This window comes from Syzygium oleosum, unplaced genomic scaffold (assembly GCF_021117445.2).
Source record: "Syzygium oleosum isolate NSW1041296 unplaced genomic scaffold, Sole_v2.1 Sole_v2.28, whole genome shotgun sequence".
Taxonomy (NCBI): domain Eukaryota; kingdom Viridiplantae; phylum Streptophyta; class Magnoliopsida; order Myrtales; family Myrtaceae; genus Syzygium; species Syzygium oleosum.
In genome coordinates, this window is record NW_026607512.1 from 3,520,134 (window position 1) to 3,592,222 (window position 72,089).

A 72,089-nucleotide genomic window follows, 5' to 3' on the forward strand; every position below is an offset into this window, starting at 1 on the left:
CGCCGGGCGAGCAGTACCAGTGTGCGAGCCGGTGATGATGCCGAGAGGAAAACTGAGCCTGTTCAAGGCTCTCTAGTAGTGCTTCGGTGAGGATGAAATTGCGACCAGCTAGGGGGGACACCAAGGGGTGTCAGCAAGGCAGTGACTCGACGGAGGAAGGCTGGCAGACGACCGATTTGGGCAGAGGAACTCTCGGCTGGGTAGAGAGAGAAAGCTAGAGAGAGATGAGAATGTTTCAAAGTTTAGAGAGAGAATTCACATTTCAAATGACCAGCCCCCCAAATTTTTTAGGGAAAAATCCCTATTTATTACCCTAAGTTTGAATTATGGCCCTGGGATTAATCCAATTGTTCCAATCATTTGCATCATGATTAAGCAAGCATTTGATTGGTCTGTCCTTATTCACTTGGATCAATGACACGTCACATTAGATGGCTAAGATGTGCTCCTAATGAATGGCCAAGATAATTTGCTTAATCATTAAGGAAATGCTCTAATTGGCCTAAATTTGATGGCATTGATTGATGACATGGCATTAGAAACATTTTTGTAATTTCACATAGGGTCAATTTGGTAATTCTATGCACAATGGCTTGGTTGGTCAAGGGCTGAGGTGGTCGGAATTTGGTCAAAAAATGGCTGGAATCTAGCCATTCTTGTCGAATTGGTAAGTTACGCTGGTCTCGGCCAGTTCCCTCCTAAGAATTTTGTGCAATTTAGTCCAATTTGTTCTCTGGAGAACCTAATTACAAAGAATTTTTCACCAATTATAAAAAAAAAATGAGCCAAATTGGAATAAAAGAACTCAAATCCCACTGATTAAACTCAATTGAACTCATTTTCAACATCTCAATTAAATGAATTTGTTCCAATTACATCATGGGTGATGTGAATTTCATCTCAATTGATTTGTCTCACACAAATTGGGGATTTCCAATCAATTGATACAATTTTTATAATTTTTGCTCTCAATTGACAAAATTAATTTCAATTAAACCCAATTGACTTGAAAAGTACTCAAGTATTTAATTGAACGGATTTAAAAACACTAATGCACTCGAATTGACTTTCACATGATGACTCAAACTAAGCCCCAAAAAGAAATTGGAACTTAATCAGCAAATTGAAGTGCAATCTATCAAATTAACTTGTCGATTGGAATGCGTCAAGTTGAATTGCATTAATTGGATCAAGATAGCTTAGTTTTACAAGTCCTTGGTTAGTTTAATTGATCAAATTGACTCAAATTCATGTGAATTTGCGAAAATTGATTTTGGTTTTGTTTTTGCTTATAAGAAATTGGACTCATCCGCAATTTAATTGCGACAATCATGAAAAACCGACCGGCTTCCCTAATTAGGGCTCAAATTGGGGGTTTTTAACTCTTGGCTTGGAATTTTGAAATTGGCTTTAAAATTAAATGTGAAACGATCTTTGGATCAAATTTCGTGACGGAAATTATCCTAAAAAATGACTAGAAACAAAGTAATTTTATTTTTTGCCGATTTAGAACCAAAATCCAGGAATTGGGGAAAAGTTGGTTCTAAGCTGATTTTTGTAAAATTGACGGTACAAAAGTCAAATTGAAGTAAAATTGAGTTGATTTAGGGGTTTTAAATCTTTTCAATTTTTCGGGACAAAGTTTTGACCAAAAGTCAAGATTTTAGTAATTAGTTACTAAAATATCAATTAATGGGTCAAACTTTGTTTTTTTTTTCAAAAATTGACAATATAAATGTGAAATTGACATTATTTTGGGGTTTTTCATGCAAAAACCAAATTTCGACTTAGAGTTGACTCTTTGGTCAAAGTTTGACCCAAAAGTCAATATTTTAACTTTTTTAAGATTAAGATGCAAAAAGCTAGAAAATGAAATGCTAATGCAAATTCAAATGCTAAATGACTCTTTTTACGATGCGTCGACTAAAAATCAGGTGTCAACATTGTGAAGAAAAAACCCTTGTCGGTTTGTAATTTACATTACTGATTACTAGTGGAATCTAGCTATTGATAGGCTGTTAGCTGGAGAGTGGACGTAAGTATGGATATAAAGCTAAACCACTATAAACTTGTTGTGTGATTTATCTTAAGTGCTCATTATCTGCATAATCAATAAATTATCTTCACCACACACTATTTATATTTGATCACTATCTACATTGCTTATTACTATTATTCCGTGAAAGATTTTCAAATCCTTCAACAACCTATTCAACTCCTCTCTAGATTGTTCTATTAGCCCCAATGGGTTATTCATTCCCGCAAGAGTTTGTCATAATCTTTATATAACCTATTCACCTCTCTAGGTTGTATTGTTAGCCCCAACAATTAGTATCAGAGCTTTGTTATTGTTGTTTGAAGTGTTATATTTTTTAGCATAAAGATCCTTATGGCTGACCTTGGTAGTTTCTTTACTCCTTATTCTCAAGCTCCTGGCAAGTCTTCCATACTTTGATGGCACCAACTACGGGTAGTGGAAACAAAGAATGACCTACATTGAAGCATCCGATATCCTCATCTGAGATGTAATTCAAAACGGACCAGTAGTACTAGCCAGAGTTCCTATCGAACAAGAAGGTGAAAATGGGCAAAAGGACACTATAAGTGCCATAACTTGTGTACGGAGATCACTTTGGTGCCATAACTTTTTTTCGGATCACTTTGGTGCCAAGTCGGAGGAAAAACGATCACTTAAGTGTCATAAGTTTTTTTTGGATCACTTCAGTGCTAAAATTTTTGAAAAACGATCACTTAAGTGCTAAAATTTTTTAAAAATTATCATTTAAGTGCTAAAATTTTTGAAAAACGATCACTTAAGTGCCAATCTCCGACGAGCCACGTCAGCTTCAGAAATTAATAAAAAAAATGCCACGTCGGATTTCCGGCGAAAAATTGTGTACGGCACCGGAGTTGGCACTTAAGTGATCATTTTTCAAAAATTTTAGCACTTAAGTGATCGTTTTTCAAAAATTTTAGCACTAAAGTGATCCAAAAAAAACTTATGGCACCAAAGTGAGCGCCGTACACAAGTTATGGCACTTGTAGTGTTCTTTTGCCGGTGAAAATGTGCTGCCGTTACAGCTCAACTCGAAGAAGCATAAAGAAGAATTTCATGAAATGCTAAAGCTAAATATCTACAATATCGTGCATTATCTCTACTTGAGTTTAATTGAATTTTTTCTAGTGTGATAGCCAAAGAAATATGGGATCGACTACTAGTCACATTCGAAGGAACTAATCGAGTTAGGGAGACAAAGATGAACTTCCTTCTTGAAAATTATGAGCTACCCAAAATGAATCCAATGACACCATTACTCAAATGTTCATAAGATTTACTAAGATTGTGAATGGTTTAGTCAATTAAGGGAAGATTTTCATCAACGCTAAGAAAGTGAACTAGATCATGAACCTGAGAGCACTTCCAAAAGAACGGAGTCATGTAAAGACATCTGTACAAGAAACAATGAGAATCCAACCAATAACCATGGATGAATTGATAGGCACATTAATGTCATATGAAACTGAGCACATGAATGGGGAAAACATAGCAAATGTAAGAAAGTTATTGCATTTAAAGCTAATCATAATGATACGGGTAAGTAAACATCATCTGAAGAAGAAGAAGAGGAAGACATGGCACTACTAATGGAGCTGCTTCACCATCTCTCTGAATTTGTGAGATTTTCAAACTTGTACACTGCTGAGTTGGCTGATTTGATTGAGATTTTTGCACTATTTTCTCAGCTTATCCATGGCCATTTTTTTGTCGATTTGCACACCTAGTAATTTTCTTCCACCTCAACCAAAGATAATATTGATGGGGCAGTTGAGTAGGATACGATGGAGTCACGAAGTTGCTTGCTCAGCAGCTTTGATTATGGCCAAATCGTGGACTGGGTTTTGGCAACTGGTTTGAGTTCTTTAATCTATCAATTTCGTTGGAGTTATTGATCAATTGGAAAGTTCATGCATAGTACTTTAAGCCTCTAACCAGACTTTGCAATTTCTTTACCCGATTTTGCAAGAATGTCCCTCAAATTTGGCTATTTTCTTGCTCGAGAATGACCAATTTGATTCAATTTGGTCCTTTTGCCTTTATTTGATCAATTCAACCTGACCCATACTCAATTTCAACCTTAATTAGGAGTCAAAATGATAAAAAAAATGATGATTTAAGGGATTAGGCAAATTTTGTAAAATTTGTGAATTGGTCCCCTAACTTTTGGAAATTGCATTTTGGCCCCAACTTGCTGTTTCAATTGCAACGGACCCACCTAGGGCTTGGCTAGTCACATTCAGATCCTCGGTCCAAACGTTTTTCTTTTTTTTTTTTAAAGCAGATTTCAAGAAAAATAATTTCATTGAAAACCTATACTAAATGCCTAGGTAATCTAATGCAACAGATAGTGTTACGTACTGTATTTTCAAAAAATTACTGTTATAGTCTTCTCTCTCCTCTACTTTTCTAACTATCTTTACATTGATTGATAGTATTTAACATTGATTGATTGCTTGATATTTATCTAGATCTTTTAACGGTTGAAGCTTAATTGTTTTAAAATTGAAACTAATTGAATGGGATAAACAACAAAAGATAACCGTTATCTTCAAATGGTGGCTTATCCCTCTATGTGCTTAATTGCTCCTATTTATATAGAGATAATGGGCAGGGTGGTTACCAGTGCAAACTCACAGGTAACCGCCTCTCTATTTTCTCTTCTTATACTCATCCTTCTCTCTTCTTATTTCCACATCTCTCTCTACACGTTTGATCATTTTCGCAATGGCTCCCAAATCCCGCACCTCTTGAAAATCCACTAGCACTCATAAATCTTTGCGAGTTGCTACTGACCTCTCTAGAGGACCCAAAGGACCCTCATAAATTTATCTCACCAAAGCATATGAAGGAACGCAGGGTTAGAATGTTCCCATGACTCAGACCCTTGGTGAAATTGGAGGATCAGCAACTGCAAACACCCCTCAACCAACTGCAACAGAGGAACAAACTTCGAAGAAAACAACCCCTCAATCTCGACTAAAAGGTTCAAGGGAAATTGTTCCAACAGGCGCTCCAGTTACCTAAGTTCAAGTGATGCTGCACTTGTGAAATTTGACACGCAGACTAGCTCCATACCACCCTTGGAGATGTTAGACTTACAGAAGCTTTGCTTATTTCCTCAAAGCATAAAGCATTCCTTTTGTTGCTTCCATAAGTGCGATTGTTCAAATTATCGTTCCCACAGCTTAAGCACAAGTCTCTACCCCCATCGAAATAGACCCTGCTGAATCCTCTCGTCCTGCCAAAGGCAAAGAAAACATAGTTGAAGAATCTTCAACTTAAAGTGAGGAGGACCGCTCATAACAGATCTTATCACTGAGCAAATCCTTAAAGGATTACCTCAACCTGTGTTGCCATCCTTTTGCGTGGTGAGAATGAAAATGATAGAAATTTGTTTTCTAGAGTGGGGCCAAATAGGAAAGTGTGTAGGGATGAATGATCACTGGGAAGAGTATGATGGAATGGGTATTTGTTTTCTACGAGAATGGGACTTGCTAGAATTGTGGATTTGGGACTAAAAGGAGATGTGTTATGGACGAAAATGAAGTTGGGATAGATGAAGCTCACCACCAAGGCCTAAAGGAAGAATCCACCAGCCAACGGTAAAGAACTTAAGGCTCACCACCATACAAATGGATAAAGAACCGAATTTTGAAGGAAAATGCTCACTTCAAGAGGAAATCTCATGTATTGCAAACCAGGTTTGCCTTCCATACAAAATTACACCTCTATTTATAGCTAATCTAAGACATTGTACTAAGACTCTTATAATAAATACCAGCACACTCTATATTCTGAAACTTTAGCCCTAGGTCCCTCTCTTCCAAACTTGCTATAAAGACTCTTTGACATTCTAACCTTTCATTAAAGACAAGAAAACAAATTGAGCATACTCTACCTTCTTACACTTCAGCCTAGTAATGAAGGTTAGCTCCCACTCTTTCAAACTTGCAATAAAGACTCTTTGACATTCTAACCTTACCTAATTAATGTAAGAAGACAAACTAAGCACACTAAAGCATTAAAGACACAAGAAGACACACTGAATAAGGGAAACATATTATTGCCTCTTCAACCTTGCATGTGAGCCACCTACCATCATCAATTGCTATTTTGAGTGTCCTGGACCCATTGGACCATGTTAAGGATGAATTTCCTATGTGCCTCCATGATTGCCAAGTTGGTTTGATTGATTGGTGAAGCTTGAGTTGGGATGGTAATGTCATCATTGGAAGATTTAAGTTCTGATGCTCCCGCATCACATCCACAAAAATAGTCTTACACACTAAAGAGTGAACCGAAGCAATAACTGAGTAAAGTGAACCTCTTGTTGAAGTAGCCCAAGGCAAAAAGAAGAAAGACAACGACCTAGTACGTCAGTACTTTGCACCAAATGTAGGTTTTGGTTAAGATGATGAGTTTGATTCAACTCTCTTTTACTATCGAGATCATGAAATTGCGTTTAATTCCTCCCTGTCTTGTGGACCTGTTCCACGTTGTTTTGTTGATTTTGATTACCTTGACTCTCACGACTTTTTCATTTCGAAATTCTTTAAGCATCTCCACATGAAATTCTTTTGCACCTTGAAAGAAGATGTTTTTCCTGAAGTTGTGGCTTCGTTCTATTCAAATCTTCACTTCATGACTCCTTTTCTTCTTTTTTGCAAAGCAAGATTTCTTAGTAACCATCGAATAATTTTCTAAAATGACCAACACTCCCCAACGTGATTTTATCGTTATCCCTATGAGTCATGATGATGCTTACAATTTTGTGTTGGAAATTCCTTATTTTGTTCGAGGATGTTTTGTCAGAATTGCTATCGTGACCTATCTCTCGAGGGCCGAACTCGATGAAGCTGGTTTAGAGGTAAGTGTTCATGAAACGGTCCAAATGGCACATCATAAAAGATGGCTTACCAAAGCATTGTAGAAAATCAAACAATCACACAAAGACACGAAAGGTTAACGAGGTTCGGCAATGTGCCTATGTCCTCAGACAAAATACTGTCATTCTCTTTTGTTATTTTGTTGTGTTAGACCATCTGCCATTGTTCAACCATATATACAAGAAAGGTTGCTACAACAAAGGAAACAAGCAACCAGAAATAGGAAGATCACCAGAAAAGGGAAGACACCCTAGAATTATAGGAATACAATACTAACAAATCTCCTTTTCTAAGATAGGAGAGAAAATCACGCCAACACTCCCCCTCAAGTTAAACTGAAGACCTCGTCGGAGGTTAACTTGCTTATCATTTCCTAAAATACTCCCTTGGGTAATGCTTTGGTAAAAACGTCAGCCAGTTGACCCTCACTACGAATGTATGGGGTCTCAATTGTCTTATCTTGCACCTTTTCTCTCACAAAGTGGCGGTCCACCTCTATATGTTTGGTCTTCTCATGAAACATTGGATTTGAAGCTATATGAATTGCAGCCTGATTATCACAAAATAGTTTCGTAGGCTTGGTCATGCAATTGCAACCCAATTCCTGAAACAGTACTCTTAGCCACACAATTTCACTGGTAGTAGTAGCCATGGCTCGAAATTCTACCTTTACGCTCGAACGAGCAACCACCATTTGCTTTGTACTTTTCCAAGTGACAATATTTCCTCCCACAAAAGTACAGAACCCTATAGTAGATTTCCTGTCTACAGGGCTCCCAGCCTAATCTGCATCAGTGTAGCCAACAAGTTCTATGTGTGTCACGCCCCGAACCCTACGGCGCGCGACGACCCCTTCGTCGGTCGTATTGGTGCGACGTCCTAGGACGCGCCGCTGACCCAAAACCCAACACAGAGAACAATACACATGCAGAAGCAACATAAACACCCGTACAATATAAAACAACATGACCAAGGATAACAGTAGATACAATAAATACAACTTGCATTAATAACAGGGATTTACAATGTCCATTGCCAGGCAATATACACCAACCAAAATGGGTCAACAGCCACTAACATCAAAAAGGGGTAGGTGGCTCGGGGGTCAGGCACTAACTCTAAAAAGGGCTCTATCAAAAAGTGTCGACCCTGCCTAACCATGGTCAAGGACGAACCCTAGGGCAACCAGTCTGAGTCGGCTCCTGAGGACTCAGAATCCATCGAATCCGGCTCAGACTCGGTGTCCGCTGACTCCACTCCGGAATCATCCTCCGGCTCTAGCTCCTGCTGCATGGGCTCCGGCTCCAGCTCGATGTCGGACTCCCAGTCCATCGGCTCCTCTCCCTCAGACTCGGTATCCATCTCGATGATGACTGGCTGGGTGCCGGAATCCTCCTCGGACGAGGCAGCGGGGCTCACGACCTCTCCATCGGCTGCCTGCGGATCCGGCAGGCCTAATATGTTGAACGGAATGTCGAAGGTCCTAAGAGGTCCATGAGTACCGAACTGGTCCCGGAAACACCAAGCGAGATAAGGATGGGCCCGAAAATGTAGCCCGCCCTCGTCGATCCAAACTATATTGTAATACCTAACATAAGACTCCCCATTCCCTATGGGGTGCTCAGTCACCGATCGCTCTATCCGATACGGGATCCCAAAACAAAGTGGCGCATCTACCATCTTCAAGGTCGAGGGTCTGAAAAGTGGGGTTTAAACAACAATGAGAATAAATCTCAGCGAGTAGGCCCCCTAAACCTAAACTAGGCTAACATGCACCTCCCGGACAAGTATCAACTAAACACACAGTTGAGTAATCACATGACTTAGACCCTCGGCCCAAATCCAACATATAATTGACCTTACAAGTTAAGCACATAATAATAATAATACTATGCCCAGCAATGCACATACACATATCAATTGGCCACAATCACATGCCACGCACATGCTTGCACTTGTTTATGCACTCTTTGTACACTTGCCAATGTCATGCTTATGCTTGCACAATTCAATGCACACTTGCACACGTGCACACGTGCCAACATTCCATTTAATCACCGACCCGCGTAAAACGCATCAGGTCTATCGCTTTTCGATCGATCTCCGGCCCGCGTAAAACGCATCAGGCTCATGACACAACCCGCGTGTGGGACGCCTCGGGTTGGCCATCTTCCGGTAATCCGGGCATCGTCCCGCTTTAAACGCCTCAGGACGGGTTCATTACCACGCGTAAACGACGCCTCAGGGTTTATGTGATCACACGAGCGTAATCCACCAATTATTATCTGAACCCCGCGTAACACGCATCAGGGCGATTTAGGTGATCACATGCTCAAATAATGCCACAACATGCTCAATTCACATCTTAACATGCCCAATGAATCAATTCAATCACAATAGCCACGGCACATAATTGACCCACAAAAATCACACAATCAAGCCAGTAAAATTTGTTTGAGTCTAGGGTCCTTAATGCCGCTCATCAATCGGCCACACTAGCACTCAACATGGCATTGCATAATTAAGCACAATTCACACACAAATCAGCCACCAAATAGGCAAATCAAGGCACACTCGGCGATTCACAATTAATCCTCAATTTCGTCGAACAAGGCCCGATAAATTCCACCATGACCAGCCACTAATCAGTCCACTCTAGGCCACTAAACTACTTCCAAATCATCACATTAGGCCATCAAATCACCACAAATCAGCCATTATTCAACCCGCACATTGCACCCATTTTAATCCACATAATTGTCTAAACTAAATCCGCAATGCTCAGCCAACAACCAGCCCATTCTAGGCCACCAAACCACATTTAAATCATCACACTAAACCACCAAAATAGCCACAAAGTCAGCCATAATCATCTACCACTAATTAACCCCTAAAATACCCTAATAACCCCTAAAACTTATCTAAAGTGCACATAAGCCTAATTAAGGGTTAGGGTTTCCACTCACCAGGTTTAAGGCTTCAAAAGTGGGCTGATCGCGACAGAAAACGGGCTAAACAACGGCTGGCTCAAGCCGGTTCAGCGGCTGTGCTCCAGCGATCCTCACGTCGGCGCTCGGCGGCGAACGGCGGCTGGCGGGGATCCGGTCAAGGCGGGGCTAGCTGGGTGGCATCGGAAAGGAGAAGAAGAGAGAGAGAATGGTGGTCGGGTGGTGGTGGTGGTGAGCCAAGACAGTGGCTGGACGGCGGCGTACGGCGGTGGTGGCTGCTCCGGCGGGGCTGCTCCTCACGGTCAAGGAAGAGAGGGAATGGAGAGAGTGAGGCGTGAGAGAGAAGGGAGGGAGTGACCGGTTGGTGGAGAGAGAGAGAGAGAGAGAGAGAGAGTTTATCCAAAATGGGTAGGTGGGGGTTGGTGAACTACTCCCTAGCAAGTACCATCTTACCCACTCTACTCATGGCTAGATCCAATGGCCAACATTTGAATACCAATCACATCCAATCAAGATTAATGGCCAAGATGGGTTCTAGACACAAAATATCCAAGGGCACTTTGGGGAATGAGCAAGAGTGATGGGGGCACCAATGTCCAATGATTTTTGGCACTAATAGGGCTGATCAATACTAATTAAAACCTCTAAAAATTTGGAATTAACACTTAGGGCCTAGGGGCAAATCGGTAATTTTCCACTCCCGGTCCAAAATTCCATTTTTGGACTATACCGATCCCAAATATAATTGGCCACACTAATACGACGTTGTCCTTGCAAAATAGTCGCGTACGTCCATAAAATTCGACACTCAAGTCCGGACTCAATTCCACGATCAATTTCGCTCAAATGAGATTTTAGCGTCTCTTACTAACGGGTGGCTGTTTAGGGGTTACGCGTATCGACTTAGGATTACTCGAGTCGTGACGGTCTCGATTTCCAAGATAACGCGAGGATTTATCGCTAGTTCCGGGGGTCGCGATCGTTCGGAATAAGATCGGGATTGTTTGCCACGTGTACTCTCGGTCGTGCGGAATCACCCGCGTTCCGATCGTACGTCGTTGGCCAAACCAAATCCGTCTCCTCCTTAGATCGGCCCACGTTGGCCCAAAATATTTCCTCGTCATTTCTCGAAATCGGGTTCGTTTCATGGTCGAGTTCTTAGGTCCACGTACCGTTTTCCTAGTTAGCCTTTCCCTATTGGTCAGTATCCCGAGAAGGATCCGTTCCGGGCGAGACTTACTAAAATGAAATGAGAAATACACATCTATTTCATTGATCACGAAAATGGGTCGAATTCAGGATGTTACAACTCTTCCCCCCTTACAAAAATTTTGTCCTCGAAATTTACAACCCAAACCCGACTACTCAAACAAATGGGGGTGCTGACGTCGCATTGCTTCACTTTCCCAGGTGGCACCTTCTGTTCCATGATGTTCCCAGACAACCTTGACCATCGCGATCGTCTTATTTCGCAGCACTTGATCTTTCCTATCCTCGACTCTTACTGGCCTTTCCACGTACGACACTCTGTCGTCCACGTCTATTTCTTCATATCTCAGCACGTGGGTCGGATCCGGCTCATACTTTCTCAACATCGACACGTGGAACATATTATGCACTTGAGACAAATTAGGCGGCAAGGCGAGTCTATAGGCCAGGTCTCCAATCTTTTCCAAAACCTCGAATGGACCTACATATGTCGGGCTTAGCTTTCGTTTCTTGCCAAATCAGGACAGTCCTTTCATTGGCGACACCTTGAGAAATACATGATCACCAACTTGAAACTCCAAGGGTCTCCGTCTCCGATCGGCATAGCTTTTCTGACAGCTCTGAGTTGTCTTTAACCTATCCCGAATTATCTCGACTGCCTCAACTGTTTGTTGTACCAACTCTGGACCCGTTATACTTCTTTCCCCAACTTCATCCCAGCACACTGGTGTTCTGCACGCTCTACCATACAATGCCTCAAACGGTGCCATCTGAATGCTCTGTTGATAGCTGTTATTGGAGGCAAACTCGATCAAGTACAACTGTTCTTTCCATTTACCTTGGAAATCCAATATACATGCACGCAACATGTCCTCCAAGGTCTGGATCGTCCTTTCTGACTGGCCATCTGTCTGCGGATGATATGCCGTACTAAACTGAAGCTTCGTCCCTAAGGCCACTTGCAGACTTTTCCAAAAATTGGCTGTAAATCTAGGATCACGGTCCGAAGTGATCGTCACCGGTACTCCATGTAGTCGGACAATCTGACGTACATACAAATCCGCATATCTTTCTAACTCAAAATCCTTTCGCACTGCCAGGAAGTGCGCTGACTTATTCAGTCTGTCCATTATCACCCAAATAGAATCGTGTCCTCTCTGGCTTCTCGGCAATCCTGTCACGAAATCCATTGTAATATGCTCCCATTTCCATTCCGGGATTTCCAACGGTCTCAGAAGTCCTCCAAGTTTACAATGCTGCGCCTTTACTTGCTGACACGTCAAACACTTGGCCACATGCTTGGCTACATCCACCTTCATTCCATTCCACCAATAATGTTGTCGAAGGTTCTGGTACATCTTCGTGCTGCCCGGGTGAATGCTATAATTGCTCCTATGAGCCTCCGATAAAATCTCTTCCTTAAGCTCTATATCGTCGGGCACGCACAAACGTCCACGGAACTTCAAAATCCCGTTCTCACATACTTGGAAGTCCGACTTTCTCTTGGCGACGTCCATTTCCACAATCTTTTGGATTTTTTGGTCCGTAGACTGCAATGCCTTAATCTTGACTTGAATTTCTGGTTCAATTCTCAACACGGCAAGTAGACTCAACACATGGCTTACCTCAAATTTAAACTCTGAATCTCTCAAACTTTCCAATAAGGTCCACTCTTTGACCATCATGTGCGCTATACTCGACTTCCGACTTAGCGCATCCACTACCCGATTAGCCTTCCCAGGGTGATACAAAATGTCGCAGTCGTAATCTTTGAGGAGTTCCATCCAACGACGCTACCTCATATTCAACTCCTTCTGCGAAAACAGATAATTGAGGCTCTGATGATCCGTATAAATCTGAAACTTTTCGCCGCACAAATAGTGCCTCCAAATCTTGAGGGCGAAGATGATCGCAGCCAATTCCAAATCATGCTTCGGGTAATTCGCCTCGTGCGGTCTTAACTGACGCGACGCATATGCTACTACCCTTCCGTGTTGCATCAATACACATCCAAGTCCTCTCAACGATGCATCGTTGTAGACCTCAAATCCACCCGGTCCTGACGGGATGGTCAACACAGGCGCCGTCGTCAACCTATGCTTTAGCTCTTGAAAGCTCCTCTCACACTTATCGTTCCATTAAAACTTCGTTTCCTTCTTGAGCAATCGCGCCATCGGCGTAGCTATTAATGAGAATCCTTCTACAAAACGCTGTTAATATCTTGCCAAGCCTAAGAAACTCCATATCTCTGTTACTGACGTTGGCCTTGACCACTTAGTCACTGCCTCAATCTTAGTCGGGTCTACGGAGATTCCATCTCCGGAAATTATGTGTCCAAGAAACGCCACTCGGTTGAGCCAGAACTCGCACTTACTGAACTTGGCGTAAATTGCGTGTTCTCTTAAGGTCCGTAGTACTTTTGCCAGATGTTCCTCATGCTCTTCCGGGCTCTTCGAGTATACCAAAATATCATCGATAAAAACTATCACAAATCGATCCAAAAACTCCTTAAATACCCAATTCATCAAATCCATGAAGGCAGCTAGGGCATTAGTTAATCCGAAAGGCATCACTGTAAACTCGTAATGTCCATATCTCGTCCTAAAGGCCATCTTAAGAATATCCTCCTTCCGAATTCTCAACTGATGATACCCCGTCCATAGATTGATCTTAGAAAGCACTGAGGCTCCTTGCAATTGATCGAACAAGTCGTCAATCCTTGACAGTAGGTACTTATTCTTGACGGTCACCTGATTCAACTGCCGGTAGTCGATACACAATCTTAATGTTCCATCCTTCTTCCTTACAAACAGCACCGGCGCTCCCCATGGAGACGCACTTGGGCGGATAAATCCCTTGTCAACAATTCCTGCATCTAGACCTTTAATTCCTTTAGTTCCGACAGGGACATCCGGTACGGTGCCTTCGTGATTGGCTCAGTTTCTGGGGCCAACTTGATTACAAATTTCACTTCTCTTTCTAGTGGCAAACCCAGCAATTCCTTAGGAAAGACTTCGGGAAAATTGCACACCACTAGTATCTCTTCCAACTTTGGTTCCGCAACTGTCGGATCAACCACATTCACCAGGTACCCTTCACAACCCTCATCCAACAACTTGGTTACCTCGAGCGAAGAAATCCAAGGGATCGAGGTTCCTCCTTGGTTTCCCTGAAACTCAAATTTAGGATGTCCAATCGGATTGAATTGGAACACCCTGCTACTACAGTCCATTACAGCCTTTTGCTTAACTAACCAATCCATTCCAATAATCACATCAAAGTCAAACATGGCCAAAACTGCCAAATCTATCCTTTCTTCTCTACCCACAACCACTATCTTATAATTAGAACATCCTAGCGAGACTAATACCTTATCATTCAGAGGGGTCGACACACAAAGCATAATCTCAAGCAACACCGGTTCAATTCCAACCAATCTAACAATTTGCTCTGATATAAACGAGTGGGTAGCCCCCGGATCAAACAAGGCATACGCAGCATGATCACAGAGAGAGACCGTACCTATGACCACGCCTGGTGTGTCCTCAGCCTCCCTTCGCATCATCGCATACACCCTTCCTTGGGCTGTCGGCCTACCCTGAATAGCCGGCGGGGGATTCCCAGCCTGATTCTCGATCCGAGGCGGCTGAGCTTGCATTGGTGGTCCTGTTGGACGCAGATGAGGGCAATGTCTGATCTGATGGTCCATGCTTCTGCACTTAAAACAAGCCCCAAACCTGTTCTGCTGGTGGTTCGGCTTCCCGATGTTCTTCCTTACGGGAGGGACAAATCACCTATTTCCCGCCATCGGCTTCTTCCCGAAGCGGCGGTTGTCCTTAACCGAGGCAAACCGCGATCCAGAAGCGGCTGCCCTGTCCACCTGATCCCGCTCAATAGCCTGAGCCCTCTCATATAGTTCCTCATAAGTTCTCAGATTCACTGGTATCAACTGACTACGAATGTCGGCTCTTAGCCCATCCCGAAACCTTCGCGCCTTGTCCTCAGGATGCTCTACCATCCTTGGCGCAAACTTAGACAGCCTAGCAAACTCTGCCTCATACTGATCCACAATCATCTGGCCTTGGCAAAGTCTCATTAACTCTGCTAGTTTCCTTTCCCTAGCGCTCTCAAAGAAGAATTTTCCATAAAAGTTCTCAGAAAACACGGCCCAAGTCTGGGCGACACCCTCAGGGAACACTCTTCCCCTAGTGGCCTTCCACCATCACTAGCACTATCTTACAACTGATACACCGCTAAGGTCACCTTCTCGGCCTCGGTGCACCCCAGAACTTCGAAGGCCTTCTCCAGCTCTTCCACCCAACGTGGCGCGGCCTCGGGGTCACCCTTTCCGTCGAACTTTGGCAGCTTTAACTTTAGGAACTGCTCTACCAGTTGGTGCATCAGCCTATTTGCAACCACTGGGGCCTACCCTTGATTGACCTGATTTCCATTAACAGCAGCAGCAGCTGCGGTCTTGGCAGCTTGGGCAATGGTGGCAGTCCTTTTTTGAGCCTGCCTTCCCAACACATTTCCGATCTCCTGCATTTGCCTGAATGACTCCATCAATCCTCGGGTCTCCTGTTCCTCGGCCCTTAGTGCTCGATTGTCCTCGACTTCCCCTTCCTCTGCTCATCCTTGCGGTTTTCCTCACTACTCACCTACCTGCTATAATTTCATTCAGGAATTAGAGACCTAGGCCAAACTATGCCAGTCTAAAGCCCTAGGCACAGAATTACAGTAATCAATCACTTAGCATGCAGTCAAACACGAGTAGCACAAGGCCTCAGTCAAGGAGATATGTGTACTTACCTCAGATCTTGCCGCACCTGCACTTTATGGGTCATTTCAACAATCACTCAATCAATCAAGAAACCAAACAGTCCGGAGGTACATGTAGCACACAAGTCACCATATTTAGCTATCCATGGTCATCGCTCTTTATCACTCCAGACTTCGACCGACTTGGATCGAGCTGACCCTGCTCTAATACCAAATCAACGTGGGATGTCACGCCCCGAACCCTACGGCGCGCAACGACCCCTTCGTCGGTCGTATTGGTGCAACATCCCAGGACGCGTCGCCGACCTAAAACCCAACACAGAGAACAATGCACATGCGGAAGCAACATAAACACCCGTACAATATAAAACAACATGACCAAGGATAACAGTAGATACAATAAATACAACTTGCATTAATAATAGGGATTTACAATATCCATTGCCAGGCAATATACACCAACCAAAATGGGTCAACAGCCACTAACATCAAAAAGGGGTAGGTTGGTCGGGGGTCAGGCACTAACTCTAAAAAGAGCTCTATCAAAAAGTGTCGGCCCTGCCTAACCATGGTCAAGGACGAACCCTAGGGCAACCAATCCGAGTCGGATCCTGAGGACTCAGAATCCATCAAATCCGGCTCAGACTCGGTGTTCGCTGACTCCACTCCGGAATCATCCTCCGGCTCTAGCTCCTGCTCCACGGGCTCCGGCTCGATGTCGGACTCCCAGTCCATCGACTCTTCTCCCTCGGACTCGGTATCCATCTCGATGATGACTGGCTAGGTGCCAGAATCCTCCTCGGACGAAGCAGCGAGGCTCACGACCTCTCCATTGGCTGCCTGCGGATTCGGCTGGCCTAATATGTTGAACGGAATGTCGAAGATCCTAAGAGGTCCATGAGTACCGAACTGCTCCCGGAAACACCAAGCAAGATAAGGATGGGCCCGGAAATGTGGCCCGCCCTCGTCGATCCAAACTATATTGTAACACCTAACATAAGACTCGTCGTTCCCTATGGGGTGCTCAGTCACCGATCGCTCTATGCGATACGGGATCCCAAAACGAAGCAGCGCATCTACCATCTTCAAGGTCGGGGGTCTGAAAAGTGGGGTTTAAACAACAATGAGAATAAATCTCAGCGAGTAGGCCCCCTAAACCTAAACTAGGCTAACATGCACCTCCCGGACAAGTATCAACTAAACACACAGTTGAGTAATCACATGACTTAGGCCCTCGGCCCAAATCCAACATATAATTGACCCTGCAGGTTAGACACATAATAATAATAATACTATGCCCAGCAATGCACATACACATATCATTTGGCCACGATCACATGCAACACACATGGTTGCACTCGTTTATGCACTCTTCGTACACTTGCCAATGTCATGCTTATGCTTGCACAATTCAATGCACACTTGCACATGTGCACATGTGCCAACTTTCCATTTAATCACCGACCCGCGTAAAACGCATCAGGTCTATCGCTTTTCGATCGATCTTCGGCCCGCGTAAAATACATCAGGCTCATGACACAATCCGCGTGTGGGACGCCTCAGGTTGGTCATCTTCCAGTAATCCGGGCATCGTCCCATGTTAAACGCCTCAGGACGGGTTCATTACCCCGTGTAAACGACGCCTCAGGGTTTATGTGATCACACGAGCGTAATCCACCAATTATTATCTGAACCCCGCGTAACACGCATCGGGGCGATTTAGGTGATCACATGCTCAAATAATGCCACAACATGCTCAATTCACATCTTAACATGCCCAATGAATCAATTCAATCCCAATAGCCACAGCACATAATTGACCCACAAAAATCACACAATCAAGCCATTAAAATTTATTCGAGTTTAGGGTCCTTAATGCCTCTCATCAATCGACCACACTAGCACTCAACATGGCATTGCATAATTAAGCACAATTCACACACAAATCAGCCACCACATAGGCAAATCAAGGCACACTCGGCGATTCACAATTAATCCTTAATTTCGTCGAACAAGGCCCGATAAATTCCACCATGGCCAGCCACTAATCAGTCCACTCTAGGCCACTAAACCACTTCCAAATCATCACATTAGGCCATTAAATCACCACAAATCAGCCACTATTCAGCCCGCACATTGCACCCATTTTAATCCACATAATTGTCCAAACTAAATCCGCAATGCTCAACCAACAACCAGCCCATTCTAGGCCACCAAACCACATTTAAATCATCACACTAAATCACCAAAATAGCCACAAAGTCAGCCCTAATCATCCGCCACTAATTAACCCCTAAAATACCCTAATAACCCCTAAAACTTGTCTAAAGTGCACATAAGCCTAATTAAGGGTTATGGTTTCCACTCATCAGGTTTAAGGCTTCAAAAGCGGGCTGATCGCGAGAGAAAACGGGCTAGACGACGGCTGGCTCAAGCCGGTTCGGCGGCGGCGCTCCGGCGATCCTCACGACGGCGCTCGGCGGCGAACGGTGGCTGGCGGCGATCCGGTCAAGGCGGGGCTGGCTGGGTGGCGTCGGAAAGGAGAAGAAGAGAGAGAGAATGGTGGTCGGGTGGTGGTGGTGGTGAGCCGAGACGGTGGCTGGACGGCGGCGGCGTACGGCGGCGGTGGCTGCTCCGGCGGGGCTGCTCTGGCGGGGCTGCTCCTCACGGCCAAGGAAGAGAGGGAATGGAGAGAGTGAGGCGTGAGAAAGAGGGGAGGGAGTGACCGGTTGGTGGAGAGAGAGAGAGAGAGAGAGAGAGAGAGAGAGTTTATCCAAAATGGGTAGGTGGGGGTTGGTGAACTACTCCCTAGCAAGTACCATATTACCCACTCCACTCATGACTAGATCCAATGGCTAACATTTGAATACCAATCATATCAAATCAAGATTAATGGCCAAGATGGGTTCTAGATACAAAATATCCAAGGGCACTTTGGGCAATGAGCAAGAGTGATGGGGGACCAATGTCCAATGTTTTTTGGCACTAATAGGGCTGATCAATACTAATTAAAACCTCTAAAAATTCGAAATTAACACTTAGGGCATAGGGGCAAATCGGTAATTTTCCACTCTCGGTCCGAAATTCCATTTTTCGACTATACCGATCCCAAATATAATTGGCCACACTAATACGACATTGTCCTTGCAAAATAGTCGCGTACGTCCATGAAATTCGACACTCAAGTCCGGACTCAATTCCACGATCAATTTCGCTCAAATGCGATTTTAGCGTCTCTTACTAACGAGCGGCTGTTTAGGGGTTACGCGTATCGACTTAGGATTACTCGAGTCATGACGGTCTTGATTTCCAAGATAATGCGAGGATTTATCGCTTGTTCCGGGGGTCGCAATCGTTCGGAATAAGATCGGGATTGTTTGCCACGCGTACTCTCGGTCGTGCGGAATCACCCGCGTTCCGATCGTACGTCGTTGGCCAAACCAAATCCGTCTCCTCCTTAGATCGGCCCACGTTGGCCCAAAATATTTCCTCGTCATTTCTCGAAATCGGGTTCGTTTCACGGTCGAGTTCTTAGGTCCACGTACCGTTTTCCTAGTTAGTCTTTCCCTATTGGTCAGTATCCCAAGAAGGATCCGTTCCGGATGAGACTTACTAAAATGAAATGAGAAATACACATCTATTTCATTGATCATGAAAGTGGGTCGAATTCAGGATGTTACAATGTAACCATTATTTTTCATTAGAATTCCCTTTCCAGGTGTGACCTTCAAATACCATAGCAGATGATTTATTGGCTCCATATGCCCTCGAGTTGGTTTCTGCATAAATTGACTTACATAACTAACAGTATATGCTATATCAGGTCTGGTGATAGTCAGATAAATCAACTGTCCAACAAGCCATTGAAATTGCCTAACATCATGTCATGAAGTGTCGTCTGAAATGAACTTACTATTATACTCCATAGGAATGTTGGCTAGTCTAACTCCCAACTTCCCAGTCTCCTTCAGCAAATCCATAACATATTTTCTTTGAGATAAGAATAATCCTTTGTGAGATCTTGCCACCTCAATACCCAAAAAATACCTCAATCTGCCAAGGTCTTTGATATCAAATTCCTTGCTCAAATGCCGCTTAAATGCTTTGATTCCAGGTTGATTGCTGGCTGTAATCACAATATCATCAACATAAACAAGCACAACAACTATACCTTTGTCATCTGCCTTGGTGAACCTTGAAGAGTCTACTGCCCCTCTTTTAAATCCAACCTTGATGAGCGCAGTACTTAGTTTTCCATACCAAGCTCTGGGTGATTGCTTGAGACCATATATGGCTTTCTTCAACCTGCAAACAATTCCATCTTTATTCTGCAAGGGGTGATTGAGAGGAAGATCCATATAAACCTCCTCCTCCAAATCTCCATGAAGAAATGCATTCTTTACGTCCATTTGGAACAAGGGCCATCCACAATTAACAACTACAGACATAAGAACATGCATAGTGTTCATTTTAACCACATGTGCAAAGGTCTCTTTGTAGTCTATATCATACGTTTGAGTGTATCCTTTTGCAACCAACCTCGCTTATACCTTTCGACTGATCCGCACTATTGTACTTTATCTTATAGATCCATCAGCAACCAACTGTCTTCTTCCCTCTTGAAGTTGTACCAGTTCCCAAGTATGATTTCGATCCAAAGCCCGAAGTTCATCATTCATTGCACCAACCCAAACAGCTTTTTCCCTTGCTTCCTCATAGTTGTGAGGTTCCTGTTGTTCTTCAGTGGCAGATAAGAAACTCAAAAAATTGTGAGAGATTTTGTCATAGCCAACAAATTCTTGAATAGGATGTTAAACTGAATAATAAGTACTAAAATCCCGAAGACGAGTTGAGGGTCTAGTGACACAAGATGACCTTCGTAACGGGATTGCATCTACTGCCCTTTCATCTGTTAGCCCTTCGGTGGCAATTTCAGGTTCAGCTTATGGAACAACAGCTGCCTCAATCTCTCAGTCCACTTCTGAATTTTCTTGATCTGCAGATTCGTGACCCGAACCATTTTGTTTTGTAGATTCGTGACCCGAAGACAGCTCCCATTGTTGACTTCGACGTCCCCATTGCTGACTTTGGCTTCACTGCTCCCATTAACATCCATAGGGACAGGAGCAAATTCATAGGAAAGCTCCTTATAATAATCTATGCACTCCCCCTGAACGTGACTCTTGTAAGGAAAAAACATATGAGTTTCATCAAATACAACATCCCGAGAAATATAGACACGCTTTGTGCAAGAGTCATAACACTTGTAGCCTTTCTTGACAGATGAATAATCAACAAACACACATTTCCTGGAAGGATCTAACTTTCCACCAGTTTGAGAGTGAACATATCAAACACACCCAAAAATCCTTAAGTGAGATACATCAAATTTTCGCCCATACAACACTTCCATAGGAGTTATCTACCCTAACACTCGACTAGGGAGTCTATTAATTAAATAACAGTTAGTAAGAACAGCATCAGCCCAATAGGATTTAGGCAAATTCCCTAAGAATAACAAGGCCTAGGTGACCTCCAGTAGGTGACGATTCTTCCTTTCAGCTACCCCATTATGTTGTGGAGTACCCACACATGATGTTTTGTGAGTAATACCCTTGCTTCGTAAAAAAACCTGAAATGTCTGATTAGTGTATTCGGTACCATTGTCGGTACGAAGAACCTTCATAGAAGTATTAAACTGATTAATCACCATCTTGTGAAAATCCTGGAAAACTGTAAGTACTTCACTTTTGTACTTAAGAAGGTAAAGCCAGGTAGCTCTTGATTTATCATCAATAAAGGTAAGGAAATACCGAAAAGCCTCTCTAGAATCAACAGGAGAATATCCCCAAATGTCTGAATGTATCAAAGCAAACAATTCAATTGATTTATGCAAATGTTTAGGGAAAGGCAACCTATGTTGCTTAGCAAAGTGACATGGATCACAACTACTAGAATCATGAGTCAAAGACATGTCTAAGGACTACAACACCCGATTTGAAGGATGACCCATGCGCCAATGTCATAGATGAGAGGTATCCACAACCTCTTTCCTAGCCACTAACGCTTTGCCACGCAAATCTAAGTTGTACATCCCGTCCCAAAGTTGTCCTTCACCAATCATCCTCCCGATACTGCAATCCTGAAACAACACCTTCTGTGGAGTAAAAATGACATTACAATTCCACTGTTTAGTACACTTGCTCACAAATATTAAATTAGAAGACAATCCTGAAACCAATAAAGCCTCAGTTTTTTTTAAAGCACATTCAGTTGCCCCACACCATGGGTTGGCACTTCCACTTCGTTAGCCACTGTGATCGGTGCATATAAAGAGCTAGAAGCAGTGTTAGATAGAATATGTGAGGAATTGCACATATGGTCCGTAGCACCAGAATCAACAATAAACCGATTTCTAGACTTAATAGAAAGTGCACAAATATTACCAAAAGTCTTGGCCAAATTTCCAGATTCAGTGCCAGAGGGACCTGAACCATGTGTCTGAAGTAGCTGCTGAACCTGCAATGCTAGGGACTTCAACTTAGATTGGAAGTCTGTGGTATTCCCTTGAATTGCTATCTTAGCGTCCCGACCCTTGTCCTTATTTGGACGCAGCTGAGGATGTAGAATCCAACATCGTTCCTTGGAATGCCCATCTCGATCACAATGATCACAATGAAAACGAATGGGCTTCTTTCTTTTCCCCTTGACAAACCGAGTACTAGCCTCACTTTGTATGGCATTGGAATTAATAGTGTTTGCCGAGTGCTCCAATGTGCCTGCTGATGGTGCCACAATTGAGTTAGAATGCATGACTCTCCTCCTTGTTTCTTCACTCTGTATTATAGAGCACACGGTATTAAAGGACGGCAATTACGGCCTTATAAGAATGTCACGTTTGGTGTCTTCAAACTCAGGCCTTAGGCTTGCTAAGAGATAAAAAATTCTATCTTGTTCTTCCCTTGGAACATAGTCATGCACATTCTGGGTTGCAGGTCTGTACTGACGGAGTTCATCCCACTTTTTCTTCATGCTCCCCAGATGTTCTGTGAATGACTGATTTGCACCTTGCTTGGAGTTAGCAAGACCTTGTTGAAGCTCAAAAATTCGAGATGCATTATTGGCTAGACCATACATCTCAGACAACGAATCCACAATGTTTTGGCCGAATCTGAGTAAGCAAAAATCTCATAGATTTTAGGCTCCATTGAGTTGAAGATCCAAGTCATAAGATTGTGATCGCTTGCTTGCAATTCTTTAAACTTTGGATGAGTTTCATCGGGGGCTTTAGTTTGCTTCGTAATATGTCCAAGCCTCGATTGACCTCCAAGCACGATGGTTATTGCTCGCAACCATGGGAGAAAATTGCTTCCATTCAGCAAAATAGATGCAAGACGTTGGATGTTTCCTTCATGCACCAAAGCCTTCGTTGATTCTGATCCAGAGCCCGCACCTGTGTTGGGAAGTTTTCCAGATTCTAATTTCGAATCTGTCATGGTGCCCACCTAGAGATTGCAACAGCCCACATTGAATGCTTGTTTTCTGGCGAGACAAGGACAATAAAGAAAAATAGCAAACCCAATAGCTGAGCCCAAAGAGGACGTGGACGAGACAAGTTCTTCAAATAATCAGGGTCATAACCCGCTCTGATACCATGTAGAAAATCAAACAATCACACAAAGACAGAAAAGGTCAACGAGGTTCGGCAATGTGCCTACGTCCTCGGACAAAAAACTCTCATTCTCTTTTGTTATTTTGTTGTGTTAGACCATCTGCCATTGTTCAATCATATATACAAGAAAGGTTGCCACAACAAAGGAAACAAGCAACTAGAAATAGGAAGATCACCACAAAAGGGAAGACACCTCGGAATTATAGGAATACAATATTAACAAATCTCTTTTCCTAAATCCATACGGTCCATTGATCATGAATGTGGATTTTCCCTAAATCCATACCTTGCGTGACAGCGGATTGATTTTATCTTTTTTAGCAAATAGGAGTCACCACTAGCTTAGGTCGGGGGTCGGCTAGAATACCCAACCGAAATGCGGGAGTTTTGTTTCGATTTCTATGAAAACCAGAGATTGGTTCGGGGACTAGCTTACATTAATGTTTCCACTAATGCCCTTTCGATACCACTAAACTTGACATGGTTATTATCTAAGTTGTCATGTATTTATTTTTTACCATTTTCATGCCAAAGTCTTAGTCCATTAGATGATCATGCATTTTGTTTTTGTGTTTTCCATTTAGGTTCTAAACTAGTCCTATCTTAGTCTAGAAAAAGAAAAGAACCAAACAATTTGTATTGAAAAGGCGGCGCGTAATGTAAACACACAAGGTATTGAAATGACGAGCTATTCAAAGTGCGAGGAAAGAAAAACCTGCAACTTGTCGAGTGTTTAATACAACATGAATAGAAAGACCCGAGACATGATCGAGTAACACAAATTGTATACAAATTGAGATCGGATTGGACATCTGTCTTTAGCCACCATCTTCGAAGTTGTTTGGCCATCTTCTCCATGGACCGCCTCACGAGTGTCGGTTTTACATTCAATTCACACATATCAAACAAGTAGTGCGAGCATGCAAACAAATCATCCAACTCATCAATTCAAGAACGGGCCTTGGGATCGGCCTTTGAATTTCACACTTTTCGATCACCCATCCTCTTAATCATCTAAAATTGATTGATTAATGGTTAATGATAATGAGCCACCATTTGCATTCACAAAACGGTGACTCATATTGGTTAACCCCTAAAGTCGGGTCTAAGTGATTACTATGGGCTACCCACCGGACATGCATCGGGCCCAGACATATATCTAATAATCATATGCATAACAATGAATAAAGCATGCATTTAGGCTCGTGGGCCTTGTTTCTCAATCAATCAAGCAATGAGAAGTAGGCCTCATAAGTGGACCACTTATTCAGTTATTATTATCAAATTCGGACTCCTTCTGTGTAGATGTGATTAATCAACTTAATGATGTCCAAATGATGTAAATCAGGTGTCTTTAGAAAGCTTAGATCGTGAGGATCAAAAATCAAAGGAACATTTTGCCTAATTCCCACCCAAATTTTCCAAAAATCAAGATTTAACTCGGAATGACATACTGGACCCGGTTATGTTAGGGATTTCAAAATAAAGGCGGGAAAAATAACAAACGTTTTCCAAACAGCATGAAAATTTTTAGGTAGTTAGGATTCCCTGTGTCTAACAACTTTCATATTTTGAGTTTTTGCTAAAAAGCCCTTGATTTGTTTCTAAAAATCGGTTTTCACCGAGGACTCATTTGCAAAACAATTTTGAGGCTAGAAGGACCTTATTCGGAATTTTTAGCGAATTAAGCCCACAAACGTTGCTATTAGATCCCCAAACTTTCCATTTCACATAATGAGGCCCTAATGAACAAATTTCAAGTTTTAATTGTTTACTCAAAAGGTCCCTAACTTTATGAAAATTGCAAAATCAATTTGGTCACTGAAACTGGAAATTTTTGGATCAAAATACAGAATCTGGACGTCTTCATCTAGGATTGATCGGACCATTCAAATCAATATGGAATTGCATGAAATTTTGAGATTTTGTAGATCAAAGTGTGTTCTACAACTTTCATGAGGAAGTTTTCCTAAATGATGACCACAAAAATTTAGAAAAATCGGGGAACATGCAAAGGTCGATCTGAAACCAATTACCACAGACTAGATAACGTAACTTCTAGCATCAATCGTTCATACTAAACCAGTATGGAATTTTCTGAATTTTTATGTTAGATAAATCTAGATGTATTCTGCGACTTTCACGAAGGAAGTTTCTTCAAATAACGATCATAGAAAATCAAAAAAATCATAGAACAGAACAACATCAATCAGGAACTCACAAGAATAGTAGATTCTTATCCTAACTTACGAAGTGATTTTCACCTAGCAAACGAAGTCCAATTCAAGTATACAACCTATCAAATTGAAGCTCAGGAAGTATAGATTGAATCTCTAGTTGAACACTTTTTCAAATTCTGACATTTTCGAGCTCAAATCAGCACTGAAAACATGCAGGTTCCTCAGTACACGATTTCACAGAATAGGGTTTTAAGAGTGCCTACCTTGTTGAATGAAGTTGCTGAGCTCAACCGAGCTATTTTGGCCACCGATGGACTCTGGAATGGTGCCAAATATAGCTCCCGATATCTACGTCACAACGTGATAAGATCGACGTAAGATAACAATCCGAGGAAGAAGAATGAACAAGAAGTAAAAATAAGCTTAAAATGGAACTCTGGTGGCTTTTCCAATGGAGGCCGGCCACCATGGTCTTAAGGAGCCTCTGGGGGATGTCGGAGATCGGTCGGTGAGTGGCCAGCGTGGGCAGTAGAGAGCCCCAGTCGAGAGAGAGAGAGAGAGAGAGAGAGAGAGAGAGAGTAAATCTGAAAAATGAGTCCCCCTTGATTTTTGGAGGGAAAATCCTTATATACCTCCCCCAAGTTTGAATATTAGCCTTTGAATTGATCAAATGGCCCAAAATGCTTCCTTAAGAGTTAAGGATATTCCTTAAGGGCTAAGAATAGATGACATGGCATAATGAATGGCTATGATGTACTCATAATGGATAGCCATGATTGTTTGCTTAATCCCTACGGAAATTTGATTATCCCTTAAGAAAATTAGTTAAAATTTGATTTTAAGGGCATTTTTGTAATTTCATTTAGGGGTATTTTTGTAATTTTAGACACAAAGGGGATCGGCATGCCTTGGCGGGTTGGAATGGACCGCTGGCTGCCGAAATTTGGGCCGAGAAACGGCCGGTCCGATCGGGCCGATTCAATTCCGATCAAAATTGGTTGAACTAGTTGGACCGGTTTGACTCGGGTTCGACCGAGTTGAACCGGTTTGATTCTTGGCTCAATTTTGTTCCAATTTCATGCAATGTAATCCTTATCATGATTGATCGAGCCAATTGGATTGAATCAATTTGAAATACAAGTACAAATTGATCAAATTTAACTTGCATTGCAAAGCTAGACTAAAGAATTTAATTGAAGTCTAATTGGCCAAATTGAACATCAATTCATCAAATTGGATGTTATTCTAGAATGAGCCAAGTTGAATTGCACTAATTAGACCAATTACTCTTGGATTTCTCAATCATTAGATCACTAGATTGGTCAAATTGATTTAAATTCATGTAAATTTTCTAAAATTGATTTTGGATTTGAGTTTCATATAAGAAACTAGGGAAAAGTGCCAAAAAAGTCCTAAACCTTTTGCATTAGTGCCAATTTAGTCCTAAACCTTTTTTTGGTGCCAATTCAGTCCTAAACCTTTTGCATTGGTGCCAATTTAGTCCTAAACCTTTTTTTGGTGCCAATTAAGTCCTAAACCTTTTTAATTGGTGCCAATTCAGTCCTAAACCTTTTATTTTTGTGCCAATTTAGTCCTTCCGGCCAATTTAGACCGGAATTTGCCTACGTGGCGCCGACATGGACAACTTTAATATTTTTTAAATATTTTTTTGAATTTTTATTTTTTTGCCTTTTTTTTCCACTTTTTTTTTTGTTGTCTTCCTCCTTCCTCTGGCCGGTCGTCGGTCCGGCGACCGGCCAGAGGCCACAGGCCGGCGAGCTCGAGCTCGCCGGCCACTGGCGAGGGCGGCCTCGCCCGGCGAGGGCGAGCCTCTCCTTGGTCGGGCGAGGCTCGAGCCCTCGCCGGAGGCCGCGGCGAGGGCGAGCCTCGCCATGGTCGGGCGAGGCCCGACCTCGCCGGATCTGGCGAGGTCGAGCGTCGACCTCGCCGGATCCGGCGAGGTCGAGCCTCGCCCGACCAAGGCAAGGCTCGAGCCCTCGCCGGAGGCCGCGGCGAGGGCGAGCCTCGCCATGGTCGGGCGAGGCTCGACCTCGCCGGATCTGGCGAGGTCGAGCCTCGCCCGACCAAGGCAAGGCTCGAGCCCTCGCCGGAGGCCGCGGCGAGGCGAGCCTCGCCATGGTCGGGCGAGGCCCGACCTCGCCCGACCAAGGCAAGGCTCGAGCCCTCGCCGGAGGCCGCGGCGAGGGCGAGCCTCACCTTGGTCGGGCGAGGTCGGGCCTCGCCCGACCATGGCGAGGCTCGCCTCGCCGCGGCCTCCGGCGAGGGCTCGAACTTCGCCCGACCAAGGCGAGGCTCGTCCTCGCCGCGGCCTCCGGCGAGGGCTCGAGCCTCGCCCGACCAAGGCGAGGCTCGCCCTCGCCGGGCGAGGCCGCCCTCGCCAGTGGCCGGCGAGCTCGAGCTCACCGGCCAGAGGAAGAAGGAAGACAGCCAAAAAAAAAAGTGGAAAAAAAAAGTGGAAAAAAACGGAAAAAAAATAAAAATTCAAAAAAATATTTAAAAAATATTAAAGTTGTCCACGTCGGCGCCGGTGACCGGCCGCCGGCCGGTAGGCATCCAAGTAGGCAAATTCCGGTCTAAATTGGCCGGAAGGACTAAATTGGCACAAAAATAAAAGGTTTAGGACTGAATTGGCACCAATTTAAAAGGTTTAGGACTTAATTGGCACCAAAAAAAGGTTTAGGACTAAATTGGCACCAATGCAAAAGGTTTAGGACTGAATTGGCACCAAAAAAAGGTTTAGGACTAAATTGGCACTAATGCAAAGGTTTAGGACTTTTTTGGCACTTTTCCTTAAGAAACTAGGTTCATCCGTGTCTCAATTATGCAAATCATGAAGAACCGACCGGAATCCCTAATTAGGGCTCAAATTGGAGGTTTTCAACCTTGGCATGGAATTCTAAAATTGATTTGAAAATTGAATGAAAAATGATCTCCAGATCAAATGTCGTAAAGGAAACTATCCTAAAAAAAGACCAAAAATGAAGTAATTTCATTTTTGGCTGATTTGAACCAAATTCCGCAAATTGGGAAAAAGTTGATTCTAAACCGATTTTTGTAAAATTGATGATGCCAAAGTGAAATTAAGCTAAAAATGAGATGATTTAGGTATTTTTATTTTTTAAATTTTTTTGGACAAAGTATTGACGAAAAATCAACATTTCAGTATTTATATACTAAAATGCCAATTAATGGGTCAAACTTTGAATTTTTTTGAAAATTGATTGTGCAAAAGTGAAATTGACACTATTTTTGGGTTTTTTTATGCAAAAACCCAAATTTTGACTTTGGATTGACTTTTGATCAAAGTTTGACAAAAAAGTCAACTCAAAAGTCAACTATTTGACTTTTTGAAACTGAAATGCAAAAAGCTAAAAAATGGATGACTAATGCTAATACAACTGCTAAATGACTCTTTTTGGTTGAGGATTTGGGTTCCGTCACAATCGAAAACCCTAATCTCAAAATTTTTACCTTTACGACGCGTCGGCTAAAAATCAGGTGTCAACAATTACTGCCACAACAAAATATCTTTCACCGAAAGTCGTTCTTCGACTTTCAATGAGGGCAAACGAGTTCTGAGGCTACCCCAGACAAGAAATATCTACAAACTTTTTCTTCGAACCGAACTGTACATACAAACATTGCCGAAATTTAATCGGCAATAAAACTTGAGAATATAACCACTTTCACAACAATACACGTACACAAACTGTGCTAGAATTTAATCGACGATAAAGCTTGAGAATGTGCAAAATGTAACGTCGGAATTTAATTGACGATGCAACACCCAAAATAGAGATACACGCCAAAATTTAATCGACAACACAGATTAGAAAGTTACAGCTAAGAAAAAATAAAGTGTAGTACATAAAAGTAAAGATAATTGAAAGATAACATTTTGATTGATTATCATAGGGCCTCTTTGAAAAGTAGGATGTGTCTATTAAAATCCTACAATCAACAGTTATCAACGGATGTTACAAATGAGGTTACAAACATTTACTAAAATAGAAATACTTCCAAGCGGTTATGAGAAGTTACATAGAGAGGTTACATATAAAAGTTACAAAAGGATATTTCAAACGGTTACTACAATGCAATAACTTTCTAGTGGTTATGAGAAATTTCAAAGAGATGTTACAAAAGGCAGTTACAAACAGAGGTTATGAGCGGTTACCAAACGGTTATCGACGGTTAGACTCCACTACGTCGACGGTTTCTTCGATTCCACTATGTTGACGGTTGCATCCGAGATTGTTAACTCTTCAAGTTATCACATGTCGATAATAACTAAAAATTGGACTTTTTTTGTGCAAACATAGGCCTCCTTTAAAAGAATGGAATGATTCATCAATCATTCGATTCTTTTAAATTAGGAAACCAAGAGTCCTATTCATCAATCATGTGCCTCCTTGTCATTGCCAAATTTGATTTTTTTTTTTGCCGATTTAATCCTATTTAGATTCATCATATGGCTTATACTTGTCCAGGAAAGGCACATAATCTGTAGAGTCTTCACTCGGTCCTCTATCTCTATCTTTAAGTAATTGCTCATACTTAGACACTCTCGTTGCCAATTGAAATAAATCAGTAAACTTTTGGCCTTCGAATTTTTCTCTAAGAATGAATTTCAATCCACCGAAAGCCAAATTTGCAAGTAAGACATCTATTTCTAGCCCTCTTGAATCTGGAGATGAACTGGTCCACCAATTCATAATTATGTTGCTTAATAGCAGCCAAATCAGCAATTGACACATCGGGAATTAACCTATAAAATTGGCTATGGAATTTTGTCTCTATTTGCTCCTAGGGATGTATAGAATTGGCCGGTAAAAATGTATACCACATGAAGACTATCTTAGATAATGACAATGGAAACAGCCTTACCTTCCAACAATCAGCATGAGATGCATCACCATATTGTGCACAGAATCGACTAACATGCTCCACTGTTGATTGATCATTTTCGCCAAAGAAAAAGGTTAAAATGAGGCATTTCAAAACCTCTTGGATATGTTACTGTATCCATCCACTCCGGATAAAGATTTTTGTTCACGGGTCAAGTATTCACCGGATCATATTCCATGCGTTGCATCGCTTGGTCTAGTATTACTTGGACTTGTTGGGCATCCTGACTAGGGATCACTTGAACAGGTTGTCTTCTAGGCAAATGTGGTAGTCTAACTTGGTTGTCGACCACAATATTTGGTCCTCAAGGAGCTTACACTAGATTGGGCATCTCCATTGCTTCCATCACAGGCCTCTGGTAGTCCTGCCCCCTAGACAGTGGTCTTCCTTGGTTGTCAATTACAATGTTAAGCCCAGAAAATGCAAGAATATTAAGACTCGCCTACACTTAAATTGATCGACTTGATGTTTGAGGCCCATGCATGACCTCATGGAAGATGTTGACAATTATGGGCTTGATCATGTCGATGATGTCTTTCATCATGCGGTTAGTTGTTTCCTTTTGGTGTTCATTGAGAATCCTTTTCATAGTAGCCAACATCACATGACTTGGCTCTAACTACATTCTCTGCTCATCGATGAGTTGTCTCAGGATGTCGACATCTCCACCTTGCTCTTGTTCTACCACCGGCTATCCAATTGATGACTCGCAACATCCCACTCTATTTTCCAGGTTGTGGTGCCGAGTTAGTACCACCAGCATTATCATGATCAAGTTGTTTACTTGCTCTCACCATCGTATCTCCTTAAATCAACCACAATGGTCCCAATAGGCGTACCAAAAAGATGTTTTGCTGGAATTACTCCCACGACGAAATATCTGTCACTGAAAGTCGTTCTTCAGCTTTTAACGAGAGGAATGGGTTCTGAGGTAACTCTGGACAGGAAATATCTAGGCAGACAAGAAATAATGCAAACTTTTACTTTGAACCGAATTGTAAGTACAAATTGTGCCCGAATTTACTCTACAACAATGCTTGAAAATACAACCACTTTCACAGCAATACACATACGCAAATTGTGCCTAAAGTTAATCAAAGACAGAGCTTGAGAACGTAGAAAGATGTAGCGCCGAAATTTAATCAACCATGCGGATCGGAAAGCTGCAGCTAAGGAAAAATAAAGTGCAGTATAGGAAAGTAAAAATAATTGAAAGATAATAGTTTGATTGATTTGTTGAGGCCTCTTCTAAAAGTATGATGTGGTTATTTAAAGCCTACAATCAACAGTTATCAACGGAGGTTACAAAGGAGGTCACAAACGATTACTAAAAGAGAATAACTTTCTAGTAGTTACGAGAAGTTACAGAGAGAGGTTATACATAGAAGTTACAAAAGGAGATTACAAATGGTTTCTACAAAAAAATAACTTCTTAGTGGTTACGAGAAGTTACAAAGAGAGGTTATAAAAGGAAGTTACAAAAAGAGATTACGAATGGTTACCAAACGGTTATGGACGGTTACGTAGACTCCACTACGTCGATGGTTTCTTCTATTACACTACGTTGATGGTTGCATCCGAGATTATCGACTCCACTATTCCTCTAGTTGTTGATTCTTCAAGTTATCACATGTCGATAATAACTAAAAATTGGACATTTTTTGGTGCAAATAGAGGATATAAAGAGCATGTTCCGTTAAGCCTTTTACCCCTTAAGATGAATCTTATTCAGAAAATTTTGACTATGTGCCTTTGCTCTAAGACTTGCTCCACTAATGATGTCTTTTGTTACAAGGTGAGACTTCTCTAGGCATCAACAAGTCACCATTCTCACTCTCTCGGCTCATTATTCTTCACATGTATTAAGTGGTAAAGAAGAAAGTTGGCAAACTGCCTTATGGAGCTCTTATCACTCTAATCATGCACTCGAAGGCCATCAACCTCGACGACTTCAAGGAAGAAAAGTTAGTGCATGTTGAAATTGGGAAAAAAAATACTGAAGAAGATGATGTTGAAAATGACTCCCGATTGTTAGGTTAATCCAAGGAATGAGATAGTGAACATTGGCCATGGTGATGATCAAAGGATCAAACAAGTTTTAAGGGATCGACTTAAGGAAGAATCCGAAATTGAGAAGTAGAAGAAAAGGAGGGCCAGAACTCATGTGCCTATCCAAAGGCAGTCAACTACTCGACCACCTAGATCTGAAAGCTCAAGATCTCAGGGGTAGTTGCCACTTTTCAAGGATATTGCTGATATTGGCGCAGCCTTCACAAAGCTTCAAGAGCATGTTAAGGAACTGCAAACATCCATCAATGCCATTGGACGATATTTAGTGAGGCTTGAACAGGCCATTCGTTTAGAGTCTGACCTGTTTATATCTAGTCTAGAAAACAGAGAACATCTATTCTTCCAGTGCACCTGGACTGGAAGCATTTGGCGCACTATCCTTGCACAATACAGAATCCGGCGTTCTTTAGGAGGATGGAACGATAAACTCCAATGGATAATCAAGGCTACTAAAGACAAGGACTTGGTAGCCAGGTTTCTCAAGATATCTTTCCTAGCGACCATCTATTGCATTGGATGGAGCGTAATCATAGACAATTTTCAACACAAGTCAACCGATGCCATCATCATCTTGGCTAAAATTTGTGAACTTGTCAAAGGGCGATCTTCACACTACAAAAATTTTAGATCCTCCCAGACAAATGTAATATTGGCTTCTATATGGAGACTCCCTCACTCCATTTTTTCGTGATCTTAGTCCTATTTGTAATACTGGGGAATGCCCCTAAGCTTATGTAGGCAAAAGGACACTATAAGTGCCATAAGTTGTGTACGAGGATGGATTTGGTATCATAACTTTTTTTTGGATCACTTTGATGTCAAGTCGGAGAAAAAAAGATCACTTTAGTGACTCCGGCCAAAATTCCGGCCAAAAAAAGAGTCACGTCAGATTTCCGGCAAGCCACGTCAGATTTCCGGTGAGCCATGTCAGCATCGAAAATTAATAAAAAAAGAGCCACATCAGATTTCCGGCGGCCATGTCAGCATTGGCACTAAAGTGATCGTTTTTCAAAAAAGTTGGCACCAAAGTGATCCGAAAAAAAGTTATGACACCAAAGTGATCTCCGTACACAACTTATGGCACTTCTAGTGTCCTTTTGCCGCTTATATACGTCATCTCATAAATGATATTTACATTTTTACCAAAAAAAAAGAAAAGAGTCTGACCTGTTACAATCCACTCCGCCAATTTGTTGAAACATCTGCTCCTTCATCCCCTGCACCACAGCCAAAGCGACCTTGCAATTCTTAATTGTTGTTTTTCATTCGCTTACCTAAGGCTGTTAATATTTGTTTTCTGATGATCGTTATATGCTCCTGCTTTTAATTAATGAGACTATCCTCTGCATACTAAATTTTTTTTTATCATGACAAAAAGTGGGGAGAATGGTATTATGTGTATGATGCAATGTAGTATTAGTTTTTCTAATCTGACGGGACGTACGATGTAATATTGCTTGTATGATTGGAAGAATGAGGAATATAGTAGGATATTATGGACAAATTAGTTTTTGGTATCAGACAGGGGGAGCAACACTAAACTTATTAATAGTTAATATCAATCGTTAACATGTTATCTCTTAATACTTGTCTTGAAACCGTTTCATGAGTATATGAACTTGTTGGTCAGATCTTATGGTACTCGTTGATTGGCATGTCGATGTCCTTGTCATTGGTCATCTCCTATCGGAAATATCCGATTACAAACTTGGAGTCCATTAGATAATGTACTAAGGATCAAGTGTTTGCATAGTCAAAATTTCGATATTTGATAATGATATTCGAAATATGGCTTTTCTAGATTGTGCTTTGGAATTCCAACTTTACACTTATTCCAACCCAACTCATGCACAAAGCCCACAGCCTAAATATTTCTTGTTACCATTGTTGTAAAAACGAGCCCGTCAATACAGAGAACTTTCGAAGTAACGCTGGATAAGGTTTCCACTTTCCAGAATTACTTTCTTATACAACAAGGACGAGCTAGCGAAGACGGATCTTGTCGAATACACCCACCCACCAGGGCCGGCTAGCTTCTCCTGTCGAAGCACAAGCAATAACGTTCGGGTCCACGTCTTCAGTGACCCTTCTAACCGGATTTACGAGTGAATTTGCATTATGAAAGATCATCCGTGATCATTGTAGATTACTTTAATTAGTGGGCTATTAACACTATCATTAATCTGTTTAGCAAAGGCAACAACTGCATGTCTCTAAAACAGTTTGCTCCCGCCATCGGTTCAACTGTCGTTCCCGCCATGACGAGTGAAACAGTAAAACGGTGCGAATCACCACACCCCAGACATTAAAAGAGGAGAAAATGATACAAACAGTCTCTGAACTTTGATCAAATATATAATATGATCCATGAACTTTTAATTTATTTAATGTGATTTCTGAACTTTAGCCTAATATATAATCTGATCCACGTAATCCCTGAACTATATGAAAATGATACGTTAAACAGGTACCAAAAGTTCAGGAATGATATTGAACAAATTAAAAATTCGAAAACCACATTGAATATTAGGCTAAAGTTTAAAAATCATATTAAACAAATTAAAAATTCATGAATCACATTATACATCGGATCAAAGTTCATAAACTGCTTGTGTCGTGTCTCCCTAGACAAAAAGATAAGATTTTTTTAAAAACAACAAGAAGAAAAATAAATCCTGTCTGAACCTCGGAGCTGTTCCGACGTTTCATTGCGTTCGTCATCTTCAACCTCTCGTCGGAGCACCACACCGCCGAACAGCCGCCGTACAGCCGCCGTTAAACGCCGCCGGACGGCCTCGGCACAATGCTCGCCTCGCTCCCCCTCCGCCCCTCTCCGTCTCCTCTCCCTCCCCTCGTCCCCGCGCCCCGCAATCTCTCTCCCCTTCGCCCGCGCTCAATCAGATGCTCCGCCGAGAAGGACTCCTCCGCCGAGGGCCCGAAGCCCGGCGACCCCAAGCCCAGCTCGTGGGTCAGCCCCGACTGGCTCACCTCCCTGGCCCGGTCGCTGACCATCGGCGCCGGCGACGGCTCCGGGATCCCCGTCGCCAGCGCCAAGCTCGACGACGTGTCCGACCTCCTCGGCGGCGCTCTGTTCTTGCCGCTCTTCAAGTGGATGAACGAGTGCGGCCCCATCTACCGCCTCGCGGCGGGCCCGAGGAACTTCGTGGTGGTCAGCGACCCTGCGATTGCGAAGCACGTGCTGAGGAATTACGGGAAGTATGCCAAGGGTTTGGTGGCGGAGGTCTCGGAGTTCCTGTTCGGGTCGGGTTTTGCCATCGCTGAAGGCCCGCTTTGGACGGTAATGTCGTTTGGGGTCCTTTGTTGCCGTTGTAGCGTGCGTGTGCTTCTCTTTTGTGTGCTGCGAAAGAATGTGCGGTCCGAATTGTTTGAGCAGTTTGGTTGTCGGAGAATGGTGTCAAGTATGTTTCATGTTTAGACATTCTGTTATCTCCCCTTTTGCAAAAACTGACGTCATAGCAGAAGCTTGGAATGTGCAAATGGTGAAGTAAGTACCAGTTGAAGTTTAGATGAAGATGAGGAATACGAATGCAAAGTTGTAGATGAAAATTAACTGTCTAAGGCTTTCGAAGTTTTCGTTTCTAAAATTAGTGGGATGTGTCTGTCCTCGAGATTCACCAGCAATTTATAGTGAGCCACACACGACGGGAACCTGACATATCACCATGTTAATTAATTTTTATAGCAGTTCTTCTAACCTTAGCATTACAAATTTTTATTTTCTATGATCTCCAAGTTAGAGTTTAGTTGAATAGTTTGTTGGTGTTATAGTCTACTATTCAATTCAGTAAAGATTCGTATTATACTTAAAATTGCTTGAACTTGTTGTAAATGTTGTGCCAACTTTTCTCACATTTCATGTTTAACATAGTCAAAGAAAATCTCCATGTGTGTCACCACATTATTGCTAAGGAAGCATGATTTTAGTAATTTTAGCTCTACTCTTGACATAAACCTAGTTCAGGTGCAAAGTTGTTCTGGTTTTTATGCAGCTTGGTCACTTAATGAATAGAAAGTTTTCTAATTTTACTCTCTTATGTTAACCAGTGGTTGTTCTGGCCATGGAAAGGTTAATCATGCATATGCTGTCATTACGGTTCTTGTGATGTTCCCTTTTTTTGTTCCTGCTTATAGAAACTTTGCACGTGGAACAGTGATCTAACCCAGATATGGTAGGTAATTTTAGTATCTCTTAGTAGACCATAATCTTTTGACAGGCAAGGCGCAGAGCTGTTGTTCCATCTCTTCACAAGAAGTACTTGTCTGTGATGGTAGATAGGGTCTTTTGCAGATGTTCGGAGAGATTGGTGGAGAAGCTCCAAGCAGCTGCGTTGGACGGCACTGCTGTAAATATGGAGGAAAAGTTTTCTCAACTGACTCTTGATGCAATTGGTCTCTCTGTGTTCAACTACAACTTTGATTCACTAACTGCTGATAGCCCAGTTATCAATGCAGTTTACACTGCTTTGCAAGAAGCAGAAGCTCGCTCAACTGATTTGTTACCTTATTGGAAGGCAAGTCTCTCTGCAAGCTTTTGTTGCTCTTTTTCATTTTTCAAGCATATTGGAATATTGCATTAATCCAGAATAATTTTTGTTCGTTAATTTAGGTAAAATTCCTCTGTAAAATAGTACCAAGACAAATAAAAGCAGAAAAAGCAGTTGCTGTAATTCGGAAGTCTGTAGAAGAGCTTATCGCAAAGTGCAAAGAGATAGTGGAGTCAGAAGGTGAAAGAATTGATCAAGAGGAATACGTGAATGACGCAGATCCAAGCATCCTTCGCTTTTTACTTGCTAGCAGAGAAGAGGTATTCCTGTTCTGCACTTAGTATAGGCTTTTGCCACTGCAATTAAACCTTTTCATTTATTTAAAATGGTCTTGATATGCTGATGTTCGCGTTTTCTTTGGTATGTAAGATGCATTATCAACATCAAATTGGGATTTCAAGCCTCTACTGTTCTAAAGCATTTGTCTTTAAATCTGATCACTGACACTATGAAATGAGTTTTCCTGCAAAACAGCATCATATTGAACTACAAGCTGCAATTGAGGACTGTTTGAAGCCATCAACTGCGAATTGAGTACTCTTGAGTTGTTTAGAATGTCTTTGCTCGGCTTTATTTAGCAATGCCTTGGCTTTTGGTCTACCAGATTGTCACTAGTCCAGATGGAGGTCAAGTGCAACCAAATTTTGAGGGTGAATTCCTCCAATATTCACTAAAGTTTTGTGCAACTTGTGTGATCAGTCACTGAACTTTGAGATAAATTAGTGAATGCACTAAACTTTGTTCTTTTTTTTTTTTTTCGCAATGGATGCACTTTGACCAGAATTTGGCCTACTTTCTGACTAAACTCTAATGCGGTGGCAACTTGACAAGGACTTGGTGTCAGAAGATTGCCATGTGTCCATCCGCATTAGCAGTTTGTCGGAATAATTGATTGGATTCCAACCAAAGTTCATCAATTGCAAAGAAATGTAATTTTAGGGCATTGAGTAATTGAAATCAAAGTTTACTGACCTAATTAGAAATTCTCAGGAACCACATGTGGAATTTACCCCAAATTTTGAAGATTCATGATTGATTTTTTTTCCCAATCTTACAAATGGTTGAGTTGTTTTTGTCATGTACCTTGTGCATTGCGCAAAATGGACTTCATTGTATTTGAATCCGTGTTTTGGTTTTGTTGAAGTTTGAATTTGCAGGCATGGTACCTTTATTTGGATAATTTACTGAAGTGAGTCCATGTCTGAAAATAACCGCCTGCCTCTTTATTTTGTTTATCCAATTTTTCCCATGTTCTTCTAGGTGGTTTGAAGATGGAAGCGAATTCTTGCATGCTAGCAAGCTTGCAATATCCATATTTATCACCTGTTGTTCTTTTTGTGCTGCTCAATTATGACATTTATGAGCAATCATTTTGTATGTACTTGTTTTGTGCAGAGATCATGCAGGTGCTCACAGGCTTAGCACGTTGTAGTTAGACAAAGCAAATAAAACTAGGACTTGTCTAATAATCCAATTAAGTGCTGAAAATTAAGAAATCCAGCACTTAAGGATATTAAACTTGTTGGACAACCAACTTGACAGATTCAATTTAGTCAAAAAAACTCTTTATGGAATACATGAGGAAGGGGTGACTTAAATTATTAATTAAAGTTAGTAATTGATGGCGATTTGAATTTTACCAATTATATTACTAAAACATGCCTATGGTGATCACAATTTTATGTATGACAGTCATTAGTTTTTAGTTATTATCAAACAACTTTTAATTTCTACTTTGAGCACATAAAATTCTCAATATATTCACAATTTTCGGCAATTATCTTTTAGTTTTATCAAAAGAGCGCTTAATGTGGTCATTGCTTACATCTTTCACTCGATGATTTGCAATGTAATTTCTCATTCCTCTACAGGTTTCGAGCCTGCAATTACGAGATGACCTTTTGTCAATGTTAGTTGCTGGCCATGAGACTACTGGTTCGGTTCTGACTTGGACGCTGTATCTTCTAAGTAAGGTAGTTATCCTGTCTGCATGTGTATCATCAGTTGGGTCATTAACTCATGTCTATGCAAATAAGTTACGCTTTACCAGATAGAAGAGGCTGTTTAGACTGTGTCGGGAGCACTTTGTTGGATTGGCATGATACATTCACAGATATTTGGTTCAACTTACGCTCAAATTATCACCATCTGGTTATTTGTGTTTTTTGAACCTCTGCTATGCATATTTGTGGGCCTATTTGTTAGTGGCCCTTCATTTTAAGTCTCTTTCTTTGCGGATGGATGGAACTTCTGAATTATAGCTAGTGTCAATTGTGAGATATTTACAATTAGATATTTATATCATTAAGGACGACTCATCGTTGAAGAAAGCCCAGGAAGAAGTGGACAGAGTCTTACAAGGAAGGCCTCCTACATATGAAGGCATAAAGAAACTAAAGTTCTTGACATGTTGCATAAACGAGTCATTGCGCTTGTATCCACATCCTCCTGTAGGTTGCACTTCTTCCTGTAGTCTTTTTCTTCCTTTCTCATCCTAATGCTAACGTGGTCTCATTTCTTTTTAATTGTTGTAGGTTTTGATAAGAAGAGCAATGGTTTCTGATGTCCTTCCAGGGAATTACAAGGTTGATCCAGGCCAAGATATAATGATATCTGTTTATAACATCCATCACTCTCCGCAGGTCAGAATATTTTGCATCCCCAATATCTTCTCTTCATCAATCATTATCCACGTTTGTCACAACCTACGATTAATTGGGCAATTAAAAATAGGTGTCAACACCGCTTCAATTTAAAGTCATGTACTTCATATTGTTATGATAAATAAGATTAGCTTCCTTTTATGAAACGAAGGGAATCACCTGTACTTTTATCTGGGCTGATTTAGTTTCGTAAACCCAGCTTCATCCTTTTCCTCTCCAGAGAGGCATCCTTAGAAATAAAGTTATATTGTCTTAATAAATGTTTTGGCTTCCCTGATGAAGTTGGGAGCAATATCTTGTGATCAATTTGTTGAAGCCGATGCCTCTTACTTGTATTGTCAGATGCAGATAGAATTCTGTTTCCATGAAGTCCTGATGCCAAACATAAGCACCCTGGCTTATGCAATTGTTTGCTCTGGGAGGCATTTCTTCAAATGTTTCTGATTTATGAAATTGTTTGTGCCCATTCCATTTCCAATTTACTAGGTCTGGGAGAGAGCAGAGGAGTTTGTGCCAGAGAGATTTTACACGGAAGGTCCACTGCCTAATGAAACTAATACTGATTTCAGGTTTCTTTTTGTCCTTGAATCTTTTGAACCGAGTGCACAGCCTTCAAAACTTGTTTCTTGCTCTTCGTTTTTATTTCTTCCCTCTTCTTTTTTGAATGATAGATCATTGTTTCTTTCCTCTTTCTTGGCATGGATGTCTACTTACAATGATAAGGGGAAATTGCAGATTCATACCATTTAGTGGAGGACCACGTAAGTGTGTTGGGGACCAATTTGCTATGCTAGAAGCTATAGTTGCTCTAGCAATCTTTTTGGAGCGCATGAACTTTGAGCTGATTCCTGATCAGAACATCAGCATGACCACTGGAGCGACAATCCATACTACAAACGTATGTAGCTTATGCTAATCAACCCCCTTTCTTGGCTAACTTATTCTGAAATAAGTTGATTCTAAAGAACTTTGGTATTTCACCTTCTCCGAAATTTAAGTGAACAAGGATCAATTCTAACTCAATAATGATATATGGGATTGGGATTAGGCCATCTTAGGTTAAGCTGGCATTGACACAAGTAGCATACCCATGAAAGTTAATGTCCTTATCCTGGCTGGGGTGAAAAATTCCCATGACTAAATCCATGGATTGTCCAATTTGATTGTCATGTGGTTCATTTCATGCATTATATAAACATTGTGTAAAGAAATATTGCGACCAAAGAATGAGCACTGACGGATTTTTCCTGCAGGGCTTGTACATGAGAGTCAGCCGACGGCAAACTGCACAAGCCTTAGTTTCATCTTCCTCCAGGTGAGCTGCATTGTATAGCATTTACACATGGCTACTCAACAATATATTCTTTCAAGCTTCTGATTCTTTTACTTCTGGAAAGAAATACCTGATTCTTTTTCGCTAGAGAAAATGAACGCAAGATCTTTGTAAAGTTAAATAGGTAAGGAGAGCTTGAGAAATGCATGAATGCTATCTCCATTATAACAAGTAGCCTCAATCATACAATTTTGAGCCGAACCTTTTGGCTTTGCTGTTGTAATTTGTTCTGTGCATCCTTAATCATGGCAGCATCTGCAACGAGCATTCTTATTGCACCAGAAAAAGAAACGCCGTTGACATGTATCATGTCCTAAATTCACTCAGAAAACAAAAGTGGCCCCTTTAAAGTTTCCCAAGGATTTCAAATGCAGGTTTGCTTTCCAAGTTCTGAGCTGTTTTTGACATGTATCGTGTCCTGTGACATGAAACTAACGGAGCCTCCTTCTGCAAATGGCCATCGTCCTTGTGAAAAGATGTTTTCCCACCGTTGTTTTTCGCCGGTTCCATGAACACCGTATTGATGACGCATTGGCACTTGCCACTTCATGCTACTTTGCCTACTGGATGTACTGTAGAGAGTATTTCCCGATCAAATATGAATCCGTCATTGCAGTTCGATCAACTAAAGAAAGAGTATTTATACGATGCAACCGACGGTCGTAGAGGAGGGAAGATCAGCACTAACGACCTCCTTTGGATGTAATAAGGATCGTAGAGGTGGGAAGACCGCTCACGACTCGAGGTTGGAGCCAAGATTGGGGCGAAAATTATGGACGAATTATTGACTCAAACTTTTTGTGCGAAAATTAAAAGTTTAAAGGGTTAATACAACGAAAAACTCTAAACTGGTGCACCTGTGATAAATTTATTCCAAACTAAAAACTTTAAATTGGTACACATGTGACAAATTTATCCCAAATTATTTTTTTGACTATAAAAAACCTTAAACTGGTACATTGTTGGTGCAATAAGAATGCTTGTTGCAGATGTTGCCGGATGCACAGAAAACAAATTTCAACAGCAAAGCCGAAAGGCTCGGCTCTAAATTGTAGGATTGAAGCTGTTTATATTGGAGATAGCATTCGTGCATTTCTCGATTTCATGTGGATCCACTCTCCGGAAACGACGAATGTGATTATGTCACGAACATCATCGATCGTGTGTGACGAAAAAAAATTGCTTGCTTGATAGAATGCACAGATCAAATTCATCCTCGCTGTTAACCGTGCGATTCCCATATTTCAGTTCACATAATTAACGATTGAGATGGTATCATCTGCTACGGACAAACCCGTCGTTTAATTCGCCAGCTATCGACTGGATTCGTGCTTGAAAAATCCCCTCTTCTCTCTCGATTTCCATCTCTCTGTTTCTTATGCTCAAGCCCACGAGGACACGGGGATGTACAAGTCCTCACTTTAATTAAATGAATTATTTCTAACTATTTGCCGAATATGAAATCAAGCGCCAACCATTCTTGATCCAAATAAATAATAGGTTGCACTTGGCCACGTGAGCCCGATTCACGTGGGCCGTTAAGGACACCAAGGTCCACTTTTTCTTTTTCTTTTTCCTCCTCTTTCCGGTGGCCGGTGAGGGTCGGCCTCCTTGTTAGATTTACACCGAAGTCGTAGGTGCTGTGGAAGGTGACCCAGCTCATGGCGTCGTTGCAGACGGGGCCGGACGACATCACCAGCTCGACGAACCGGGCCAAGTTGATCCCCTTGGCGTAGTTGCGCTTGAAGTTGACGCCCTGCCAACGGAGGAGCTCGATCGAGTTGAGGGCGTGGGGGCCCTAGGCGGCGTCAAAGTCGCAGAAGTTGAACTCCCGAATGAAGCCAAGGAGGTTACCGAGGGAGTTGGAGAGGGTGAGGCCGACCTGGATTTGGCAAGGGCGGCCTCATCGGCATTCGCTCTCACCCCGGCAAGGCCGACGCTCACTTGTGGCGGTAACGGCTACCCTTGCTTAGGCGAGGCTAGCCCTTGCCAGCCACCGAAAAGAGGAGGAAAAAAAACGAGAAAAAAAAGGAAAAAAATTTTAAAAAATAATTAAAAAATTCAGAAATTATTAAAATGTTATAAAAAAAATGTTCACGTTTGCGCCGATCATGGGATATAAGCCGGCTAGTGTCCAAGTCAACAATGTCCGGCCAAAATTAGCCAAAAGGACTTAATTGGCACTAGATCAAAAGGTTTAGAACTAAATTAACACAATTAAAAAGTTTAGAACTAAATTGACACAAATCCAATATGTTTAGGACTTTTCTGACACTTTGCCCTACAAAAAAAATTTGCCATATCAATATCAGAAAATGACTTCCACGCTATATTCAAAGTACACCCAAACATATAAAAAATAAATTCATTTTCTCTGAAAATAAGTTCCTTTCAAATATCCTCTGGCAAAGTTCACTTTCCGTGAAACAAATTAAGCTTAAATTGGTTTATTGAATCCGTATATCAGGTGATGCGACATACTTTTATTAACAGTGAATATGACCTAAAATTGACCACTTGTAGTCAGCCACATCGTTTAATATACAAATCTAGTAAGCCAATCTTAATATACTCGCGTTACTCTTTTGAGAAAACATGCGTGTGCTTTGAAAGAGAATCGTTTCGCTAATAGGTTACAAACCGCTCACACTTGAATTTTGCCTACCTAAAATCATATTGTAATTTAAACTCTCTAACAAAAGATGATGTCTAAATGACCAAAAGGAAAAGGGTTAATACTATGAAAAATCCTAAACTTGTACTTCTGTGATAAATTTACCGTTAAATTGGATTGGTACCATGAAAAATTACAAACTGGTACACCTGAGACAAAAGGAGGGTAAAACCTCAAACTAATACATCCGTTAACTGTCACATGTCATTCAACTAAAAAATTTGACGGAGGGTAAAATTATAATATCTGTATCAGTTTGTGGGTATTTTGTAATAAAAAAAATAATTTTGGGTAAATTTATCACAAAATTATCGATTTTGAATTTTTCGTGATATTAACTCAGAGGAAAATGATGATGATGTCTGAAAAATCATTTTGTTTATTCTCAAATTCAAATTCTTCGAATAAAATATACACTTTTGACTATAGAAAGTCATTTTAAAAGAACTTGCGTGACCTATAAACCCTCTCTCAACGAACCCCCCCAACTGAGTACTGATACGCCCACCCTCTCTCTCTCTCTCTCTCTCTCTCTCTTCATCACTCACCACTGACCACTCAGGCTCGCACCAGAGACGAACGTCCCTTATCCATCCATGGGCGGCGACGAAACCTCCGACGCCCGGAACACGGCGAGGCTCCGCATCCTGGAGCTCGCCAACATGATCAGCGTCCCCATGTCCCTCAATGCCGTCGTCCGCCTCGGCGTCCCCGATGCCCTCTGGCAGGGCGGCTCCAACGCCCCCCTCTCCGCCTCCGAGATCCTCTCCCGTTCCCTCCCCAAGGGCGGTGGCGACGCCGAGAACCTCCAGAGGCTCCTCCGCATGCTCGCCAGCCACGGCGTCTTCGAGGAGCACGTCGCCTCCGGCTGCTCCGAGCGGAGGTACTCGCTCACCGAGGTCGGGAAGACCCTGGTCACCGACGCCGAGGGCCTGTCTTACGCCGCCTACGTGCTCCAGCACCACCAGGTAATCGAAATCGCCCCAAACTTTCTCTCTCTCTCAGTCCATATCGCATGTTTCTGGGTATCATCATCATCTCCGATCGATCTTCGAGACATTTGCTTCACTGAATCGCAAAGAAGCATCAGTATGTTCTCCTGGACAGGAACAGGATTGGGTCGTTTTCCGTGTATTGTTACTGCTCGCATTTATGGAGTTCTTATCTTTAGACGGCCTAACCAAAAAAAAAAAAAAGAAGAAAAAAGAAGAATTAAACGTATCCTGTTTGGGCTGCGTTTGCTATATCCTGTTTGGTGAATTCCAATACTAAAGTCGGATATTTTTCACATCCTATTTTGTTCATTATTCGATATGAACGGCATAGTAGTGCCAAATTGTACGAACGGAGACGATAAAAATCTCTTGCGATACTGTTGCCTGCTTCTTTTTTTATTTGTTTATTTTTTTTTTATAATTTTTCCCTCTCTTTTTTTATTTCTTTTTACCTCTTTATGTCATTCTCTAAGAACATTTTATTAAATGGTAAATATAAATACTAAAGATATATTCACATTTATTGAATCTATAATAGGATAAAAAGAAATTCAAATATAGAAATAGAAATAGGAATAAGTAAAAACGAAATTGTTGTTATTTTTTTGTTATTTTGAATTTTTTATATTAGAATTTAAATTTTATTTATATTCAAATATTATTTTACTTTTATTAATTTTAGAAGTTTGTTATTAGAAAAAAAATAACTTTTATATTATGGATATTAAAATCTTATTCACTTTTATCTCACCTCTCCCAGCAACTTTATTTTGTCTTGAATAGGAACCAAACACAGAATAGGATAAATTTATTCTGACTACCAAACATAGTCTCAGTGCTTAATTCACTTTTAATTAAGGGTAAATACCACAAAAAAATCTCAAATTATACATACTGTGACACAAATACCCTCATTTTTTTTGTGTCCCATATATTCCATCCAGGATATATTTGTCGCGTTAGTATAAATTTCGGGTTTTTTATGAAAAAAAAATTGTGGTATTTGTGTCACACTGAGCAACTTTAGGATTGGGGTATTTGTATCACAGTAGATATAATTTAGGGTTTTTAGTGATATTAACCCTTTAATTAATTTTGAGGCCATTCATGTGGCATTTTTATGTGAGTATTTTATCGTTCAATCCAATAGTTTAAGTTGATAAGTATGTATATAAACTCCATACACGAAGACATTGAGAAGTTCAGGCATGACCCGGCATCCTCGTAGACTGGTAGAGTATTGTTGGTGAGAGGTCACAGGATCAAAAAGCCGTCGTTGTCTAGATCTAGTGGCGAAAGGTGTCGCATGAGTTACTCGTTTTGGATGGCATGACGGAAGGTTAGCTGGAGCGAGTGTGAGGATTCAACATCATTTGCTTATCAACAAAGTGGGTGAGACTCATTCAAATTTGGGTTGTGGAAAAGTGATTAATTTTGCCTTTTCTTCTCCCCTTCTCCCCCCTTTTCAAAGTGGGGGAACATCTTAATCAATCGTACCGAGATGGGTAATACTTCCATTTCGCATCTCTTCGGTGCGGATAAAGCGCCGGAGAAAAGACCCATGATGGGCTCGAGTCATCGATCGGCGCGCGCCTGAGTCCAAACGCATAAGATTGTTTGCTATCGTGGGCCGATCGAAAGAGTACATGGAGATGAAATGAAAGGGGTGGTGAATTTTTGTGATAAACGGAAGACAATGGCTGTGTGATTAGCATGAACTCACTTTCCATGTTCAGAGGAAGATGACAAGTCACTCTCCACGATGTCTATTCACATGGCCAGATGGATTGGTACTATCTAGGGAAATCTTTTTCTTTCCATGACGTCATTAATACGAGTGTGGCCCGTCCGTGCATAGATTAAGCTATTAATTTACTCATTATCTTCTCATTAATCTGTATTTTATAATGTATAGTACGGTGAAGATTCCCAAGACATCGATATCATTCAGAACATTCTAGCTTAGAACTTCCCAGCCAATGGCAGCAGAATCTTTCCGTTCGTCTGCACACCAAAAAATAAAAAAAAAAATTTATATTTCTCGGCACGTGAGCAGGACGCAATGATGAGGGCGTGGCCGCTGGTGCACGAGGCGGTGGCAGACCCCGCCACGGAGCCCTTTGCAAAGGCCAACGGCAACACCGCGTACGCCCACTATGGGAAGAACCCGGAGATGAACGAGCTGATGCAGCGGGCCATGTCGGGGGTGTCCGTGCCGTTCATGAAGGCAATACTGGACAGCTACGATGGGTTCTCCGGGGTGGGGAGGCTGGTCGACGTCGGCGGGAGCGCGGGGGATTGCCTCCGGATGATCATGCGGAAGCACGAGCACGTGCGGGAAGGGATCAACTTCGACTTGCCGGAGGTCGTGGCCGAAGCGCCTCCTATTCCCGGTAAGATGCACGCATGAATGAGTTCTTTCTTTCTTCTTGTGAGAAAATATTTCAAGAATCATATCTTTAAAACACGATAAATAATAATTTATCTCGGGACACTAAATTTAAAGTTACATGTAAAGTTATTACACCTTTCTCACCCATCACTATCTTGGGAATGCAGTTTTTGTTTTTTTCTCATTTAAAATGACTTAAAAAAAGGGTTTAGTCAATTTCACATCTGTTAACAAGAAACCCCAAAAAAAAAAGAATTTTTCTACGGAGAGCCTTTAGGTACTTGTTTAGTAACTCGTTAAGGAAATATTACAGCTCCCTAAACACGTTAACTGCACCAAGAAATTTTGTGATCAGAGTTTGAACATTAAATTTGTTAAATATATATCAACAAGAGCCCTAAGGGTATTCATACAAGGCGGCATAAGAAATATCTTTCGCATTGCATCCAATGCTCTTCCATGAATTTAGCAAGGTTAATATGTTCAATGTACCTAGTCAATGAGCCCGTTAGGTTAGATATCAAGTCTTAATGCATCCAGGTCTTTCCGTCGTTTGTACATTTTTGAAAGTTTTCGGACTTAATTACACTTTCATGATAACTTTTAGGATTTAATTGCACTTTTTGAAAATTTTAGGACTCAATTGTACTTTCTTGATAAGTTTTAGGACTTTCAATGTACTTATCTTGTAAATTTTTTTTGTAAAATGAACAGGCCTGAGCAGACCTATTTGGGTGGGCTCAAGCTCAAGAAGAAAATTAATTGCCTGGGCTTGCTTAAGTCTTGTTTCGGGCCTTATCTGCTAAGATGGGCCTAGGCAGGCTTAGCAGGCTATCGGGCCCATGATCTGGTCAACTGTTCTGCTATTCAATATGTGGACAAAGTTATCAAAGTTAGCACATATACACAATGTCTAATATTATGCAGAAGAAAAGACCATTACGTTTTTTCAACAAGCAACTGGCGCGCACTTAGTCACTAGCTCTTTTCAATTTGACCTTACCTCCACCCGCATGCCATAACTCTTGCTGCATCAAGCCCTTGGAAGAAGACCTGGCAATTTGCTAACATAGAACTGGTTTTCCAGCTCATACTTTTTTTCACCTTTTAACTTTCCTATCGAAAAATAGTAACCTCAGCAAGCTTGAAACCTATGATGCTCCAAGCTTCAGAGAAACTTGTCCGTTTGCCGCTGGAATGGAATGTAACGGAGTCGAGACACATTCATGTTCTTTTTCATAGGTCAACTAGGAGAAGGACGGAATACATTGAAGTTGTTTCACCGTAATCCATGAAGAAATGGAGGAGTCTACCTCAAATTACACAAGAAAACACGAATTTCACTATCCTTTTTTCATCTACCCTCTAAGAGGATAAAAACAGTCTTCTGGTGGCTGAGGATTAATTAAAGCTGTCCCATTTTACAGGGGTGACCCATGTTGGTGGTGACATGTTCAAGTCCGTCCCTGCTGGTGATGCCATTTTCATGAGGGTAAGTTGTTCGCTGAACTCCCCATGTTTGGTATTGATTCTATTTCACTAGATAGATAGTTTCGCTGCAAATGATTTCGTGAACAACAAAAGGAATTTGCATCTTGCTGTTTATTCCCTTCCAACATGGACTAAAACCTAATGAAGTTCGCCTCAAACAGCTGTATGTCAGCCACAGACTTGATGATCATATAGTTCTGTATAATCTAATGACTTGAAGGCTACATCAGCTAAAATGCATTGTGTTAATTGATACATTTTCTGCTGGAGTAGGAAATCCACCGTATGCTTTCCTTGGTAAAGTTATAATTTATGTAATGGAATTTTTATGAATTCTTTTCTGATCGTGTCCTCATCCCAATCTGTACAACTAGGCTCTAATTTAAATATCGGACCATATTTTACATTGGTCATGAGTTTTCGATCAAATTCCACCTTTCTGAGCACTTCTGGTAGTAGAAAACTACTAGCAAATAATTTATTCGATACCATATTGCACACGTTCGCCCCATCTTGGGAGTGAGTGTTGTATTCTTTTCCATCAAGCCAAGGCAAGTGACAAACTCTTCTTATACCTCTCAAGCCATTCTCTTGGCTTTGTTGTCGATATCAATCTGTACCAGACACAATGATGGCCTCATGGTATGATATGCCTAGTTCATCGAGTGAGTCTCTAAGCCCTCCTTCCGAGTCCTCTTTCAAATGTCGGTAATGTCAAGTAGAGTTCGTTTCATAGAGCCTTTATTGCTTTAAATGGTGAAATACAAGGGCATGAGCGATTGATGAAGTGGATATGTAGCTTACTTTTGGATCATGAGAACCTTCACCTTTTAGGTACACCCTTGGGCCCGACATCCAAACCAACCACATTAGGCTATGAAATTACCGTGCCGGTGAATTCCAGCCCATGGTTCACTCACCTAATAGTTCTCATGAGAAATGCTCAGATTTTATTTCGACAGCTAGCACCATCTAGAGAAGGAATCAGAGTCCACACTCTGAATTCTTTGGGTGGAAGTTTCGCTTTTCATGATTATGTGGGTTCTACTCTCCTTTTGCTGGGAAAGATCTTGGCTAGACCTGGCTTATGTGGACCAAGTTAAATTGTGTGTAGCCTATGATAATCAAACTCACCCTATAATTGCAGTTTTAGCCAAGTTTGATTTGTTCTGTCGATGATGTCATTAGTAGGTCCAATCATTTCAAGAATTATAGGTGTATGCGTTGTGCATGTTTTTTGCTAAATAAAGCCATGCGCTTTTTAACACCGAGGATGGTATTGTGGTCACAGTGGATATTGACGACTTGGACGGACGACGAGTGCAAGCAGATACTGGAGAACTGCTTCAAGGCACTCCCGGTGGGAGGGAAGCTGATCTCCTGTGAGCCAGTGCTACCGAAGCACTCGGATGACAGCCACAGGACTCGGGCACTTCTCGAGAATGACATCTTCGTGATGACCATCTACAGGGCCAAGGGCAAGAACAGGACCGAGCAGGAATTTCAGCAGCTCGGCATCTCCGCCGGCTTCCCTAGTTTCCGAGCACTGTACATCGATTACTTCTATGCCGTGTTAGAGTTCCAGAAGTGAAAGAGTGTCTTGGAAGAGGGACTAATGATAATGCTCTACTGGAGGCATTGTCCACACAATATTAGTAAGATGTGGGGGCTACTACCGTCAATTTAATTTTCGGATTGAGGCTCTTTTGACCCCGCACTTGGTAATTATCATCTATCTGTCTTTAATTACTCAGCGTCTTGCACTACCTGTTCGTGAGTATACATGTCACTCAGTTACGACAAGCATCAAATGAATAATACGAAAGTGACAAGGCATTAATCATAGAGATTATGCCTTGCAGAGGGGTTGCTCCTTTTGCTGTATAAGCTGCTTCCATCTTTCTTTTCATTCCAGTTATGCAACATGGGAGACGTTCTAATTCCTTATGCTGTGGGATGAATGATTTCTCTTTCCTATCCCTTCATTATGTTACTTGGTGATCTTTACTAACCGTCAATCTTGCAGTCAATTTGGTACTTATCGGTAGTTACCGAGTCGCTTGACACGAGGAGCAAGGGTGTGTTATCTAGAGAATTAAGAGCCGGGATATATTCACGACGTACAAACTTCACTAAGATGGATAATCTCAAGTCTATGAAATACTCCAGCGAACCTCATATACATGAGGCGACATGTACTTGGAGTAAAAGATTGCATATGTTCAAGAATAAGGTGGACAAGAAACATCAAACTTTATTTTCGAAAGTGATTGCGAAAAGAATCATGTTAGCTGGCTATCAATTCAACTTTGTCAACCTCGTTTTCTTGATGAATGCCATTCTCAAATGACGATCGTCGCTTTCACATAAGCTGTTCAATATGACTAATGTATTTATAAATTCGCAGAAAGATACAGTCTAATAGACTATAATAAGCACATTCACCTTTTTTTCCGAATGAAAAGCCTAATGAATTGGGAGAGATGCTTCAATAAATGGGAGAAGGCGACAAAGATCGGAATATGCAGCCTTGGAAGATGTTGTATGATGAGAAAAACAATGTGCCTAGGAATTGTAATCTGCATTCGACGTGGTCGAGGAAGAGAGATGCTGCTTCTGGCCTTGAACTAAACGAGGGATAACATTAGGAACATCGTTGCACGCGTGGGTGAGAGAGACTTGGTATGTTGGACAATATCAAGGTGAAAGTAAGGGGACAAACTTTCATTGCTTGACATTCCCTGCGCAGTCAATGGTCGGATCAAAGAAAATTCTGTAGTAAGCTTACTAGTTGCTGCCTGAACTGAATGCGCAGCCAACAAAGTACTAGATGAACCGGGGTGGTCCATCCAATACATAAAGTTTACCGTTGTGCACGATCTGGTAGGCCGCGCCTATCTTAAGGGTACAAAAATATTAGTCATCGTATAGTCCATGAAATGTGACCGCACGATGATGAATCCTTTTGAACCAAAGGTGACTGATCGAATCCTACAGTCATGACAAGGCGCTCGAAAACGATAATTAAGATCTTGCTATTAGAAAGAAGTTATAGTCATTGAAATCTCTTTTTGAGTTTTGAGCGACTGTGTACTGATTTTACATATGTAAGTTACCCATTTTCATCCTTTGAAACAATCTCGATTAGATCTAAGCTGAAATACTTTGTATGGCATATAGAACCCTAATTTTTATATAATGACACACATTGTTGCACCAAAAACTCATGCCCGGCCCTGCTGATTCCTATCTTGCACTACACTACAATACCACCCAATTTCATGTCCTAAATTTGGTGGCTCAGCTCTCTCTCTCTCTCTCTCTCTCTCTCTCTCTCTCTCTCTCTCTCTCTCTCTCTCTGGTGAAACTCCTAAAGTTGGTAATTTAGTTTGGTGCAGAAGATAGAAAACACTAACCCATATTACAATGACCAGCTAGCTAACTCTCTCTCTCTCTCTCCCCGATTTGCTTTGTCTGTCATTTATTCCTACATTCCCTCATTGGTGCTCTCTAAGCAATGTCTGCCCTTGTTGTTTCTGGGGTAGTTAAGTTGGGTGATCATACCCTTCATATGAAGCTCTCTAAGAAAACTGAGTGAAGAAGCATTGAACTGTAACAAAAGAGAGGATGTTCAGATTGCACAGGAACAGACCTGCCAAATCAGGGGAGAGACTTGATTTCAAGCTCTCTCAGCTCAAAGCTCTCCAGGTACTCCTTCACTTTCTTTCCTGTTCTTCTGTCGCTTTTTTCAGTGTCAGACAAGTTAGTTTGATCTCAAGGGTCACGAGGCATACTGGCACTAAATCACTTCCTTGCTTTTTTTTTTTTTTGGGTCTCTAAAATGGTAAGTGTGCGTGCATTGTGGGGCATATTTAATTGATTAAAAGACTTCCTTTTACACAATTGAAGATCTTTATCTCCTATGTTGTGATTGATGCAATCTTCTTCCATTGATATGTCAAGCAGACAAATGGTTTAAGGAAGTTATGCAAAAGTGTGGCAAAAATTGTCATCCATTACATATAGTTGAAATTGGTATTGTTTATCATGATAGGTTTGGATTACAGAATTTCTGATCATGGTAATAGTGCAGCTATATTGTGCATTGAAGAAAAATAAAACTTAGCTTCAACCTTTTTCTCTTGAACTAGATCCAGTTTGCATTCCTTTTCATCAAAATTAAAGGGTTACTGCATTTTTCAGTAATTGATAGACTAATTTCTTGGTACCCTTTTTGCCACAACAGGTACCAAAAGGATGGGACAAGCTCTTTGTTTCCGTAATTTCTGTAGAAACGGGGAAAACAATTGCTAAGTCGAGCAAAGCGGTGGTGCGAAATGGAAGTTGTCAATGGACTGAGACTCTGGCGGAATCTGTGTTGGTTTCGCATGATGATTCTTCCAAAGAATTGGAAGACTGCCTCTTGAAGCTCATCATTTCCATGGTAACATCCGCAGCACTGCAGATTTTATACATGATGATTGATAGTTATAAGTATCACACCAGAAAACGTTGGTTCTAATCAACACTTTCTAAGTAGTCAGTTCTTAATAGAGCTTGTGTGAGCTTTTCATCGATGCTTAGTACGAACCGCTGCAAGATAATATATGTGGTAGTCACAATTCCGGGGGCTGTCTATTACAGGGATCAGCTAGATCTGGCATCCTCGGAGAGGCAACAATCAACGTGACAAACTACATCAGTTCCAGCGCTTCTGTCCCCATTTCAGTCCCACTGAAGAAGTGCAACTACGGAACAGTGTTACAAGTGAGTTGTACTAAAAGGCACATATCTGTTCTTGTTCTTCTCGGAATTGACAAATCATTGAAAAAAAATATAGGCAATTGCCTGGAACTGTGATACGGAAGCTAGAGGTACCCCAGCAGCATTGAAAGACAGTAGAGTACTACACTAGTTTTACCTTTTATATCAGGAGCACATGAAGTACAACATGTATCTAATGAGCTAAGTGCAACAAAATCTAAATGAGCCAGTAAAGAAAACAAAGAGAAAGAAGGAAATGTAGTGAGTTTCTTCACAGGAAAAAGAGTAGTTTGGAGAGATCAAAATGTTGTTGCCTTTTCTTTTTCTTTTGGCTAAGAGTTTTCGCTGTTGACATAGAATTGAGTAAATATCCAACCAATTCTTGTGTCTTTGCGGTTGTAAAATGAACTGAACGTTAGTGACGGATGATTTACATGCATTCCAATTAGGAGGATCAGTTGAAGAAATTGTTTGTAAACCGCAATATAAGTTCCTACTCCTGATTCTACTGGCTTTGACTTGAGTGTACAATGTTTGGCATAAGTTCGATGTCCTAGTAATGTTTGTGCCTCTTCAGATTTCCTTAACACAGATTTGCATACCTTACTGCTTTGCAGGTCACAATACACTGCCTGACTTCAAGAACAAAGCTCAGGTTGAAGACAATTTAGCAGCTTCTTCCCTTTCATTGCCTTTCACTAGCTGTCTGTTTAGCAACTAATCGTTCATACATTCAGGGATGATGAATCTAAGGAGACAAATTCTCAAGTCAATGAATTGAACTCAAACAGCCTCGATGGGGACTTCAAGTCAGATAGGTCCGGAAGCACAATCACAGAGAACGCTGCCACTTCCTCTAACAAAGAACTCAGGTCAACTTCGCGCCCGGAACATCTTGCAAGTAGGGTATGTATAGCGATTTCCTCTAAGTGCATCTGTATATTTTTATACTGAGCTGCATTTTTCCTTGTTAATTACTTCAATTATAACTTAGGTGCTAATTTGTTTCCTGGAATATGTCTGAGGAAATATGATATCTCAGATTCTAAAGTGTTGTCAAAGTCACTAACTATCATGTGATGCTGATACTGCACAAATATTTGAGGCAGGCTCTCATTTACCTTTCTTAAGTCAATTAGCCACAAAAAATTGACCGAACTTCTTGACATCTCTGTAGGAAACAAGTTTTTCGTCCTCTGCTTCTCATCAGAGCTTCGGCTCTGCAGAAAATTCCTCTCACAGAGAAGACCTTTCACCTGAAAATAAATTGAGAGTTGACAGGCATGACCAAAGCATTGGAGAGACTTCAGTCAGTTCCCTCAGTGTAGATGGTGGCAATCTGATCAATAGCTCTTCTCAATTGAATCCTCCATTCTCTAATTCACAGATTATGGGTTCGGGTGATCAGTCACATAATAACAAGGAAATGTTATCTGTGCGGATTTCTGGTTCCTCTAAAGATCTGTTGGAAGCCGCAGAAGACACGATAGAAGAGCTTCGTGCGGAGGCTAAAATGTGGGAGCGAAATGCGCAAAAGCTAATGCTCGATTTGGATATGGTGAGGAAGGAGTTCTCTGATCTGTCCAAGAATCACAAGGATCTGGATATGGAGTTCTCGGCAGCTAAGACGGAACGGGAGTGCTTAAGAAAAGAAGTCGAACAGCTAAAGCTGCTGCTTGACAACTCACTAGCGGACCAAACGACCGTGGATGATTCAAATGGCCAAAAGGAAGCAGTAGGCCGCATTCAAAAGGAGTTGGAGGAAGAAATAAGATTCCTGAAAGAAACAAATGCTGATTTGACTCTGCAGTTGAGCAGAAGTCAGGAATCGAACATTGAGCTTGTTTCTGTTCTACAGGAGCTCGAAGAGACAGTTGAGAAGCAGAAACTTGAGTTGGAAAATGTTGCAATTGTTCAGTCAAAGTTCAGTGATATGGAGGATTTGCTACTATCAAATATAGCCGAAAACAAGAGTCTAAAGACCCAGTTGCAGCAAACCCAGGAATCGGAGAAGGATCTGCTAGTTAAGCTGCAACAGATGGAAAAGGCCTTAGAAGACGAAAAGCTTATGATGGATGAAAAAGTCGGTTTGGAAAAGAGACTCTTAGAATTTGAGAGAGAATACACAAGGAAATTATCAGATAAGGAGGAAGAAATTGCCAATCTAGAGGCCAAGCTAACCGAGACTCTTGAAGAAAAGCATTCTCGAGAGTCTGCTGACGGAGGTGATGAGTATCTGATTAAAGAAATCGAGTCCCTAAAAGAAACGGTTCAGGAGCTGGAGAGCGACTGCAATGAGCTTACAGAAGAAAACTTAGACCTCTTATATAAGCTTAAGAAATTGAACAACTGTCTTTACGTCGCAATCGACTGTAGAGATGGCCAGAATGATAAGGCGGTGAATGAAATGCTCGTTGCAAATGAAAAAAGCAATGAGTGCTTGAAGATGGATGCAGAGGACAAAGATGAAGAATTTGGTAAGGACTCAGTCAAGGATGGGAATGAGGAGCGAAAAATTGAGGAGATGTTACTTTTGAAAGAAGAGGAGATTGAATACCTGAGAGAATGCCATACTAAACTAGAAGCCCTGGTTTCAGATCTAGAGAAGGAAAAGATTGAGCTAGAGGAGAATTTGCAAATTATGCACAGAGAGAGTGAGATAACCGCTAAATGCCTCACTGACGTCCAAAATGATTTTGTGGTTCTAAGCGGCAGTGTGGATTCCCATGTTTCTGCCAACAAAACTCTTGAGAGGAAAAATTCTGAGATTGGACAAGAAAATGTAGCCTTGTCTATGCGAATAGCAGAAATGGAAGCTCAACTAAGCTATCTGATGGACAAGATGGAAGAAACCCAGTTGGAGCTGGAGAGATCGAGAGCACTGTGTGAGAGCCTCCAGGATGAGATATCCAAGCTGAATTTTTCAAGCAAGAAGCAGAAGACTCAGCTAGAAAAAGAAAAGAAGGAAATGCGAAACCGGTGGTCAGAGGCTCAGGAAGAATGTGCTCATCTTAGAGAAGAAAGAGCACAGTTACAAGCCGATGTTGAGAGTCTTGCCGGAGAATGCTACTCTCTTCAGGAATTAAACGGAAAGTTAAAGATGCAGAACGTGGAGTTGCATGAGGAATTAGGAAGCTGTCTAAGTGGTTGCTCCACAAAGGTTGAGATATTAGAAGAAAATATCTCTTCCCTGCTTGACGATGTCGCAGCAAAAGAAAGAACATTTAAAACAGAAATAGATGCACTTCTCGATGAAAACCGCAAACACAAGGAGCAGCTTGCTGTGGGAGAGAGCATGTTAAATCAGATATACGCAGGCAAAACAGTTGAAGTCGAGAACCTTCAAAAAGAGATTGAACATTTGACTAATCAGATATCGGAAATTCATGATGAAAGAGAGAGAATAGTGTCTGATGCTGCCAACGAGGTATCCAAATTATGCGCAGATAAAGCTGAACTGGAACTTGCTCTTCACGAAATTCGATCTCAACTGCAAAGGACAGATCATGAATTGAATCAAGAGATCAAACATTTGACTAATCAGATATCAGAAATTCATGATGAAAGAGAGAGAATAGTGTCTGATGCTGCCGAAGAGATATCCAAATTATGTGCAGATAAAGCTGAACTGGAACTTGCTCTTCGCGAAACTCAATCTGAACTGCAAAGGAAAGATCGTCAATTGAATGAGATGCAAGAACAGTACGAAAGGAAAGTGAATGACCTGATACAGGAACTTTCTGCTTCCCAAGAGGACCAGAAAGCACTGGAGGCTACTGAACAGAGACTGTCGAAGCTGTTGGAGAATCACAAATTGAGGGAAGAGAAATTAAGAACCAACGTTAACGAACTTGAGCTGAGGCTTACTGTATGTGAATATGACCGCCAGCGACTCATGGATGAATCCACCAACATGAAGGCCCATCTGCAAAATTTTGAGAATCTTCGGGATCAACTTTTGGCGTTGAAAAATGAGCTCACTGTAACCAAATACGATAAAGAGGAAGCTTCAGCCTCGCTGCGATTAGTATCCAAAGAATGTACGGACCTGAAGGCCGAGAAAAATGTACTTGTCAAGAAAATCTCCACCCTACAGGAGCTGGTAAATGATTTGGAAGATTGCAGGCAGAGCAAAGTTATCTTAGAAGAGAAGCTTCAATGTACGGAGGGTGAATTAATGGCCAAACAGGCTCAATGTGATGAGGCTGTCGAGGTGAAAAATGAGCTGAACCAGATCAGGAGAGAGCACAAGCACTATCAGCGGATGACACAACAGCTTGAAGAGCAGAAAGACGAGTACCTGAGAAGAGCCCGAGCCTCTGAAGAAGAACTCAATACTATGAAGGAAGAGAAAAAAAACCAGAAGCATGTTAACAAAACAAGGAACCCGGGATTATCTAAAGCTCATATGAAAGTAGCAAATTCAGCCAATGAAGATTCAAGCTCGTCAAAGGTTGGGATATTCATTTATAGTTGTTTGAGTGCACTTGTCATCATTATATATCGAGTTTAACTCATAAACTGTATTTATTGTGGCAGCGTGAGATAAGAAGGAAGCTGGTGGCGAAGAATGTACGGCAACAAGTAGTGAAAGATCAACCTAAGATATCCAATGCCCGGCATCACATAGAGGTAATGTAACACAAGCAGCTCTTCACTTTCTGTGTTTTACCCTCACTTTTCTGTGAATTTGAACCTTTCATTATAGCTTCAGCATCCTCATTTCTGTGGACCTTCCGTAATTTTCTCTTATTAAAGCTTTGGTGGTCATGTCGTTGCTTGTAGATGATTCATCTGAAAATTGGAATGTCATCATTGATTCATATTCTCCCTCTCCTCTGTCCACTTGACAGGACATCCATATCAATAAAAGCGATGCCGAAAGCTTCTATGATGTTGGAGTCGATCCTAGATCAAAAGTATCTTTACTTGAGAATGATCTTGTTGATTCTGCAGTAGAGGATGACTCGGTTAATATTCCACTTAGCAGGTAATTTCATGTGATATCTCAAAGATATTCATAGTATTAGCGCCTAGATTTCTGCTCATAGAATATCTAATATTTGTAATTTGCATAGAAGATTGAAAGTGTGCAACTAAAGAAGTGTTGCCCGGATAACATATGTATGCCGGATATGAAACTCATATTTTCAACCATTTTAGCAGTGGCTAAAGACCGCCTTTTCCTGCAGATTGCCAGGAGGGCATCCCCCTCCAGACTCTCCTAGAAAAGAAACTCCCGAAGGCGAAATAGTCATGAGAAAAAAGTTTGAGCGCACAAAGTCACGGCTAGAGTCCGAGTTGAGAGACATACGTGATCGCTATCTCCATATGAGCCTCAAGTACGCAGAGGTGGAAGCTCAACGCGAGGAACTTGTGATGAAGCTGAAGGCTTCCCAGAGCGCCAAGAGATGGTTCTCCTGAAAGGCAAAATTTTTCTGGTGAATGTTATAGCGTCTATGTAAGTTATGAGTGTCTTTCAAAAAAAAGTGTGAACAGTCCTGAAGTTTCAACTTTCAATCACTTTAAACTGTCATCAGGTCAAAAAAAAAAAAGAAACAATAAGGCAGCAGAGAAACTGCTTGTTGCAGGAGGATTAGAAGAAAGGGAGATCAACACATGCTGTCCCGTTGACGACCACCGTAGCCGATACGACACACAAAGAATTTTTCCATGCTTCGATTGCAAGTGAATCTGTTTCTAGCCGAATCAAACCAGACAAGAGGGGTGTATTTGTATTGCTGTAGATGTGAAAAATGCTCTGTAGTAACAGGGTGAAGTGAATCATAACCTCTCTTTGATGCTTATTCCCTTGCTTCACAATGAACAATGGGTGTTCATGGTTGTACAAGTTAATAGGCAATTTGGATTTGTCTTGTGTTTTCCACAATCAAATTTTGGGAATCGGTAAACGAGCGTTATGGAAGAACAACAAGAAATGGTAACTTTCCTTTCAGCGGATTGCATGATCTAAGGTGGTTGATAGTTCAAATAATGCTTTTTAAGTACATGTCACCATGAGCCAGCAGTCCAACTACGACCCAAATATGAACTTTTCTACTAGGATTGTTGTCTGAATACCTCGTCGATCGCTGCTAATTTTGAGGCCACATGTCCCACAAAGAAAAGAGTATTTGTCTATCTATTGATCCGTGGATAAAAGAAAATTGATATTCCTTTTAGCTTTGCACTATCAATATCAGTTGTTCTTCAGCAAATTTTTTTTACGCTTTTCTGGTCCAAACAATGGTTTAGAATCAAGGCAACCTGGAAAACACGTCTCTCTCACTTTCTTTTTTATTTTCCGAATGACGTGGTTTCACTAGAGTCAGTGACTAGACTAATTAGTAATTACTATAGATACCCGCGAAATAACTCATCCACGTGCTTCGGGTTGGGCTCCATCCGCAGAAGACCTGACCGTCAACCCAATGCTTAGTTGGAAGACATTTTTAGACCGGCTTGCGCGAGGACATTTAGCGAGAAACTCCAACCCGACCTAGTGTGACCCCGGCCAAGTCCGGCCCGGCTCGAAGATTTGTATACAAAAGTTTGATAACAAGTGGATTAGGCCCAATCTCATAGCCCAACGCCTGGCTTGCCAAATGATCACCTTGCTATGGAGAAATGATCATGCTCCCTCAAGAATATTCTTGTCCAAAGAAGTCGTGATTAATGTACCGCATTTGACTCTGTCCTAATCAAACGCTGATTCTCAAATTTATTTTGCTTTCACTAAAGATGAAAACGAAATTGAAAAAACAAAAAGAATAGATTATGTAAGCAAAAGCATCCTAAACTCTCTTTCTATAAAAATAAAAAAGAGAGAATGATGCTGCTAAAGTCACAACAGAACATGAGATCTCGCTTTATTACAATGGAAGGGAGACGCAACAAAGCGATGACGCTAAAAGGTCCCCCTTATTCCTTCCTTTGTTTAATTTTAAGTGGCTGATCTCATGCAAACTTTCAAAAAATCCTCTTCTCAAAAAAAGAAAGACTTGTACTATAAATAACGCATATTCCAAGGGCCTAAATTAAAAAAAAAATAGACTCGTTAACAAGTACTTTTTCAGTCATTTGTGATAAGCATATTCGTATGGAATATTTCAATTTTTAAATTGGCGATTACACACTCTATATAGAAGAACAGTTAATACATTGAAAATCTTTAATATATATATATATATATATATATATATATATATATATATTTGCAAATGGCTATTTAATCGGTTTCTTTGGACTTTCGTTAACAAATTTCACTAAGAAGGAATATACCCTTTCTCCCCCATAAAGTACAAAAAAGAGAGAAGCTGTGCTGGGATGTGGAGAGCATATCCCTTGGAAGATGCTGCCATTTGCGACACCTTTTCTTTACTCCTTTTAAACCAAAAAGTGACACTTACTCAAGTCACCTCGCTCTCTTATTGCTCTCATGACCAAAAGAAACAAATATGATAAACTTTTGCCTGCTATATATATATATATATATATATAGCAGTACACTCTACTTCCTCAAACCCTCTTGTGTGCTACACTTAACTTCCCAAACCCACCATGTAGTGCTCTTTCGGCTCTCCATAGCCACCCCCTGAATATGAGTCCTCTGGGGGGTGGCTTTGGCTTCTATCTCAGTGTTGCTGTAGATGTTTTTGTTACTGACTATGTTGTGTGGTGTGTGTGACTTTGTGTATGTGTGCTTGATCCTTCCCATGCAACTATGATTCCAAGGTCAGGAAAAAAAAAAAAAACGGGAGCTGCTTGTTATGATCTGATGAGGGGAAGTTTGTGGATCTCCCAAGATAGGGCAACTTTGGATCCTTTGGCATTTCCGGGTTCTTTTCGGAATCCTTCTTTCTGTGTCTTTCGGGCGATTTCTCTCCGCGAGGGAAGAAGCTACCATGGAGAGCAGAGCTCAGCGGCCCACATTTCTTGTCTTCTTGCTTTTTCGCGTTTGCTTCGAAGTGAATAAGAAGAATTGCCTGGAGTTGGTATTGGTCATGTATTTGCAGGCTTTTCTGGGTGGGGTTGGTGATGTTTTTATTATGAATAATGGCTGGATTTGCTATTGAATTCAAGCTGTGATATTGACTGTCATGTTTTAGAATAAGTCAAAACTGTTGAAGAAACTAGAAACTATGTGCTGCTCACTTGATCTCATCTCATACTTTTGCTGCATATTTGGGTCCTGTACGATTCAATGAGTTCCTCTGGTTATAGGTTTCGATTTTGTTTTTTTGCTAAGTACATAGTTGTTTAGGATCACGATGGCCGGGAATTCGTGCATTTTTTTCTTTCCTAATATCATAATGGTGTCTTGTCAAATTCTTATCTCTCGTACTAGTGACTATATTGCTGCTTGGTGATTTGGAGGAATTTTTAAGATGGGCTTATGAGAAGAGCAAAAATTTTGAGAAAATTCCAAAAACCACCCCAAATTGGACGCACTTCTCAAAAAAGCCCCCGGATAGAACTTACTTCAAACGACTCTCGGATTGGACCATCGTGTTCCAAATAACCCTCCTCATCCCCAGCAATAAAATGCACATCCCTGTGATCACGTGCCCCTTTCTTAACTTCGGACAAGGGCATTTTCATCCCAAAAATACAAATTTGAGAGAGGAGAAGGTGAAATCGCAACTCTAATAAAAGTAATTGAGCGACAAAAAAACAAACTTAAAAGCGAGTTAAAACCCTAATTCTGAAACATTGCATAAATTTCACTTATCTCATACTTTTTGAAAGTAAGAAATCATCGCCATGGGTTCATCTTAGTCCATGATATCCTCAATTGGGCCTTCCTTTCACATCTACAATTCTAGTTCTCCATCAACTGGCTCAGTCCTAAATTTCGAAACCCTAGCTCTCTCTCTTTCCCAATTTCGTTCTCAATTTTGTCCCCTTTCATTCGACTTTCATTTGGGAAAATGATTTTTTGGACCAAAACCCTAGCTCGAAATTCGTGCTTTTTTTTTTTAAAACTTATATCATAATGGTGTCATGTCAAATTCTTATCTCTCAAACTAGTGATTGGATAGCTGTTTAGTGATTTGAATATATTTTCAGCATGGGCTTATGGAAAGAGCAAAATCTTTTAAGAAAATTTCAAAATACACCCCATATTGGACTCACTTCTTGAAAAAGCCCCAAGATAAAACTTGTTTTGAATGACTCTTAGATTGGACCAATGTTATTCCTTATAACCCCCCTCATCCCCTGCGATAAAATGCACATCCCGGCGATTATGTGTCGTTCACGTGCCACTTTCTTGCCTTTGGATAAGGGCCTTTTTATCCTAAAAGTACATTTCCCCCAATTAAACCCCCGATACAAAACCTTAAGCTTCCCAATTTGTTGGTTGAATAAACCCTAAGTCAAATTTGAGAGAGGAGAAGATGAAATCGTGACTTTAATCAAAGCAATTGAGCACCTTAATATCTCAATCAAACTTAAAAGCGAGTTAAAACCGCAATTTGGAAAAATTGCATAAATTTCACTTTTCTCATACTTTTTGCAAGTAAGAAATCGTCGCCATGGGTTCATCTTAGCCCATGATATCCTCCATCAGGCCCTCCTTCCACATATGCAATTCTAGTTCTCCATCAACCGACTCAGTCCTAAATTTCGAAAACCTAGCTCTCTCTTCTTTCCCAATTTCTTTCTCAAAAGTGTCATTTGAAACACGGTAGTCCAAGCCGGGAATCATTTAAGATAAGTGCTACTTAAATTTCACTTTTGAGAAAATCCACTCAATCTAGGAGGTATTTTAGATATTCCTAAAATTTCCATACGAAATAATGTTAATGATGTAAAGATTGGTTTAGAAATGTGAGTATAGGACCTGATGTTGTGAACTCTACATAAATATTTAAATAAGCTAGTCATATAAAAAATATTGATAGCTTATCATCTTACTTCACAAATCATTTTTTTAATCTTGTCTATGTCGCTTATGTTTATTTGTTATGTAAAGAATAAATTTGTTCCAATCAACCACAATGCATTTAACCATCGGAGGCCTTTCTAGACTTAGGATAAATTACCCTTTTGATTTCCATGGTCTTGGGGGAGTACATTTTTGTCTTTATGCTTTATTTTGTCACAATTTAATCCTTATAGTATTCTCTAGCAACAATTTAAGTCATTCTATCAGATCTGTGTTTAAAACCCAACAATAATTGCAGAGTTAGCAAGTCATCTCATGAAAATGACAAATGTAGAAGTATACGTCATAACAACTCTCGTTAAATGTTGTCAATGAATTCTCATACATGTTCTAGACGTCCAATTTGAGTTATAGCGATGAAGAACAGCTCTAACTCTTATACCAATTGATAATGAAGAATGGATCTAGCTCTTATACCAAACTCTTTTAGAACGAGTATTGCTTTGATACAAATAATGAAGAATAGATATCGCTTTGATACCAAGTGATGAAGTTAGGATCTAACTCTAACACAAAACTGATATAGAACGGAAGCACGCAGAAATAGGACGAATAAGAATGGTAGAAATAGGAGATAAATCGGATAGCAAGGAAGGAGAGATAATCAGAGAAAGACGAGGAGATAGCAACTCTCAAAAACAAATCAATAATCTCAATATCAATTCAAAATCAAAGGCTAATCAAAATGTTGTAATTTGCTAATCAGATAAATATTACAAAGTAAACACTATCACCTAAAATCCCAATAAGATAATAATTAGTCTAAAAGATAAGAAAATCGAATCAAAATGTAATCACGGTGTAAGTTTAGGTTTGTGTTATTCTCCCAACCGAGAAGAACTTAACTCCGATGAGTTGCATGGATGCCCTTTCTACTGAGTCGAGTAATAAAATTGCTTTACATATGGAAAGTTGTGTGAACACCCTTTCCAAATATTCAGGTTGGGGTGACCTTGTAGCTCCTACAGGGTGGAGACGATGGGGTCGATTCATGGATTTTCTTTCCATTTGCCACATTTCACTCAAAATGTTGATGGGCTGCTTTTGCACATGGAAAATTTGATATCTTGAACCTTACATTAGCACCTACTTGTATAGCAATATCAATCACAGCGGCGGAAGGCTGATTTGTTTTCATTCCTGAGAAGAAAAACTCCAAACACAACATCCTCTGAAGTAGTTTTCCTTGGTCAAAATTGTTCTCAACCTCATATATTGTACCATAGTACTAAAATTTTATACTGAGATAAGCAAGGAACTCAAAATATTCAAATTCACAAGAATAATTTTGATGATGCATGACAAGTAATTTCAGAATAAAGCAACAAAGAAATTTTAGCTACTGATTTTTCAATTTCATCAAATTCAAACTTTTTAAAGATCGGACGAGTGTTTGGAGAATAAAAAAGAAAAATTGGGACTCGACCGAATAATCAGGAGTCAGAAATTTCTCGGGAGCAATGAATGGATTGACAGAGGAAACAAGTGGTTTGGACGATGAAATTGAAAGATGAGGCTTGGTTACACTTGTCTCGTGAAAAGGTTTAGGCTTAACAGTTGAAAATATGCTTTTCTTGCATTTAAAGTGAACATATATGTACTTTCTCTCCCATGATGACATCTAAATCATGTAAACCTGGATGACCAAGAGTAATATGAGTACCTTTCGTCAATACTATATCACACCAAACAAATTCAAAATAATGAGCAAACTTAATGGGCACTTGACACCTTTCCCGAATAAACTAGAACTACTACCAATAAGACTCCCTTTGCATCAAGGAAAATTTTTTCTCGGAAATCGTTTAACTCATTTTCCGGTGTTTGAATCGCTTAAACAAATGAGTAGACGAAAAATCTTTTCAAGATCAACAGAAAACCTATACTTAAATTCAGAAAAATAATTTACTTTTTTAAAACTAAGAAATCATTTTCCGTAAGATAATTAAATAACAGTGTTTGCCTCGGCGCTTAGGCACGGGAACCCCTACACTCATGCCAAGGTCCTCAACGGCCAAACCTGGGTTTTGTAAGGCTAGGTTCGGGACCCCAATACCTATGCCCGAGTCCCCTGCGAGCATTGATGAGACCTCAATGTCCGTGCACGGATCCCTGGCAACCATGCACAAGTACCCTGCTCCTAATCCGAGTCCATTAAGGCCGAGACCGGTTCCTTAGTGGTCGAGCCCAGGTCCCTCAAGGCCCAAGACTCCGATTCCCATGCTCGGGTGCTTGGCTCCCATACCCAAGTCACCAACCCCTAGGCCTGGGTCCACAAAGGCTAAACCCGAAGACCACGATGCCAGGTACTGTAGTCCCCAATGGTCATGCTCGGATACTCGGCTCTCGCGCTCCAGTCACCATTACCTAGGTTCAAGTCCATAGAAGTCGGGCTTGAGACCCTGGTGCCTGTGCCAAGGTCCTCGGCGGTCATCCCGAGGCCTTGGCGGATGAGTATCCCTTATATCATACGAATAGTACACGTCTTTTTAGGAAAATAAAATCAATATTTTCTTCCTCATTTTCATATTTAAGTGAAATATAGGAAAATATTGTTATTTTCTAGGAAAATGACTTCTTTGAAAATATTTTCCAAAAATATCAAATTTTTCGTGAAATAAATGGAGCCTAAATGAAACTTCATGTGGACTCGGATGCGATTGAGGAGCGAATTTGAAAATTCTAGCAAGTGAGCTTGTAATAAAATTTGATGACATTTATTCTGAATGGAGATTTTATACCCTCTACCAGTAATTCTAGCAAAAGTATGAAAAACACTACTTTTTTTTTGGTCATATTTTTGGTCATATGATTGTTTGAAGATATTGGAAAAGACGCATTAAAAGTCATAAAACTTAACGTGAAAGTACAATCAAGTTTAAAAATTTGTAAAAAAGTGCATAGTCCTAAAATTCATCCAATTTGTGCAATCATGGATTTCCATTCATCACGTCCAATTTGAGTGTGATATAATGTTGACGTGGAATTGTTTACGATTTTTTTTATATCACATGGCATCAAGTCCAAAAAAAAGAAGAGGAAAATACAATGAAAAAATGCCAAAAACAAAAAAGGAGAGAAATATGAATTAATTACATGAAAAAATTCATACGAAACCATTGTTGTTTCAAATTCTATCTTCCACAAAATTTGAGAAGCTCTACAAACGCATTCACCATTTTATTATGCAGAAAAAAGGTCATTGCACGTGCAAACTAAGGACACGAAAATGAGAGCGAGCAACAACAACTAAGGACGTGCATGATAACTATTTTGTTTCTCTCTTTTTTTCTGTTCTCAGGAATAGGTTTGCAATAAAAATCCGTTTGGTAACACAATTTCATTTTTCTATTTCTAAAATAAATTTTAATTTCAGAAATAGGTTTGGAACAGAAATGAAAAGTAAAAATTTTCTATTTTCTATTTCTAGAACAAATATGAAAAATACAAACTCTTCTTATCGCTCGCCATCGCTACTAGCTGACGGCCCACCCTTTTCGCCGCCCACCACCGTCCTCCATTACCATCCTGTTGCCTGATGCCGACAGCCTCCCACCTCTCGCCACTGCCCACCGCCGTCCACCTCTCGACATCGGCTGTCGCCCGCCTCCTGTTGCTGATTGCCGTCCACCTTTCGCTAGCAGCCGCCTTCCTGTGCCGCCCACCACCACCCGTCATCCTCCGCCGCCTGTCTGCCGTCCACCTGTTGGTTGCCTCCCCAGGTCGACCGTCGGCTGCCTGGAAGGGAGAAATTTTGTATCGTTATCAGACGAATTTCTATTTCAAAAATAGAAATTTTGTATTGTTATCAAATGCGTATTTTTGCTCAAAAACTTGTTCAAGGAATATAGATAAAAAAACCTATTTCTTGCCAAAAATTAATTTCTAGAACAAAATAATTATCATTTGCACCCTAAGCTATCGACGGTTTGGACGAAAGTTTGAACATTGAAAATTTCCCACGGAGAGACTGGAGAGTTGGAAATATTTTGCTAAGACCTCAAGTCCTAATCAGCTAACGTCATGCTGTGGTGGCGAGTGGAGGCACCACCACTGCTTAAGGGCCTTCAAGCCCATGCCTAGACCTAGGCAAGAGCATGTAGGGCTAGTGGCCCTCGTCTGTGGCCGGTGACTATTGTCGAACCTTGCCGGTGAAGGTGGGGTGGTAGAGCCGCCCCATCCAAGAAGACAAACACCACCTTGAGCGATTGATCTCTTCTTCTTTTATTTCTTTTTTCTTTTTTGCTTTTCCTTTCTTATTTTCAATTTTTTTCTATGTGGACCCACTTGGCGCCACATCAGCGTCACATGGCCTTCAATATATCAAAAACCCATGTCAGCATTTTATGTCTCTTAAATTAGATGAGGCTAATTGAAGTTACTTGATTGGACAAGTTTTAAAACTTGATTACACTTTTTAAACATTTGAAAACTCGATTGCACTTTTGGCGATAAATTTTAGGACTTTCATGACTCTAATTTAAAAATAATCGACAGGCAACATTTAGCTTAACTTGCCAAATTTAAAGCATATTGGTGCAACAGTCAAAGTAAAAATTACCAAAAAACATTTAGCTTGACTTTGCACCTACGCTAGCAGCAACGGGTTTTACCGGGTGGCGGCCTAACCTGAGTACTCTCTCCATGACTAGGATCAGATGCCCCTTTCTTCAAAACTCTAAATCAAAAGGTGCGGGCGAGTTTCACCTTGCAATCAGACATCGGCAAAGCTGTAGACGCCAATAGTAATCGCAAAATTCAAGACGTCTGCTCTGATGCCAAACGGATGTAGGACAGAAACGCTTAGGTAAATAGCATGGATCATATCCTTACCAGTGAGCATAATCGGAAAATAACTAGTGTGATATCCGAGAATTCCTCCGTTAGTTAATAATATGTAAGATATAAGGATGATAAATGGTACGTGTGAAATCTCAGTTGAATTATCAACTTTGTAATGCGTGGAAGATTCGAGTGGTATTTTTTGTATCCATGGTTTTCGGAAAGCAATACCGTTAGGGTTAAAGGTATTTGTACATAGGTTGATTTTATAGAGTGAAAGTGAATCACGTATCACCATAGTAATTGTTGGCAGAGACAAATATGTTCCGAAGAACTTATAGGATAATTTTCAGATTTGGAATTTACTGAGTTGAGTTCCTCCTAGCGTTCGTAAATTTTGTTAAATGTTTTAGTGAGTTTAAAATATTTTTCTGAATTATCAATATTTAGAACGGACACTAATTTTCTTGTTTATGTACTGAAATACCAGATATCTTAGTAACTTATTAATATATTTCCTTATAAGCATCTAACTAAGCCATTTGTCATTTTTTAACTTGAACACCCCTCTCTTCATTCTCTACCTAGTAATTTAACCCCAATGTCATCATTATTTTAAACCTTGGTTAATTGTTTTTATCGCTTTGTAACTCGTGTAGTCTTCCAAGTGCACTTCCCTTCTTGATCCTATAAACCCACCACCAATTCTTCAACTTTCAAAAGAAAAAAGAAATCTCACATCACTTCCCTCTTCAATTTCACTCTCCAATCTTTCGCGTAAAAACGAAGGTCCCACACTTACGTTACTAAAGCTACTATTTCCATCTGTCAAAGTGCTTACAAGACAAATTAATGGACTTCGCTGCCTTTTTATCATATTGGTTTTGTGGTTTTAAAGATTGAGAGATTATTGATCTTTGTTCTTATTTATTTTTGCTTTATAGTTAAGACTTTGAGTTGTCCAAGTTTTTGTTCAAAGTAAGTGAAAACTTTAGAGATTAAGTTACTGATCTACTTAATGCTCTTGATTTGATTGGTTGATGTTTACTAATTGAGATTGGATTTTGATGTAAAGTGTGAGTAAGTTTCAATAATGACATATTGAGTTATTGTGATTACTTCACTTGTATTGATCGACTTCCCTGAGGTTTAGTAGCATTTTGGATGACAATAAAGGAGAAAATATTAAGTGGTTTGATACCACCAAATCATCAACATATGTGGCATACATAATCATACTCATTAAAAAAGTGACACATGTCTTCCTAATGTGAAAATTAACAGACAAAATGTTAAAAACTGCAATTCGCAAAACACGCTATAGAACCAATGTGCAGACTTGTGAGCTTCAATAAATGCAATCCTCTATTTTATGTTTCCCTTAAACCAAACTCTTCTTTGACTTTTTTTGTCTCTGCCTTTTTTGTGTTTCAGTTTCGGACGGAGAGTTTCAAAACCCTCATTCTCCCCATCCGGCAATCTGATCTCACAAACAAGGAGAAGCCCTCCAAGAGAGGTGCGACTCTGGAGCTAAAATTTTTGAAGACAAATTTTGTTTTCCAAGGTGTTGTGATTTCTCTGATGATTTTACTTTCCTCTTTTTTCAAAATCTCAGTTTGGTTTAGAAAGCTCTTCATGGAAAATTTGTTAGGTTTTTCGACATTAGAAAGGAGAGGCGTCGAGGTTGTCGCCGTGAGACTAAGGTAGGACGGGCGTTTGCAAGGTGCGAATAAGTTATTTTCCTCTATTTTACATTTCATACATGCTTTAAATCCTCTATTTTCTACCTTAACTTTTTTCGCTTCAGTTTCACGATGGATTTAAAGGGAGCGGCGTCGAGGTTGTCGTTGTGAGACAAGGTGGAACTGGGTATTCTCAAGGTGCAAATTAGTTATTCTCCTATGGTTTACATTTTGTACATATTTTAACTCCTCAGTCCTACCTCAACTTTTTTTTGCTTCAATTTCATAAAGGGTTAGAAGGGAGTGGCATCGAGATTGTAGCCGTGAGATGGGGTGGGACTAGGTATTCACAAGGTATGAATAAGTTATTCTCCTCTGTCTACATTTCATACATGCTTTAACTCGTCTATTCTATCTCAACTTTTTTTTGCTTTAGTTTCCGAAAGGGAGAGGTGCTCTCACATAGCTAGGTGTGATTCTAGAGCTAAAAACAAGAGTTATTGATATCTTCTCTAATGGTTTCCTTTCCTCTTTTCTTAAAATTTCAGTTTGGCTTAGAAGACTCCGTATGCTTAATTGGTTAGGTTTTCAACATTAAAAGGCAGCGGTATTGAGGTCATCTCCGTGAGACTGGGGTAGACCCGAGCATTCACGAGATGCGAATACTGTTTTACGTGTATTGCTTTTACAAAACATTTTTTATTTTAGAAAGAGTTTTAAGTTATTCTATCGTAACCAAAATAAAGTATGCCCACACAAAAAGTTCATCACTAACTTGCATTTTTACAAATATTCGGCAGATAACTCCTAGTCCTCGATAGCTAATTTGACTTGTTCTGAGGATAAATGGGCATGACTTATCTCTTAGAATTTAAGTTTGTTTTGAATTTATCTTTCTTCTTTAAATGATTAGATTTTTTTAAAACTTGTAGATGCTAAAAAGGATAATGTCATCATGCAAAACGTTGATAAAGAATTTGAATTTAAAATTGGCATGACATTTGCTAATGAGAACGGAGCTAATAATACATACAATGCATATGCAATTGCCGCGACCTACCTCTCGAGGGCCGAACTCGATGAAACGGGTTTACAGGTAAGTGTTCATAAAACGATCCGTATGGCACATCATAAAAGACGACTTACCGAAGCATCAATCTTTTGATCATCTATATGGTCCATTGATCATGAACACAGATTTTTCTTAAATCCATACCTCGCATGATAGCGGATTGATTTTATTTTTTTTAGGAGTCGCCACTAGCCTAGGTCGGGGGTCAGCTAAAATACTCAATCGAAATGCGGGAGTTGCAGTTCGGTTTCTACTAAAACCAGAGATCATGGGTTCGGGGACTAGCTTACGTTAATGTTTCCACTAATGCCCTTTCGGTACTGCTAAACTTAACATGGTTATTATCTAAGTTGTCGTGCATTTATTTTTTATCATTTTCATGCCAAAGTCTTAGTCCACTAGGTGGTCATGCAACTTGTTTTTGTGTTTTCCATTTAAGTTCTAAACTAGCCCTATCTTAGTCTAGACAAGGAAAAAAACAAACAATTTGTATTGAAATGATGATGCGTAAAATAAACACACAAAGTATTGAAAAGACAAGCTACTCTAAGTGCGAAGAAAGAAAAACCCGCAACTTATAGGGTGTTTAATACAACAAGAATAGAAAGACCCGAGACATGATCGGGTAACACAAATTGTGTACAAATTGAGACCGGATTGGACATCGGTCTTTAGCCACCATTCTCAAAGTTGTTTGATCATCTTCTCCATGGACCGCCTCACAAGTGTCGATTTTACATTCGTACCATACATTCAAGCGACATTCAAATAAGGTCAAGCACGAACACTCAAGCATTAACTCAAGAACGAGCCTCGGGGTCGGCCTTTGCTTTACATGCATTCCGATCATCCCACCCACTTAATCAAACTTAATCAACTAGCATTGATTGATTAATGATTAACGATAATGAGCTACTATTTGCATTCACAAAACGGTGACTCATATTGGTTAACTCTTAAAGTCGGGTTTAAGTGTTCACGGTGGGCTACCCACT

General features: G+C 40.8%; 3 protein-coding genes and 1 long non-coding RNA gene across 7 annotated transcripts; 3 read left to right on the forward strand and 1 right to left on the reverse strand.

Annotated features, from left to right (window-relative positions):
* Nucleotides 1-35,424: 35,424 nt before the first annotated feature.
* Nucleotides 35,425-43,242, forward strand: LOC115675332 (carotene epsilon-monooxygenase, chloroplastic). 4 transcript variants are annotated; one of them, XM_056303691.1, is made up of 10 exons: nucleotides 35,426-36,030; nucleotides 36,968-37,264; nucleotides 37,360-37,557; nucleotides 39,169-39,270; nucleotides 39,607-39,747; nucleotides 39,832-39,939; nucleotides 40,447-40,529; nucleotides 40,696-40,858; nucleotides 41,214-41,275; nucleotides 42,970-43,242. In XM_056303691.1, exons 1-10 carry the CDS (start codon nucleotides 35,536-35,538, stop codon nucleotides 43,013-43,015), a joined length of 1,695 nt encoding a protein of 564 aa, XP_056159666.1. In that variant the 5' UTR covers nucleotides 35,426-35,535; the 3' UTR covers nucleotides 43,016-43,242. The 4 variants fall into 4 exon arrangements, with proteins under 4 accessions (XP_056159669.1, XP_056159666.1, XP_056159667.1 ...); XM_056303692.1 differs by lacking the exon at nucleotides 42,970-43,242 and adding an exon at nucleotides 41,668-41,713; XM_030597938.2 differs by lacking the exon at nucleotides 42,970-43,242 and adding an exon at nucleotides 41,546-41,685.
* A 1,217-nt stretch (nucleotides 43,243-44,459) lies between these two features.
* On the forward strand, nucleotides 44,460-50,788 carry LOC115675244 (nicotinate N-methyltransferase 1). Its single transcript, XM_030597840.2, has 4 exons — nucleotides 44,460-44,935; nucleotides 47,019-47,355; nucleotides 48,782-48,846; nucleotides 50,137-50,788. The coding sequence occupies exons 1-4, from the start codon at nucleotides 44,564-44,566 to the stop codon at nucleotides 50,434-50,436; spliced, it is 1,074 nt and encodes a 357-aa protein (XP_030453700.1). The 5' UTR covers nucleotides 44,460-44,563; the 3' UTR covers nucleotides 50,437-50,788.
* Nucleotides 50,789-52,352: 1,564 nt separating this feature from the next.
* Nucleotides 52,353-59,416, forward strand: LOC115675243 (uncharacterized). The gene is made up of 9 exons (XM_030597838.2): nucleotides 52,353-52,553; nucleotides 53,092-53,289; nucleotides 53,490-53,612; nucleotides 54,227-54,264; nucleotides 54,347-54,515; nucleotides 54,787-58,062; nucleotides 58,149-58,241; nucleotides 58,463-58,599; nucleotides 58,802-59,416. Exons 1-9 carry the CDS (start codon nucleotides 52,473-52,475, stop codon nucleotides 59,031-59,033), a joined length of 4,347 nt encoding a protein of 1,448 aa, XP_030453698.1. The 5' UTR covers nucleotides 52,353-52,472; the 3' UTR covers nucleotides 59,034-59,416.
* LOC130135163 (uncharacterized) lies at nucleotides 53,282-54,866 on the reverse strand. Its single transcript, XR_008814637.1, has 2 exons — nucleotides 54,731-54,866; nucleotides 53,282-53,579 (listed from the first exon to the last, which is right to left on the reverse strand). It is a non-coding gene; the product is annotated as an uncharacterized LOC130135163 (long non-coding RNA).
* Nucleotides 59,417-72,089: the final 12,673 nt, after the last annotated feature.

Coding starts and splice junctions, on each gene's coding strand:
- LOC115675244 (XM_030597840.2), top strand. CDS start 44,564: ATGGGCGGCGACGAAACCTCCGACGCCCGGAACACGGCGAGGCTCCGC. Junction 44,936..47,018: donor ACGTGCTCCAGCACCACCAG/GTAATCGAAATC, acceptor GCACGTGAGCAG/GACGCAATGATGAGGGCGTG. Junction 48,847..50,136: donor GTGATGCCATTTTCATGAGG/GTAAGTTGTTCG, acceptor TTGTGGTCACAG/TGGATATTGACGACTTGGAC.
- LOC115675332 (XM_030597938.2), top strand. CDS start 35,536: ATGCTCGCCTCGCTCCCCCTCCGCCCCTCTCCGTCTCCTCTCCCTCCC. Junction 39,271..39,606: donor CGCTGTATCTTCTAAGTAAG/GTAGTTATCCTG, acceptor TATATCATTAAG/GACGACTCATCGTTGAAGAA. Junction 40,530..40,695: donor GAAACTAATACTGATTTCAG/GTTTCTTTTTGT, acceptor GGGAAATTGCAG/ATTCATACCATTTAGTGGAG.
- LOC115675243 (XM_030597838.2), top strand. CDS start 52,473: ATGTTCAGATTGCACAGGAACAGACCTGCCAAATCAGGGGAGAGACTT. Junction 58,063..58,148: donor AAGATTCAAGCTCGTCAAAG/GTTGGGATATTC, acceptor TTATTGTGGCAG/CGTGAGATAAGAAGGAAGCT. Junction 58,242..58,462: donor ATGCCCGGCATCACATAGAG/GTAATGTAACAC, acceptor TCCACTTGACAG/GACATCCATATCAATAAAAG.